Source organism: Chiloscyllium plagiosum, unplaced genomic scaffold (genome assembly GCF_037043375.1).
Source record: "Chiloscyllium plagiosum isolate Xiang-an unplaced genomic scaffold, Cpla_swu_hap1 HiC_scaffold_32, whole genome shotgun sequence".
Lineage (NCBI taxonomy): Eukaryota > Metazoa > Chordata > Chondrichthyes > Orectolobiformes > Hemiscylliidae > Chiloscyllium > Chiloscyllium plagiosum.
In genome coordinates, this window is record NW_028270170.1 from 20883700 (window position 1) to 20944647 (window position 60948).

Here is a 60948-nt window from a genome sequence, read left to right on the forward strand (position 1 = left end):
ATGGCTCTGAGGGAGCTGGACTATGCACATTCAAATAAAGAGTGACTCGGTGACAGGATACCAGCCTCCATGCAGTTTTTTTCAGAACCCAGACCCCCTTGCCCAGAGATAAGGACACTACTACTGCACCACAAGTCTGATTGTTTGTGACTAGGACTTGATTCCCACATGGTTCCCACAGTGTGCGCTTTCCACATGCAAAGCTCTGTGATAACCAATGCTTTAAACCGTTAACATGCCTCATTAATGCAGTTGCCCCTTGAAGAACCTCATGTCACTCTCAAGTAGAGCCCACGTGCTCAGACAGAAAATAAAACACATACTCTGCCAGTCCAGATGTGATCATTGCGTTTTTTTTCATTTTCATTACATATATATGAAGTATAAGTATGGAAAGCCACACAGGCTGAATTTGCCATAGAGACTTACAGCCTGAGCCCAGTAATCAAGGACCCCCTGCATCATCATGTACCTTTCTAGCACTCCCTGCCTAGTCCCTCGGTTCTGAGCTTCCACATGTTCCCACACACCTCTTTGAATTATGACATAATGTCAGAACATTACCCCCAAGCCCTGGCTCTCCAGCTTCCTCATGCCAACCATCATATTGCACTGTCCCACACACCCCCATTGAGGAAGGGTGGTTGTGACCATTAAATAACACCCCTCCCCCGAAAACGTGTTCGACAATGCACTAACATCTCCCCACCTTATATGTTGAGATTCATTGATCATGATTATTGTCCCTTCTGTGCCACAGCAATTGACTTCCCCTAATTCCCTACTATAGTAATGGCCCTAACAAGACCCTCTTGATGTTCATTGAGTTGACACCCCAGGACTGACTGTGATCCCCCCCCCCACTGACTGACCTGGATAGATAGCCCTGACTGAAGACTGGCCAGATCCCAGACTGATCTCTATGCAGTTTCCTGATTGACTTACCAGGACTCCCCAGACTAGTTGCATCACTGAACAAACTGTAATGGTAAAGACCCCCTGACTCTGGAAGCCCTAAGCAACTGACTGACCATATCCAAGTTCCAAGAGTGATCTCAGATACTGCCTTTTCCTTACTGTGCTAAATCTTCCTTGGCCTGACTGTGCCAAATTTAGACTTTAAGATACGGCTATTTGGACAAAGCATATGAAATGTGTTTGCCGTGGATGGTGCTGGCTTATGGTGCAAGGAAGAAGTTGATGTAGCTCGGTGCTGTACAGCGGCATTGCCCACCCCCTCAACTGATGACTGCTAACATCCATGAAAGACCGCCTGGCTTTGTGGTTGCTCTAAACAGGAAAGCAAGTCAGATGCACAGTGAGCCTTTACGTTCTGGCTGATGAGGCAAAGCATAAAAAACCAAGGCAAGGCAGAGATGGTTTGAGCTGGTGCAAAGTGAGAGAGCACTAAGAAAGCAAGTGAGGAGCCTTGCACATTCATCCAATCCATGAAATGAGTGATTGTCCCTTCACTCAAAGCATCCTGGCAACAGCATTACAAAGAAAGGACCCAGTGCAGTCCAAACTACAGCATTGGAGTGCCTGAGGGTGCTGTGAGACTGGTATTTGTCCCATGCCAAACTGAGGATGTGCAGGTGGTCACTGCCTCTTCATTTTGTGCCAAAATGCTAAAAGAGAGTGATGAAATCTTCTATGAGTTCTGTAGAATAACAAGCCTGTATGCTTTGGTAATTCTAGGAGTGAAAATGTGTTGCTGGAAAAGCGCAGCAGGTCAGGCAGCATCCAAGGAGCAGGAGAATCGACGTTTCAGGCATGAGCCCTTCTTTAGGAATGAGGAGAGTATGCCAAGCAAGCTAAGATAAAAGGTAGGGAGGAGGGACTTGGGGGAGGGGCGTTGGAAATGCGATAGGTGGAAGGAGGTTAAGGTGAGGGTGATAGGCCGGAGTGGGGGTGAGGGGCGGAGAGGTCAGGAAGAAGATTGCAGGTTAGGAAGGTGGTGCTGAGTTCGAGGGTTGGGACTGAGACAAGGTGGGGGGAGGGGAAATGAGGAAACTGGAGAAATCTGAGTTCATCCCTTGTGGTTGGAGGGTTCCTAGGCGGAAGATGAGGCACTCTTCCTCCAGCCGTCGTGTTGCTATGGTCTAGCAATGGAGGAGTCCAAGGACCTGCATGTCTTTGGTGGAGTGGGAGGGGGAGTTGAAGTGTTGAGCCATGGGGTGGTTGGGTTGGTTGGTCCAGGTGTCCCAGAGGTGTTCTCTGAAACGTTCCGCAAGTAGGCGGCCTGTCTCCCCAATATAGAGGAGGCCACATTGGGTGCAGCAGATGCAATAAATGATGTGTGTGGAGGTGCAGGTGAATTTGTGGCAGATATGGAAGGATCCCTTGGGGTCTTGGAGGAAAGTAAGGGGGGAGGTGTGGGCACAAGTTTTGCATTTCTTGCGGTTGCGGGGAAGGTGCCGGGAGTAGAAGTTGGGTTGGTGGGGGGTGTGGACCTGACAAGGGAGTCAGGGAGGGAGTGGTCTTTTCGGAACGCTGATAGGGGAGGGGAGGGAAATATATCCCTGGTGATGGGGTCCGCTTGGAGGTGGCGGAAATGGCACGGATGATATGATGTGTATGGAGGTTGGTGGGGTGGTAGGTGAGGACCAGTGGGGTTCTGTCCTGATGGCGATTGGAGGGGCGGAGCTAAGGGTGGAGGAGAGGGAAGTGGAGAAGATGCGGTGGAGAGCATCGTCAACCACGTCTGAGGGGAAATTGCGGTCTTTGAAGAAGGAGGCCATCTGGGATGTTCGGTATTGGAACTGGTCCTCCTGGGACCAGTTGCGGCAGAGATGAAGGAATTGGGAATATGGGATGGCGTTTTTACAGGGGGCAATGTGGGAGGAGGTATAGTCTAGGTAGCTGTGGGAGTCGGTCATTTTAGAGTAAATGTCCATGTTGATTCAGTCGCCCGAAATAGAAATGGAGAGGTCTAGGAAGGGGAGAGAGGAGTCTGAGATGGTCCAGGTAAATTTGAGGTCGGGGTGGAAGGTGTTGGTAAAGTGGATGAACTGTTCAACCTCCTCGTGGAAGCACGAGGCAGCGCCGATACAGTCATCGATGTAGCAGAGGAAAAGGTGGGGGGTGGTGCCAGTGTAGTTGCGGAAGATGGACTGTTCCACATATCCTACGAAGAGGCAGGCATAGCTGGGGCCCATGCAGGTGCCCATGGCTACGCCTTTGGTTTGGAGGAAGTGGGAGGATTGGAAAGAGAGGTTGTTCAGAGTGAGGACCAGTTCAGTCAGTGGAAGGAGGGTGTCAGTGGAAGGGTACTGGTTGGTACGGCGAGAAAGGAAGAAGCGGAGGGCTTTGAGTCCTTTGTGATGGGGGATGGAGGTGTACAGGGACTGGATGTCCATGGTGAAGATAAGGCGTTGGGGACCGGAGAAGCAAAAATCATGGAGGAGGTGGAGGGCATGGGTGGTGTCCCAAACGTAGGTGGGGAGTTCTTGAACTAAGGGGGACAGGACCGTGTCGAGGTATGCAGAAATGAGTTCGGTGGGGCAGGAGCAGGCTGAGACAATCGGTCGACCGGGGCAGTCAGGTTTGTGGATTTTGGGCAGGAGGTAGAAACGGGCGGTGCGGGGTTGTGGGACTATGAGGTTGGAGGCGGTGGATGGGAGATCCCCTGAGGTGATGAGGTTATGGATGTTTCAGAGTGAGGACCAGTTCAGTCAGTCGAACATAGAACATAGAACATAGAACAATACAGCACAGAACAGGCCCTTCGGCCCACGATGTTGTGCCGAAGGAGGGTGTCAGTGGATTTCAGAATGAGGACCAGTTCAGTTAGTCGAAGGAGGGTGTCAGTGGATTTCAGAGTGAGGACCAGTTCAGTCATTTCAGTTCAGCACCACCTTCCTAACCTGCAATCTTCTTCCTGACCTCTCCGCCCCCACCCCCACTCCGGCCTATCACCCTCACCTTAACCTCCTTCCATCTATCGCATTTCCAACGACCCTCCCCCAAGTCCCTCCTCCCTACCTTTTATCTTAGCCTGCTTGGCACACTCTCCTCATTCCTGAAGAAGGGCTCATGCCCGAAACATCGATTCTCCTGCTCCTTGGATGCTGCCTGATCTGCTGCGCTTTTCCAGCAACACATTTTCAGCTCTGCTTTCCAGCATCTGCAGTCCTCACTTTCTCCTAATTCTAGGAGTGGGAAAGCCAGGCTGAGACTGACTGGGAGCAAATTGTAAAATGTTCACCTTTGTAAACAAAGGCAAGAGCTGCTGTGCTGTCTGTGGACAAGCTTTTCATCTGTAAGCTTTGAAAAAGAGAGAGTGAGAAAGGTCCCACAGAGACTGTAGCATATAATCAGCAGAAAGGTAAGAGTGTTCCCTTTCTATGAGCTGCTAGGCTCTAGTTAAAAAGACACACCCCATGGAATTCTTAGATATCCGGGGTGATGAACAAGGATGGAGGCAGGGGGAGGAATTCCAGAATAGACCTTGTTGCTGGTATTCAGTTCAAAAATTTTCCAGAATCTAAGTGCTTTTTGATGATCACTCAAAGTTACAATGTGGCAAAATGAGGAGACACGAATCTATAACAAGTGCATTTCTACGGAGAGGGAGACATAAAGTTTAGCTATGATCTGGAGTTAGAAGTTAAAGAAGGGCTATCTTTACTGTAGTTCATCACCAGTTGCCTACGAAATATCGTTCAGTCAATGTTGCTTATAATATGTTTGTTACAGCAAAATTCTCAAAGATGACATCTTATGAAGTGATCCTTCTAGTCAGTCGGATCTCTTGTTTAGACGTAACAGTCTCCATGGGGATCATTAACAACCTCCATTAAGTTTTGAAATCTTTCTGTGATCCCTGAAAAGAGAGGTCTCCATGTGCAAGACTTACTCTACAGGCTTGGTTCCACCTTATTCAGGCACTTCAAAAATAAAGAGATCTCTTTAATTACCCCATCCCTCCTCTAATGATTCATGATTTAATATGACAGCAGCATGTTGCCTTTCTGTATCAAAGTTACACATTCTGAAATTCTAAATAGAGAGTCTTTCTTCTAAACATCTAATATGAAGCATTTAACAAAACAAGTTCTAGTGTGTTCAGCCCCAGCTGAAATATACAGAAAAACCCACAAATATCAGTTCTGTAAAGTTGTTGTGGTTCTGTTCGCCGAGCTGGAAGTTTTTGTTGCAAACGTTTCGTCCCCTGGCTAGGCGACATCATCAGTGCTTGGGAGTCTCCTGCGAAGCGCTTCTTTGATGTTTCCTCCGGTGTTTATAGTGGTCTGTCCCTGCCGCTTCCGGTTGTCAGTTTCAGCTGTCCGCTGTAGTGGTTGGTATATTGGGTTCAGGTCGATGTGTTTGTTGATGGAGTTTGTGGATGAATGCCATGCCTCTAGGAATTCCCTGGCCGTTCTCTGTCTGGCTTGCCCTATGTTAGTAGTGTTGTCCCAGTCGAATTCATGTTGCTTGTTGTCTGCGTGTGTGGCTACTAAGGATAGCTGGTCGTGTCGTTTCATGGCTAGTTGATGTTCATGTATGCGGATTGTTAGCTGTCTTCCTGTTTGTCCTATATAGTGTTTTGTGCAGTCCTTGCATGGTATTTTGTACACTACATTCGTTTTGCTCATGTTGGGTATCGGGTCCTTCGTTCTGGTGAGTTGTTGTCTGAGTGTGGCTGTTGGTTTGTGTGCCGTTATGAGTCCTAGGGGTCGCAGTAGTCTGGCTGTCAGTTCCGAGATGCTCCTGATGTATGGTAGTGTGGCTAGTCCTTTTGGTTGTGGTATGTCCTCGTTCTGTGGTCTTTCTCTTAGGCATCTGTTGATGAAGTTGCGCGGGTATCCGTTTTTGGCGAATACCTTGTATAGGTGTTCCTTTTCTTCTTTTTGCAGTTCTGGTGTACTGCAGTGTGTTGTGGCCCTTCTGAATAGTGTCCTGATGCAGCTTCGTTTGTGTGTGTTGGGGTGGTTACTTTCATAGTTTAGGACTTGGTCTGTGTGTGTGGCTTTCCTGTATACCCTTGTAGTGAATTCTCCGTTTGGTGTTCTCTGTACCATCACGTCTAGGAATGGGAGTTGGCTATCCTTTTCTTCTTCTCTCGTGAATCGGATTCCTGTGAGTGTGGCGTTGATGATCCGGTGTGTTTTTTCTATTTCCGTGTTTTTAATTATTACAAACGTGTCATCGACATATCTGACCCAGAGTTTGGGTTGAATTTGTGGTAGGACTGTTTGTTCTAACCTTTGCATAACTGCCTCTGCTATGAGTCCCGAGATTGGTGATCCCATGGGTGTTCCGTTGATTTGTTCGTATATCTGGTTGTTGAATGTTAAGTGTGTTGTGAGGCACAAGTCCAGTAGTTTAAGTATGCCGTCTTTGTTGATAGGTTCAGCGTCCTGTTTTCTGTTCTGTATGTCCAGTAGGTTGGCTATTGTTTCTCTGGCTAGGGTTTTGTCAATCGAAGTGAACAGTGCCGTCACGTCGAATGATATCATGGTTTCTTCTTTGTCTATGTGTATATTTCTGATGATGTCCAAGAATTCCTGTGTTGATTGTATAGAGTGTTTGGATCCGCTGACCAGGTGTTTCAGTTTCTGTTATAGTTCTTTGGCCAGTTTGTATGATAGTGTCCCTGGCAGTGATACTATGGGTCTGAGTGGGATGTCTGGTTTGTGTACTTTAGGTAACCCATAGAATCTGGGGGTGTTGTTGCTTTCCGGTTTCATTCTTTGTAGGTCAGCTCTGGTTATCTGTCCCTTTTTTTGTAGATTCCTTAGTGTGTTATTTATCCTATTGGTGAGTTGTGGTGTGGGGTCAAATTCCTTCATTTGGTAGGTGTTGATATCTGCAAGTAGTTGTGCTTTTTGGATGTAATCAGATTTATCTAGGATGACCGTCATTCTGCCTTTATCTGCTGGTAGTATGATTATGTTCTTATCGTTTCTTAGTGATTTCAATGCTTCCCTCTCCTTGGTGTTGAGGTTATGTGTTTGTCTTTTCCTTATTATCATAGGTACGACCGTTTGTCTCACTGTTTGTTGTGTCTCTTCTGTCAGTCCATTGTTCCTGAGTGTGCATTCTAGTGCTGCTAGGAAGTCTGCTGTCTTGGCGTCCCTGTGGTTGTAGTTGAGTCCCTTGGCCAGTATTGTTCTTTCCGTGTCCGTGAGCTGTCTGTGGAAGAGGTTTTTAACCCAGGTGTGTGTTGTAGTGTCCTCTTTGTTGTGTGTTAGTTTGGCCATTTTTTCTTTTAGTGCCGTTTTTTTGCGGTGTGTTGTCCTGTTCTGTCCTGTGGTGACAGCCTGTTCTTTAGTCCGGGTCCATTCCTGGTTCGTGGTTTTTGAAATTAACGACTTTTGGCGCGCAATTTCATGTCTGTATCTGTGAAGTCGGTTGTGCGCGTCTGTGATCATTACCTGGATCATCCTGAATCCGTTCTGCTTGGCTGTTTCCCTGGCTTGTGGGTTGTTGACTGGTGGTCTGTATCTGACACATTGTGGAAGGATTCGATTCTTTCGGCATTCGTGTAGGAACCGGAGTTGTTCGTATGTGGCGCTTAGTCGGTTAGCGCAGGTTTCCCACTTCCTGGCTTGTCTCAGCGTCTCTCGCCCGTAAGTGTTCAAAGTTTGTGCGAAGATTTGTAGCTCGGGTGCTCGTGGTTGTGGTTCTGTTCGCTGAGCTGGAAGTTTTTGTTGCAAACGTTTCGTCCCCTGGCTAGGCGACATCATCAGTGCTTGGGAGTCTCCTGCGAAGCGCTTCTTTGATGTTTCCTCCGGTGTTTATAGTGGTCTGTCCCTGCCACTTCCGGTTGTCAGTTTCAGCTGTCCGCTGTAGTGGTTGGTATATTGGGTCCAGGTCGATGTGTTTGTTGATGGAGTTTGTGGATGAATGCCATGCCTCTAGGAATTCCCTGGCTGTTCTCTGTCTGGCTTGCCCTATGATAGTAGTGTTGTCCCAGTCGAATTCATGTTGCTTGTTGTCTGCGTGTGTGGCTACTAAGGATAGACCACTATAAACACCGGAGGAAACATCAAAGAAGCGCTTCACAGGAGGCTCCCAAGCACTGATGATGTCGCCTAGCCAGGGGACGAAACGTTTGCAACAAAAACTTCCAGCTCGGCAAACAGAACCACAACAACGAGCACCCGAGCTACAAATCTTCGCACAAACTTTGAGTTCTGTAAAGTGCTTAATTCATATAGTTATCGCTCATGTAACACTGCTATTAAGCTTCTAAAATCAATGTGCACAAAGCATGCAAAATGAAAAGCACTTTCTTCCAATAAAACATATGATAAGGTTATCTTCCTGACCTGTAATTTGTACATTAAAGACCTATTGGCTGCCTTGGATTAAATGACCCAAAAATCTGCTATTTAAAATATTACTCTCTCTTTTTATTTCATGACTTGGAGATGCTGGTATTGGACTAGGGTGCATAAAGTTAAAAATCACACAACACCAGGTTATAGTCCAACAGGTTTAATTGGAAGCACTAGCTTTTGGAGGGCAGCTCCTTCATCGGGTGGTTCATCAACCACCTGATGAAGGAGTAGCGCTCCAAAAGCTGGTGCTTCCAATTAAACCTGTTGGACTATAACCTGGTGTTGTGTGATTTTTAACTTTTTATTTCATGCTCTTTGCTTCGAGCCCTCCTGCCACACAATGCTTCCCTCAACGCTAATGTTCTTCGCCTTCCCCAAAGCATCTGCTCACTGCTTTCTTTCTGCTTGTCACTTATCCTCTCCCAGTCCTCAGGTTAAGACATCTGAACTTTCCCACTTGCTGTTTAATGCTCTCTCCCAAAACTGTTGCTGATTCCTGCTCACTGCCATGCTGTGTATTAGTACTCTCAGCAGAGGGTTAGGAACAGAGGCAAGGAAGCAGGAGGGATGGCAAATGGGATAGAGGGAGCAGGAGTGACAGGAGAGGGAAGCAGTGAACAGGAGGGGGTTCCGACAGGGAGCCGCAACATAGCAGTTTGCTCCAAATAAAACCAAGCATGAACGTGCAATGTGCTAAAATAAAAGTCAAGGCAGCATTAGTTACAGAACTTTTAATACAAACCACACAAAACCAAAAACATGTTACTGTTACACACTTTAAATGGCAGCCACCAATAAATTAAATGCTGCAAAATCTGAGTTAAAACTGCAGTAACTAGTAACGAGACTGATTTCACCACCCACAATGCTGTCTGCATTACTTTATGAATTCCTTGTTTTTAGTTGAATGAAGTGTCTTGTCAACTAGTATCTATGAAGTAGTCTTTCAAGACTGAAGTATTTTTGATAAATAAAAGATGATTGCTTGGCACAGATCATCATTTCCATCTTCTATAAAACAAAAGCTAATTATTTGTGCATTTTATTGATCTGAAGGGATTGCTTCAGTAAGAATTCCTTATGAATAAGAATATAACTTTAAACCTTTGATATTTTTGAGAAGCATTTGGTCCCCTTTCTCTATAAGATTGGATTTAGAACATCCAAATGCATTATTTCACACTCTGTGATCACATTCTCAAGTAGAGAGAATTCAGACCAAGCAAAAAGTGCACACTGAGTCATTGCACGTCCTCCAGGGAGTGGCAGCTTTAAAATAATCATGATCATATTCAATTTACTTTAATGTTTTAGAGAAAACATTGCATAGAGATCCCAAAACGATACTTATGATTACACTAGTGAGGCCACTGTAACTTAATAACTGAAGTGAATTCAGTGACGTGTGAACAACCAATCGATGGAAGTAGAAAGCACATTACACAAAGCTCTGTACAGCAATTTGCTTATAGTAAGTAAAGTTCTGAGGAAAGCTCATAGACCTGAAATATTAACTTCAGGCTGAATTATATTAGGTGCTGTGGCCACTGTCTGGCTAAGCCAGGCTGAAGAGAGAAACTAAACAGGGGGAGAATGGCTGTGCCACAATCAATTAAAGGCCAAATGGACATTAACAGGCTTGAGGTGGGAAGTCCACTCCTCAGCGACAAGAATGTTCTTCTCAAAGGACTGACAGTCCATCAGAAAATCCAACTCCCAATGTATCGGTCGTGCCAGAAGGGGTGGTACTCTACTCAGGCAATGAGGAGGCAAGTTGCAATGGATAGAAAGTATTTGCTGATGGGCTGGGGTGAGGCTAGGTCTTGAAGGCCAGGTAGGGAGGGAAAGCAGGGTGAAGGAGAGCACGACACATTGACTGGCCCTCCAATGGGCACAGGGGTCAGGTAAGGAGAGACATACTATCTTCTACTCTATCCACTACCAGGCCCTGCAGGAGAACCTGCTTAGGTGGCTATAAGACCAGAAGGAATAGGAGCAGAATTAGACCATTCAGCCCATCAAGTCTGCTCCACCATTTGGTTATGGCTAATATGATTCTCAACCCCCTGCTTCTGCCTTGTCCACCTAACCCTTGATACCTTTGCTAAGCATGAAGCTATCTATCTCTCTCTCAAGTATGATTTAGCCATCACAATCCTCGTCAATGGATTCCACATATTAACCACCTTCTGGCTAAAGAAATTCTACCTCAATTCAGTTCTAAAGGGTTGTCCTTTCACTCTGAGGCTCTGTCCTCGAGTCCTAGTCTCTGCTGTCCGCAGAAACATCTTCTCCAGTCTATCCAGTTCTCTCAGTATTCTGTAAGTTTCTATCATCCTTCTAAACTTCATAGAGTACAGACCCAACGTCCTCTACCACTTGTCACATCAAAAGACCTTCATTGCTGGAAGCATTCTTGTAAACCTCCTCTGGAACCCCTCCAACACCAGCACATTTTCCTGATTGGAGATCAGTGGTGAGCTGGGTACTGTAGGGGTCGGTGTCAGGCCTGCAACGGTTCCTTATATATATATATATATATATATATATATAAATGATTTGGAAGAGGAGACCAAGTGTAACGTATCCAAGTTTGCTGACATCATTAAATTGAGTGGAAAGGCAAACTGTGCAGAGGAATTGGAGGGACTGCAGAGAGATTTAGATAGGTTAAGTGAGTGGACAAGGATCTGGTACATGGAGTACCACGTTCATAAATGTGAGGTGATCAACATTGGAAGTAAATATAGCAGATCAGTGTATTATTTAAATGGTGAAAGATTGCAGCATACTGTTATGCAGAGGGACTTAGGAGTGCTCGTACATGAATCGCTAAAAGTTGATTTGCAGGTGCAACAGGTAATTAGGAAGGCAAATGGAATATTGGCTTTCATTGCTAGAGGAATTGAATATAAGAGCATGCAGATTCTGCTGTAATTGTCCAAGGTGTTGGTGAGGCTGCACCTGGAATAGTGTGTAGTTCTGGTCTCCTTATTTGAGAAAGGATATACTGGCTTTGGAGGTGGTGCAGAGGAGGTTCACCAGGTTGATTCTGGAGATGAGGGGGTACCCTGTGAGGAGGTATCTGGGACTGTACTCGCTGGAATTTAGAAGGGTGAGAGAGGATCTTATAGAAATATATGAAATTATGAAAAGAATAGATAAGTTGGAGGCAGGCAAGTTGGTTCCACTGGTAGGTGAGACTAGGACTATGGGACATGGCCTCAAGATTAGGGGTGGCAGATTTAGGACAGATATGAGGAGGAACTGCTTTTCCCAGAGAGTAGTGAATCTATGGAATTCTCTGTCCAAGGAAGCAGAGAAGGCAGCTGCATTAAATATATTCAAGACACAGTTGGATGGATTTTTGAAGGGTGGGGTAATTAAGGGGTACGGGGATAATGCAGGTTGGATGAGCTGAGATGATGAATAGATCTGCCATGATCTTAATGGATGGCAGTACAGGCTCAATGGGCCAAATGGCCTACTCCTGCTTCAATTACTATGAAGCGTTCCTTAAATACAGGGCCCAAAACGTTTCACAATATTCCAAATGTTGTCTACCTTGCATAGCCTCATCAGTACATCCCTGTTCTTGTTTCTTAGCCCTCTTGAAATTGCATTTGCCTTCTTAACTACTAATTGAATCTGCATGTTTCCTTAAGAAAATCCTGACATAGAACTCCCCAGTGCCTTCGTACTACCAATTTCCAAAATCTTTCCCCAATTAGAAAATGATGCATGCCTCCATTCTTCCATTAAAATGTATAGCCTCACACTTTGACACATTGTATTCCATCTGCCACTTCTTTACCCACTCTTCCTCCTATCCAAGTCCTTTTGCAGCTTCCCCGCTTCCTCAGCACGAATTGTCGCTTCACTTTGTATCATCTGCACACAAAGCAACAATGCCCTCAGTTCCTCCATCCAGATTGTTAATGTATAACATGAATAGTTTTGGTCCCAATACAGAACCCCACAGGACACTTCTAGTCATCAGCTGCCATCCAGAAAAAGACCCCTTTATCTCCACACTCTGCCTTCTACCAGCCAGCCAATCCTCTATCCTTGCTCCTAACAGCATGGGCTATGATCTTATTTAGCAACCTCCTGTGTGGCACCTTATCAAAGGCCTTCTAGAATTCCAAATAGAACACTCCCACTGGCTCTCTTTTCTCTAATTTGCTCGTTACCTCCTCAAAGAATTCTAACCAGTTTTGTCAGACATGACCTCCCCTCGATGAAGCTTTGCTAACTTTGATCTATTTTATTATGCACTTCCAAGTACTCCAAAATCTCAATCCTTAACAATGGACTTTAAAATCTTAACAATGACCAAGGCCAAGTTAACTGGCCTATAGATTCCTGTCTTCTGCCTCCCTCCCTTCTTAAATACAGGTGTTACATTCACTATTTTCCAGTCCTCTAGGACCCTCCCTGACTCTCGTGATTCCTGAAAGATCACCACCAATACCTCTACAATCTCCTCAGCTATCCCCTTCAGGTGTAATCCAACCGGTCTGGATTTATCCACCTTCTGATCTTTCAGCTTCCCTGGTACCTTTTCCTTAGCGATGGCCACTACTGCCCCTCAGCTCTGCCCACTGACTCTCTTGAAGTTCTAATATGCTACTGTTGTCTTCCACCATGAAAACTGATGCAAAATACCTATTCAGTTCCTCCACCATTTCTTTGTTCTCCATTATTTCTCGATTATTTCTAATGTCCACTCTTGCCACTCTTTTACCTGGTGGATAGCTAAAAAAAAGGGCTCCTGCAATCTTTTTTTATATTACTAGCTGGCTAACTCTTATATTTCAACTTCTCTCCCTTTATTGCATTTTTTAGTTATCTTCTGCTGGTTTTCAAAGTGTGCCAATACTCTGGCTTCCCACTCATCATCATCACATTGTATGTTTATTCTTTGGTTTTTATACTATCCCTAATATACCTCATCAGCCATGGTTGCCTCATCCTCCCCTTAAATTTTTTCTTCTTCCTTGGGATGAATTTCTGCTGTGCCTCCCAAATTATTCCCAGAAACCCCTGCCATTGCTGCTGTACCGCATTCCGAGATAGGCTCCCTTTCCAATCAACTGTGCCCTGCTTCTCCCTCATGTCTTTCTGCCCTCATTTAAAGGTAATTACAAAGACATGAGGTGGTCACTTGATGTAAACTTCTCCCATCGCCAGTTAAGTGTGAGCACCAGTAAGATAAGGCCTTTAGGCGGGCATCAAATACCCACTTAAGTGTTTCAATTGGCAAACTAGCAGGTGGGACACCCAGAGCCCTCACTGGGAGCAGGTAAGCATGCGCCTGGGAGCTTTTGGATTTAATGGGACCCTCCTCCCTCAAACCCACAGTTGACAGAGCATGACACGCATTCTCTTGTTTCTCTGAACATGGACATAACTTATGAATTTCTAGCATTTTCAATTTTTATTTCAGATTGTGGCATGTTAAGTGAAAATACATAACTGAACTTTAAGAAGCAAGATTTCAAATGTGTTTGATGGTGGGAGTGTTAATAAAGAAACCTGCAGTATGACTGCCCTCCAATGATGGGTCAGCAAAATCCCAAGAAACAAGGAAGCAGGCTGTTGGGTATGGATTTTTGTGTCATCTGAACTCCGACTCTACATCCGTTATGAATTAATCATTACAATATCAGTAATGGCATTACAGACATATGTTAACTATTGGAAAAACTAAAATAAACAGATTCCACAGTGCAACATTGCAAGTTTTATTGAAAATTGTATTATTGAATCAAAGTAAATGCAAATTTTGTTCTTTAGAATTTGATTATAAAACAAATTTCAATCATGTACAATTTTTCAAAGCAAATTGGAAATCGACAGACAACTATCAAATACAAAGTTCATATTGGTATATAAAATGACCCAATAAGACATCCCAGATTAAAATAGAAAATACTTGAATCTGTGAAAAGAGCAGAATTAACTTTTCAGGTCACCTTGTAGGCCCTTCAATTGGGGTCGGGGGATAGCTATGGGGAGACCCTCCCAACATGGAGCTCACACAAGGAAACCAGGCTTGTCACATCACAGTCCTCCCATTGTTGATTATATGCTGTAGGCAGTGAAATCAATTGAGGATGACCCACATTAGACTTTGAGATATGGTCATTTGGTTGAAACATATGGAATGTATTTGCTGCACATGCTGCTGCCTCAGTGCGCAGGAGTGTGATTTACATAACTCAGCGACATGTCCATACCTTCAACTGCTTACTGCAAATAGCCATGACAAGCTGCCTCTGCAGACACAAGACAGAAAACCATGAGCCTTTAAGTTCAGGCTGAAGGGCAAAAGGACAAAAAGGCAATGCAAGGCAGAGATGCTGCAAGTTTCCAAAGTGAGTGAGCACTGGGAAAGCAAGTGAGGAGGTCCAATCCATGAGATGGGGGCTTGTCCCTACCACAAAGTATCCTTGCAACAGCATTATGACGAAAGGTCTGGGATACGCAAAATGGCAGCATTGAGGTGCAGAACTGTAAGTAGGTCAGAGATATGCCATGAGGGTGCAGAGAGATTGTTATGTGTTCAATGCCAACCTACAGGGGGCAGGTGGTCACTGCCCAGGAAGCAAGCTCTGGAATGTTGATGACTGCTATTCAAGAGGGAGAGCCAGATAAGGAAGCAGCAATCTGGTATCACAAAGTACCCAGTTTGCTTCTCACATTATGAATTTTCACTGTTTAATTTCTATCTGAGGGTGGGAGAATCAAACATTATCAGAGATACTCAATGTTAACAAGCAAAGTCCAATTGTCCAACCAAGTTTGGAATGACAAGATGAGATTTTTGCTAGTGAGTGGTGAGAGGCCTATTTTCACTCAGTTGCATGCATTAGCATGCTAATATTTCCTAATCTCACCTCATTGAAATGCAATTTCTGATTCTCCAGTATCAGGAAGACTGAAGTCTTTGTTTTTGGTCTCCAGTATGAATTCCAATCCCTAACTACTGACTCCAGCCCTCTCACTAGCAACAGTTTGAGACCATGCCAATCTGTGTGCTGCTTTGATATTATACTTGACCTTAAGGTGAACTTGCAACCACATATTTGCAATATCATTAGTAGACTCTATTTCCACTTCCAGAACGTGTCCTGCCATTGTCTTAGTCGCATCTTATCTGCTGTTGAAATCATCGTGCATGCCATTGATACCTCTCAACTATATTTTAACACACCCCAGCTAGTTTTCAACTTACTTTCCTCCAACATACTTGAAATCATCCAAAACTCTAATGCCCCTGCCTTAACTTGCCCAAAACCCATTTGACCAATACCCTTGAAAAACAATGGTTACCTGTCAAGCAAAACATTAATATTAACAATTTTGTTTCCAAGACATTCTGTGGCCACATCTTCATTATTTTTGTAAACATTTTCAGCCTCAGACCCCCCTATGATATCTGCACTCCTCTAACTTTAGCCTTTTAAGCATTTCCAATTCTAATTGTTCCAACATTAATAATTGTCTCCAGGAGCTTAGAATTAAGCTCTGTAAATTCCTTCCCATACTTCCACATTTTCGACATTCCTTAAAACCTCCATCTTTGACTAACCCTCTGATCATCTGAGCTTATATCTACTTGATTTTGAGATGCTGGTGTTGGACTGGGGTGTACAAAGTTAAAAATCACACAACACCAGGTTATAATCCAACAGGTTTAATTAGAAGCACACTAGCTTTTGGAGCGTCGCTCCTTCATGTGCGCATGTGGGTCTTTGTCTGTCTGTGTGTGTGTCTGTCTGTCTGGGGTGGGGGTTGTGAGTGTGAGAAAGTGTGTGTGTGTATGTGTAGTGAGTGCAGAGTGTCTTAAGTCTGTGAGGGGGTGCATGTGTGAGTGTGGGAGTGTGTGTGTCTATAAGGGTGTGTGTGGCCGAGCAGAGGCCGAGCAGAGGCTGATAACTAAGTTCGGTACCCATAGGGAGGGCCTCAACCAGGACCTTGGGTTCATGTCACATGGAAGGTGATCACCATTGCAATACACACACACACACACATAGATATTCCTACACACACACACACACTCTCACATACACACGGACACAGGTACACGCAGACGCGCACACAGACACGCACACACACCCTTATAGACACACACACTCCCACACTCACACATGCACCCCCTCACAGACTTAAGACACTCTGCACTCATTACACACACACACACTTTCTCACACTCACAACACCCACCCCAGACAGACACACACACACACACACACAGACAAAGACCCACATGCACACATATGTTTTGGGGGGTGAATTTGTACTTGCAGAGTTACATTGTACTTTGCTCAAAAACTGCATGCATTCATGTAGAACTCTGAGCTCAAAAACTGCATGAATTTATGTAAAACTCTGTTATCTCACTTTTTAGATTAGAATCAATCTAAACATCATGGCATAGACAGAGAACACAGGGGGCCAACACCTTCAACATATTGTCTAGCTATCACCATTGTTAACAGCTAACCCGAGAATGCAACTTTAAAAAAAAGGTTTTGTGATTTACAAATGAAAGAAGTGAAACTATCACTGTATTCTAACAGATGAAAGGCTTAACAGACAATCAATTTTTCAATGTATAATTTCAGTTACATCACACTGTAAATTTTTGCTATAAATTCTGTGTTACGATCGAGCCCTCTACTATCACCTGATGAAAGAGCGTCGCTCCGAAAGCTAGTGTGGTTCCAATTAAACCTGTTGGACTATAACCTGGTATTGTGTGATTTTTAACTTTGTACACCCCAGTCCAACACCGGCATCTCCAAATCATTAGTCCAGTTAGTCTTGGAACTGGTTGATGAAAAAATATTAACCAAAACTTATTAGCGTTCCTGTGGCGCAATGGTAGTGTCCCTTGTCTCGGAGCCAGGAGGCCTTGGTTCAAGTTTTACCTGCTCCAGAGGAGTGTCATAATATGCCTGACCAAGTTGATTAAAAATTGTTCTTATTAACCAAACATTAACCTTATATCTTCTAATCATTACTGCAAGATCTTCACTTTAATCATGCAAAGCTATAATGAGCTTCCTGTAGTCTTTGCTCTCAGCAATAAAGAAAACTAAATTTCAGTGATGCCATTGCAGTGTAGTCACAATGATATAATTAGAACTGCAGATAAAAGCTGAACTGAAGCAAAAGCCCAATCAAACAGATGTTGAATTACAGATGTTGCTGTGGTCTGGGTTTCGTCAATTCAGCAAAGTTGCCTGTGACCTGGAAATTTCTTTGGTTGATTCATTATTTGTCAGAAAACAATCTATTTAAATTATTCCATGAGTGTAGTTACTTTGTGCTAAATTGAAGTGTTTAAAATTAAAGCATTGCTTTGGCATACGGAAGTACTGAGTTTTAAAAGTGCTTCCATGTAAATTTACAGCAGAACTATATGTATTGTTTTGCAATATTTACCTATCAGCCCATGTGTTTTCCAGGGAGAGTTTACCTTAAGAAGGGAAAGAGAAATGTAACAATGTCCCTTCACAATTTTCTGCATTTTTTAACCACACAATAACACATTCTAAAACTATATAATGGTATCAAACTGCCTGCTTCATGTCAAAATACATTGACTCACCAATAAAGTAATTGCCTGTTCAGCAAGATTCAATTCACTCTCCTTTACAAAGGTACAACAATGCCACCTACTGTTTGAGAGATGTTTGCAAACTATAATGGCTGCACTTTAGCTTTTCCAAATGGTGTGATTCAATGAATTGATACCCGGAAATAAAATATGCAATAATCTAAACATGTTGACAATTCAAAACTTCAATGTAGGTAATGCTCATTCTTAACAAAGGCTGAAAGAAAGGACAATCACTTAACAAACTTCTCTTGATCATGATAAAGCAGAAACAAAAAACAGAAATTACTGGAAAAACTCAGTAGCTCTGGCAGCATCTGTGGAGAGGAAGCAGAGTTAACATTTCAGGTCCAGTGACCCTTCTTCAGAACCAATTGCAGTTATGATTTGGAGGTGCCAGTGTTGGACTGGGGTGGACAAAGTCTGAGGTCAGGTGACAAAGGAACAGCGCTCCATAAGCTTGTGATTTTGAATAAACCTGTTGGACTATAACTAGGTGTCATATGACTTCTGACTTTGATTGACATTAGGAAAAGATTGGTATATATGCTGAAGATGGGGTGGAGAGAGGGAGTGAGGGAAATAAACTATAGGTGGTGATCAAGCCCAGACAGAGATAACAGGAATTGGTGCTGGTTAACAATATATTAATTTTGCAGGCTCTCTAAAGATGCTGCTGCACCTGCGGAGATTTTCCATCAATTTTTGTTTCTGTTTTCAATTTCCATCAAGCACGGTTCTTTGGGTTTTTTTTAATTGCAAACTAAAGCAGACTTGGCCAGCCCTAATGAGTTTGAAAGGTTTCTGGGAGGGGGTATAGGAAAATAATGGAGAGCTGGTGAAGTTCCACAGAGGTGCTCTGAGCTACCTGACGAACGGAGCGGAGGAATTAACAAAGTAAAACCTAGATTAGGGGCAACTCAGGAGGCCTAGCAGCATTCCACCTGCAACAGAGTGTTCTCCTGCTCATCCTGGGGAAGCTGCACCTCACTGCAGGTGACCCTCCTGAGGGAAGTTGGGACCTGTTGGAATGGAAGAACCTGTTGGGGCAGGAAGCTTAATAGAGATTTGGGGCTAACACTGACCTTGACATCCCAACCACACCCCTCAGCGGGCTTCCCCACCAGTCTGCACAGCGTGCTGTGCTATCCATGTCAAAAAAATGTGATTCACTTTACCTTGCTGATAGTGCATTCTCCTACCTGTCTCAGCAGTGTCACAACCCTATCCGTGGTTCTGCCGAGACTCTGGAATTGTTAGTCCTGTGATTGGACCTGCAGCATCAGAGCCCGTCAGCTTGTCAAGCATGGAGGCAGCTATTGAGGAGGTTGAATCCAGGGACATACCCTCCTGGTCTGGCTGCTGGCAGGTGCAGAATCGGGACTCTGACATGGCTCTGATGTCAGAGATCTGAAGCCAGCAGCAAAATCCCACTAGTAATTTCTAATCAGCCTGTGTGGAATATGGAGGAGGCGTGAATCAATTGAAGACAAGTAGCTGTATGTCAGTTTGTTGGTCTTCCTCTCTGAGATGTAAGGCAACTTAATATATAACAATGCAATATGAAGCCAAGCTGGAGTAAGGGAAGGTTATTAAATTGGAAATCTCCAAAGCGGTTAAAAAAATCCTGGAAGGGCCCCTGGAGGAAAGCTGATAGACTGTCGTTTTTAACTTCAAGGGGAATTGAATATAAAAGTTTGTATGTTCTGCTTCATTTATACAGGATGGGGAAGTGCCAGTGTTTGACTGGGGTGGTCAAGGTCAGAAGTCACACGACACCAGGTTATAGTCCACTGGTTTATTTGAAATCACAAGCTTTCGGAACACTGCTCCTTTGTCATTTATACAGGGCATTGCTAAGACCACATCTAGTGTTCTGTGTGCAGTAATGGTCTCCTTATTCAAAAAAGGAACTCATGCATTGTAAGCGGTTCAGTGAAGGTTTACTAGAGTTAGAGATGGAATAGGTGTGTTGACCAATAACGAAAGATAGGGCAAGCTAGGCTTGTATTTGCTGAAGTTTAGAAGAGTGTGGAAAATTTGATTGAAACATGCAAGATACTGAAGAGTCTTAACAGGGTGGATGTGGAAAGGATATTTTCTCTTGTGAGAGAGCCTAGAACTAGGAGCTACTGCTTAAAGGTAAGGGGTCACCCATCTAAAACAGAGATGAGGATTTATTTTTCTAACAGAAGCCATGAGCTTTTAGAAGTCTCTTCATGAAAAGATAGTAAAAGAAGAGTCTGTGAGCACTTTTAAGGCAAAGGCAGATAGATTCTTGATAAACATAAAGATGAATGTTTATCAGGAAATCTGGGATTGTGGAGTAATCAGATCGTCTGTGATCCTATCCAATGATAGTGTCGACTCAAAGGGCTGAACAGTGTACCTTTACTCCTAATTCACATTGGCATATGGAGAAGCCACTCTATATATTCATAGCAAGACCAACCAGGTGTACTGCATATCTTCTTCAAACAGCTGATTAAATCACATTCTGGTGTAAGACAACAGGATCGGAAACTGGGGCCTTGATTTCAACATATTTCTTGCAGTAAAAATTGGGCTTTTGATTTGGTTTAAAGAGTGTCTCCAAACATGTATTGTCATATCTAATGCATTAAAACAAAATTAAGTAGTTATGAATTTTAGTTCAACAAAGCCAATGTGTCAAAAGCATAAAGATTACCTTAGCAAGAGATGAAAAATAAAGAGGAGAAAGTGAGGACTGCAGATGCTGGAGATCAGAGCTTAAAAATGTGTTGCTGGAAAAGCGCAGCAGGTCAGGCAGCATCAAAGGAACAGGAGAATCAACGTTTTGGGCATAAGCCCTTCTAAAGGAATCATAAGTAATTAAAAATAAAGAGGCCAGTTAGTTCAGTTGGCTAGATAGCTAGCATGTGGTTCAAGATAACACCAATGGTGTGGATCTGATTGCAGTTCTAATCGAGGTATACTCAGGATCTGCCTCCTCATCCCTGCTCCTGAGAGCTGATGGCCAAGCTCTAGGTTGTCACCAACACTTTCATTAAGGCAATCAAAAGCATGAGCCTTACTATACATTTTGATTATGGAACCCAAGAATCCCGCCTTTCCATTCCCCCAATTACCATCTGCTCCAGCTATGGCAGAGCCTATAGGTCATGGGTTGAACATCACTTGAGAAATCAGTGTTATTCTGGAAGCCTAAGATGAGCTCCTGAGGGTGGAAGGCAATGACAAACTATAACTGAAAATAAGCCAAGGACGAACCATCAGCAGACAATGAGTCAAGCACCTGCCTTCAGGTACAGCTCACATGAAAGAATGAATTGCAATAAAATCTTCAGCTATTAGTTAGCCCAGGAGTTCCAAGTTAATACTCATCATCTGCAATTAGAGATTATATTTTGATTCAGGAACATGTATTAAAAATAAAAGTGAAAAAATCCATTTAGAACAGATTAATTAGTAAAGATGAAGTTACACATCTAAAACAACTGTGGAGACCACACAATGATGTAGCTAGTTTGTCTACAATTATAATACACTGTGCTGGGTAGTGGCAGATTCATAGCTGTGACTTTTTCAATACAGACTGTTTGACTTATAGTAAGATTTATCTTAACAGTTTATAAATAAAACTTTTCACTTCTACAAGACACTGAAGCAATATGTTGCTGTTAGACTTTTCCATGTATTTCTGGAACACAGCAAAAGTGTGTTGCAAATTGTCACAAATAGGCTAAAATCCAATAGAGTAAGTGGGGGAAATCTCTAACTGCCCAAAATGGCTGAGTTTGATTTAGGGGGATCAAAACAACGTTCCAACCAATTCACCTCCAACAAGCCAGCTTTTAGTTTTAACAGGGGCAGGCATCGATTTGAACAATCAACCTAAACACAGGAAGTAGTTTTGTCAATTTAAAGATTATATGAGGTTGCATGCTTCATGATTTCTCACCAAATTAAATTTAATTCTGATCTCAGGAAATCTGGAAAGCAAAGGGAGGTAAGATCTAAAAGATCCAAGAGGTACAGAAGCAGAATTAAGCCATTCAGCCCACTGAGGCTGCTCTACTATTTGAACATGGCTGACAAGGTTTCTCAACCCCAATCTCCTGCCTTCTCCCAGTAACCCTGGATCATCTTACTAATCAGGAATCTATCCCTGTCTTAAATATACTTGGCCTCCACAGCCCTCTGCATTAATCAATTCCACAGATTAACCATCCTCTGGCTGAAAAAAATTCCTCCACATTTCAGTTCTAAAGGATTGTTCCTTCACTCTGAGACTATGCTCTTGTGTCCTAGTCTCTGTTACTAGTGGAAAATCTCACCATCTTTCCATGTCCATTCTATCCATGTCTCTCAATATTCCAGAAGTTTTAATAAGATTCCTCCTCATCCTTCTAACCTCCATTGAGGCCAGACACAGGATCCTCAACCCCTCCTCAGATGACAGGATTATTTTTGAAAACCTCATCTGGATCCACTACAATGCCTGCATATCCTTTCTTAGATATGCTCACAATATTCCAAACATGGTCTGACCAGAGTCTGAACATCCTAAACAATACATTTCTGTTTTTGTGTTCGCGCTGTCTTGAAATGAATGCTAACATTTTCCTTCCTAACTGCCAACGGAACCTGCATGTTAATCTTAAGTGAATCCTGAATAAGTGTCTTTATGCTTCAGATTTACAAAACTTTTTCCCATTTAGAAAATAGTCTACATCTCTATTCTTCCTCCCAAAGTGCATAATCTTATGTGTTCCCACATTGTATTCCATCTGCCACTTCTTTGCCCACTCTCTTAGCCAATCCAAGTCCTTTCGCTGCCTCCCTGCTTCCTCAGCACCAGCTGCTTCTCCACCTACCTTTGTGTCATCTGTAACTTTAGCAAAGCTGCCCTCAGTTCCTTTGTGCAGATCATTAATGTATAGCGTGAATCGTTGTGGTCCCAACACGGCCAGTAGAACTCCTCTAGTCACCAGGTGTCACCTTGAAAAAGACCCCTTTATCCCCACTGCTTTCTGCCAGTCAGCCAACACTTTATCCATGCCACTATCTTGTCCCTAACACTTTGGCACCTAAGGGAGAAGGTGATGGCCTAGTGATATTATAGCTTATTAGTCCAGAGAGGTCAGGTAGCATCCAAGGCAGCCTGACCTGCTGCGCTTTTCCAGCAACACATTTTCAGCTCTGATCTCCAGCATCTGTAGTCCTCACTTTCTCCTATTAATCCAGAGACACAGGTAATGTTTGAATCCTGTTACAGCAGATGGTGGACTTTGAATTCAATAATATCTGGAAATAAGACCTTAATGATGACCATAAAACTATTGCCAATTCCTTTAGTGAAGGAAATCTGCCATCCTTACCTTTTATGGCCTATGTGTGACTCCAGATACCCTGGGCAATTAGGGGTGGGCAATAAATTCTTCCAGCCAGTGGCACCCAATCCCATGAACGAATTTTTTTAAAAACTAGACTCATCTTATTTACCAGCTTCCTGTGCAACACATTGTCAATATCTTCCAAATGTCTGTTTTAGCAACAACTTCCCAAACCCCACTCCTCTAATAGGACCCATATCCTCCAATCTTATCCATCTGTTTGATAACCCATTTGTTCTCCTCCTGCAACTTTTCCAATCTTCTCCACATTCTTTCTAAGCTTCTCCAATAGACTCAGGCCTCTGAATCATATTCTAATCTCTCCCCTTCTTTGGATGTGATCCTCCCTGTGATCTCCACCCACAACCTTCCACCCTAATCATCCCCCAACCTTCAAACACTCTGATTCCTCTTTCTTGCTTCTCTTTGCTCCATGGCTGTTGCCATGGTGACTAAGGCAACCAACCTCCCAAACTGCCTGACTGTGACTGGGAAACAGAGATAAAAGTTGCTAACCAAGACTTAATGTTAAATCCAGCAGGGAAACCCTCTCACATAACTGGCAAACCTCAAGTCATCACCCACTCATTCCCACACAAATTAATATCCAGCCCAATGTTCCTTAAGACAATAATCACAAGGTCACTGTTTAAACTATATATTTTACATATTACATAATATTTTATACATTATTCACTGTCACATTCAACTGAGGGAAGTAGCAAGCAGAATATTTTGGTAAGATTGAATGTCCTCAAAATATCATTGATGAGTGAATGTGTTGCAGGGGAGAAGATCTTAATCTGTAGGCAGCTATTTCTCCTACATTATAATTTTCAGCACACAAACACAACAAGGATTTTACTGAGCAGTAATTTTACTATTAGTTGAAAAGCTACATAAACTTGTAACTAATATTGCTCCATCAGTCATGTCGATTGTCTGCATATGTTCTGTAACTACCTTTCAGATCTTCAAGCACTCCGACTACTTCACAAGCAATTGAATGATTTCAAACATTGCTTTCTGGTTAGTCACAAATTTAGTCGTCTACTTTTCCAGGCTATCCTGTAGTAATTTAACATTATGCGTAACCACAATATTGCAGGTCAATGCACTTAAGTTTTATAACAAAACCATTTCAGACTCCAATGTCTATTTTCTTAATTCTTCCATTCAATCTCTTGGTGCACCAACTGACAGCAATTCTGTGTACGTATATGATATTGCTGCCCACCTCCCCCACACAACCCCCCCCCCCCACCAACACCTCCACATATACTCTTTCAAACATTCACAAAGCATTGTATCATAACTAATTTAACCTGTTATTCTTTTCATGAATATTCATGATCTTCTTTATTTTTCATTTTTCGAAACAGAGTTAAATTAATTTGACAGAAGATTAAAGTGCTTTGAATGGGAAGTACTGCAGCTTAATGCATTTTAAAATAAAGCAGTGCTGTTAGCCTGTAGCACTAATGTGCATTACATCATACATCCAGTCACAAGAGTACATGATCTTCTTGTTAATGTACTTTGTCCTTGACTGCAGGTTGCTTATCTTGGGTTTGACAGTATGAGGTTGTATAATGTGAATGTTTTTTTTCTATTGCACAAACAAATATCTTGAATACATACTACAAATTATTTTTGAAATATATATGTTCAACTTAAGATGATCGATTTGCTTGGAAGACATTGATATACGTTCAGCCTTATAAACTGTCTGAATTTAATGCATAAAATCTGCATTAACTTTAATAAGTAATGGAAGGTATACTGTTCTGTTATCCAGGGCAAATTTTGCAACAATTGAAATTAATAATGTCTTATTGAACTCTCCTTCCTGTTGTTGTTTTTATACAATTGCAATATCTCATCTCATTTATTTGTCACCAAAATTAAGACTATTCACTTATCTGCCTCACTCTGCTCAAATTCATGATTCCCTAACTATGTCCAACTCACTCGACATACAAAATGAATGTTACAGTTTGTCCCTTGCTTCATACCAGTACTCACCAGATTAATTTCCCAATGAGGTCTATCTCATAACTTAGCTCCTAACCACTCACCTGTTGGCAACTGCACCATCAGTTTACTTGGATCTTGATGACCTTGATACTCTGTCGGTAACCTTCAATCTCATCTTTCCCACTGAGGGTTTTCAAATGTTAATTCTTTTAACACTGCTCCCTATTCCATCAGGTTTTTAATATATTCATAATATGTGGTCTTGGCTGATTGGGCCAGCATCTATTGCCCATCTCTAACTGTCTGCAAAAATGAGCTGCCTTCTTGACATGGTAGGTACACCCACAGTGCTGATAAGGAGGGTGTTCCAGGATTTTGACCCAGCAACTGTGAAAAACTTTGATGTTTTCAAATTAGAATGTTGAGGGCACTTGGAAAAGAACGTGTAGATGATCCCAAGTATCTCCTGACCTCCATCCTTCCAGGTTTTAGTGGTCATGGGTTTGGAATTTCTTCAGTGCACCTTATAGGTTGTATACACTATTGCTTTCTCAGTGGTGAAAGGGGTGAACATTTGTGAATATGGAGCCAATCAAGTGGGCTGCTTTGTCCTAGATGGTATCAAGCTTCTTCAGTAATAGCACTCATCCAGGCAAAAGAATAGTATCCCATCATACTCCTGATTTATGCCTTGCAGACAATGGACAGACTTTGAAGAGTCAGAAGGTGTGTTACTCACTGATGATCCCTTGCTCCTGACCAGTTCTTGTAGCCATCCAGATCGGATTTTGGTCAATGATGTCTTTGAATGTTGGGGGGGTGATGGTTAGATTCTGCCTTGTTGGAATTGATCATTGTCCAGCGCTTAAGTGGCACACACGTTACTCATCACTTCCCATACAGTTCACACAACTAACAGAGCCCTGATGAAAATTATCAACAAAATGTTGTATGATTGACACATTGCATCTTTGAAGTTTTTATTTAACACAATCATCCTCCTCCACTATCCCATTTCATTATACACCACTCTGATACTGTCCTAATATAATTATATTCCTGCTGACTAAAGACATAGCTCATTCTTGTAAAGGCTTCTCTTCCTGAACTCATGGCATTTCCTCCAAAAACTCATCGTGAGCCATCTCGTTTTTCTCATTTCTATATTGCTTTTTGAAAATATTTTTCTTAAGTATGGGGTTAATATATGTATGTAAATTACCAGATTTAATTCTCATGCTACGGTCACTGTGTTTTCTGCTTGTCATCACGAAATGAATGACCCAAAACATTTTGCAGCTCTGCATTGGCATGACCAAAGTCATCCTGGTGAGCTTTGGTCAAAACATTGTCTTAACTTCTTTCCCCTCTCCTAAATGTTCAGGTAGACTAATACCTGGAAATGGAAGCTTGACTTATGAGCAAAAGCTGGACACACAATAGGATTGTATCTGTTGAAGTTTGATTGAAACACAAAAGATCCTGAGGAGACTGGACAATAAGAAGTCACTTACTGAAGCCAGAAGAAGGAGAATTTGTTTTCTCGCAAAGGTTTGTAAGTTTTGGAATTCTCTTCTCAAAAGGTAGTGGAAGCAGAATCGTTGAATATTTTTAAGGCAGTGGTTGATAGATATTTTGTAAGCAAAGGGGTGACACACTATCAGGTGTAGACAGGAATGTGGACTTGAGTTTAAAATCATATCTTATCGAATGGTGGCACAAGCTTGGAAGGCCACTCCTGCTCTTAATTTGTACATTATGATGCACAGCTTTAATGTGCTGCTCAATCCTGAACTGGACTTCAAATTCTATAGTCATTCCAAAAGCCAAGATTATTTGACCTTCAAAGCATTATCCTTCTCCAATAATGTCTCACTTCCATGCTACTGAGATGCTTTTCACCGTAGACCAAACATTTCCAATATTTTCTTTGTCACTCTCCTAAGCATGAATCTCCACATGTTCTAAACCATCAGCTTTCTTGCCACTCTGATGTCATTCTACCCTAACTTACATTGATTGGTTCTCCTCCATCATATATCCCACATCCTCAAAATTCATTATTCCTCCAGCCTGCTATTCTTCCAACTCTAATCTATTATGCATTAATGTCATTGTTTCTTAGGCAAAGCCATCATGTGTCTTCCTTTGTAGAAAAATTCTGATCTAACCCAATATATTTTGTTACTTTTCACCTAATCTTTAAATGTCCTCAAAACCTTTCCCTTCAGCTACATTTTCAGCCATCTCCCATGAATCTTTATCAATTTTTGTTTAAGTCTCACCAACCACATTTGTGACACCACTACAATCTCTGAATTACCTTATGGTGTTTTAAGTAAGTGGTGTTCCATAAACATGAGTGGCTTTCTCTATTGTGATACATATTTCATCAACTTTATAGACTTTTCAAGAGTCTGAATTCAAAATTATTGATACAGACATGTTTTAGAATTTATTCAACAGATTGTTCATAATATCGACAGTATTTAATGTTCTGACTGTAAGGAAAACTTAATACCAAACATCTCAAGTGGTAACACAAATTTATTTTTGTTCCTTTCCATTTTCAAATCAGCTAATCGAAACAGTATACCAATTTTAACACATGACCACCAAAATATTAAATCTCTTTCTAAATAATTTAGGTGTGAATACTATAGTGATGTGTTCTTACCTGTTTGTGTATTTATAATCTAAACTGAAATTTTCATGTAGAAGTATGGAAATGCTGCATTGTCAGTGAGATAGTCCACTTTTGCAGATTGATATTAAACCCCTTGCTAATAGCTTCGAAGAAATGTATGAATATTTTTACCTGTCATAGAGTCATAGAGATGTACTGCACAAAATCAGACACTTCAGTCCAACTTGTCCATGCCAACCAGATATCCTAACCTAATCAAGTCCCATTTGTCAGCACTTGGCCCATATCCCTCTAAACCCTTCCTATTCATATTCCATCTTTTATACAAGCCTCCACCACTTCCATATAGGCACCACCCTCTGCAGGAAAAAGTTGCCCTTTAGGTCCCTTTTAAATTTTTCCCCTCTCAACCTATGCCCTCTAGCTCTGGAGTCCCCTACCCCAGAGAAAAGACCTTGTCTACTTACCATATCCATGGCCCTCATGACATTATAAACAACTTCTGAGGTTCCAGTGAAAACAGCACCAGATGATTCAACCTCTCCCTATAGCTCAAATCCTCCAACCCTGGCAACACCCTTGTAAATTTTTTCTGAACCCTTTCAAGTTTCACAACATCCTTCCTACAAGAGAGACAGCAGAATTGCACACGATATTTCAGAAGTGGCCTAGTAAATATCCCGTACAGCTGCATAATCTGCCAACTCCTATACTCAGTACTCTGACCAATAAAGAAAGCATACCAAAGCCTCTTTCACCATTCTTTCTACGTGTGACTCCACTTTTGAAGGACCTGGCCAACATTTCTCCCTCAGCAATTAAAACATTTACTGATAAATTATCCAATTACATTTAGTGAGACGTGATTATAATGTCATGATTTCCATACTTCCCAAACAATCAACAATGATTTGCATGGATCAACTATACACCTTTAATATAAAAGGATCAGTAAAGTTGATGAAGAATCAAGGATAGTTTGTATTTTGGTAACAACGTTAATGTAATAAAACATTTCAACACATTTCAGAGGCATTACAAAAAAAATGACATGGCATAAAATATTAAAAAATCACATAACACCAGGTTATAGTCCAACAGGTTTAATTGGAAGCACACTAGCTTTCGGAGCGAGCACCACTCCGAAAGCTAGTGTGCTTCCAATTAAACCTGTTGGACTGTAACCTGGTGTTGTTTGATTTTTAACTTTGTACACACCAGTCCAACACCGGCATCTCCAAATCATGGCATAAAATGAGTTGTTTGGGCAGATGATCAAAAGTTTGAGCAAAGAGGTAAAGGTATCCAAGAAAGGAGGACCTTAAAAAGGCAAAATTAAAAATCACACAACACCAGGTTATAGTCCAACAGTTTTCATTGGAAGCACTTTAGCTTTCGGAGCACCGCTCCTTCATCAGGTGGTTGTGGAGGACACAATCTGTGGAGGACACCTGATGAAAGAGCGGCTCTCCGAAAGCTAGTGTGCTTCCAATGAAACCTGTTGGACTACAACCTAGTGCTGTGTGATTTTTAACTTTGTACACCCCAGTCCAACACCGGCATCTCCAAATCTTAAAAATGCAGAAGAGGTAGGAGCATCATAACGAGGTAGTAACATCATAAACAGGCTGGAGCATCTTGAGATGTCGGAGCACTTTAGAGATGTGGGAGTGTCATAAAGAGGTAGCAACATTTTAGAGAAGTAGCAGCATCTTCAAAAGGTGGCACTTGTATGCTGTAATGGGGCACAGTCAATATTCTTTAGATGAACAGAGTCAGATCATTTCGAGTTAACCCAGTGAACATGAATTCAATCATTAGAATGTCATCTGTCTCGTAATTTTACAAGTAATTTTGGTTGGTGGTGACTTTTTTTTTGTTGTTGTTGGTTTTGAACAAGAATACGTTGTGAAGGTGGCCTGTAATGGAAAGCAGAGCAGGAATGCTCAGCCAAGGCTGGAGTGCAGGCCATAGCTGGGACAGCGCAGCACTGCGCCTGCGCGAAGGGCTCGGTCGCGTCGGAATTGTCCCCGTGCGAGAGCCCGTATTACCCAGCGTGCAGCGGGGAACCAAGATGGCGGGGCCGAGCGGCCGAACGATGTTGACAAACTAGAGACGGGATCGGGCCTTGGATTCGCGGAGCCCGGCGATGCGAGGTAAGAGGCCGAAAGGGCGGCCGGGGAAGCATCGAGATGGAGCGAGTAAAGGTTGGTTTGGGGAGAGGGAGAGGGCGGGCGAGTGTCTCTCTGCAGCATCAATGTGCGGCTGCGGCCGAGGGCATGGAGCTCGAGAGGCGTCTCGCAGCGAGAGCGGGACAAAAGCGGCGCAAAAGCCGGACACAGCGCCGCTGCCCCTGCGTCCCCTCCAGAACTGCCCCGCTGCCTCCTCCTTTTCCTCAAGCTAGCCCCGGGGAGTGGGGTTTAAAAAGGACTTGGCCAGATAGAATTAATCCGAGCAGTCTAGCGCAGCGCAGCCCTCAGTCTGCCGGCGTCGGAGACAAAGCCAAGGACGCCCTCCCTCCTTCATTCCAATTGGCTTAACTTAAGTGAGGCGAATATCTTGGAAGTTCTGGCCCGTTGGAAAACGGGGGCCTGTGCCACTGTTGATTTTGTATGTACGTGTTTCACGATTTTCAGGCACTTTTCTAACTGATGCCTGCAGCAAAATGCGTAAGTCCACAGGGGTAATGCAATCCTGAGCATTTAAAATTAAAATCTTCATCCAAACACTCGGAAATAAGCAGTTTTACCAGTCTTTTGGCCGGCCTGATGGCTAAACCCGAAGTGATGCATGAGTATACTTCATTTGCTAACCATCAGGTATTTTATGCGAAAGGGAGGTTGGTTTTATTTAGAAATGCTTTCCCATCTATGAATTGTTAACATCAGGAACGTTTGATTTTTGGTTTCCATATGGATGTTGAAACTCACTAGCCCCAAGGTTGACAATCACTGAGAATAATACCCCGCCCCCCCACCACAGCAGCCCCATAGGAATCAACGTGAATCAGACTTGAGTGCTAGCATTATAGTGTTTTTGAATTGGTACTCAATTGTAGTTGAACCTTCCGTTTCCCATGGAATTATTTGTGCTCACAGGCATGCTTCCTGTTGACAATGTAGTTGAAATTCTCTTCACAAGAACATGTGTCACTCTATGCTGTTGCAAATTATTTAAGATTTGCATACATTTCTTCGGAGGTTAGCACGTCCCATAGTATGGATTGGAGGGTGTTTTTTCTCAATTTTAAAGCACTACTACCTTCTGGTTTTCTCTCCTTTAAGTCAAGTCCTGTTGTGGATTTTTGGTTACTTTCCAAAGTAAACAGTTACTGTTCTGAATTCAGAGTTTAAACCTTAACTATGTAAACTGCATTATTATGTTTCCCATCTTTGTACCTTTCTGAAATTCGCATATCAATTGTGTTTAATTAAGAACAGCATGTAGCGTTGTGTCAGAACAGTTTTGAAGTGGATGTCTGATGTGTGGAATGCTAAACGTTCCAATAGTCTTTTTTTAACTAAGTCTGCATGATTATAAATATGATACTAAATTGTCACATCACAATAGCAAATGTACATTCAGTAAATTGGAGGACTGCCAAATTCCTGAAAGCCTAACTAAAGTTTGGAATTTTGCATTCTCACGCAGTATTGTGGTTTTCAAGTTTAGGACTTCTGCAGACTGGCCACTGAGTCATTTAAAGTACCAAATGGTGTGTATGACAGTGCCTGCCCAGGGTGCTCCCTGTAATTGATGCTAGTGGATCACTTTACAACAGCAAGCATTAATATTTTTGTAAGCAGATAATTTATTTTATGAGAATGAAAATGTTGTATTGATTGCACCTTTCTACCACCCATATACGTTTCTTCTGCTTTGAATGCAATATCAATGACGGATTGTGCATAAAACATGACTGTATGTGTTCTCCAACTGGAATTTTGAAAGCATTAAGTATGGCAGTGAGGGAGAACTAAGTAATGGGTGTCATACCTTTAGAGTAGGAGAAAGTGAGGACTGCAGATGCTGGAGATCAGAGCTTAAAAATGTGTTGCTGGAAAAGCGCAGCAGGTCAAGCAGCATCCAGGGAACAGGAGAATCGATGTTTCGGGCATTCCTGAAGAAGGGCTTATGCCCGAAACGTCGATTCTCCTGTTCCTTGGATGCTGCCTGACCTGCGCTTTTCCAGCAATACCTTTAGAGTAGTCAATTTAGTGTACTTGTCGCATAACTGATGAAATATAGCCCAAGTGAAATTATTTACTTTGTACTTCAAAGCCTTTGACAATCTTCACACCTTCAAATTTCACTTTGCTTGTTTCTGTTCTGTCATAGTAGAAGATGCTATATCCAGAACTTTTGGTTCTTACTTGGTCCTCACTGACTGTTCAGTTTACACTGAGCAGAACAATTGCATGTAATAAATTGAAAGATTTGTGTCTAAATCCTAGCCTTGCTGCCAAAGTATGAGCTTTAATAAAATGATGTGTTAGTTGTAGATAAAGTGAGTAGGTAAGAAAACGTTTGGCTTCCAACCAAGCGATATTGGTAAAGCTGGCAAAGATTTCTATAATTGCATACCCAACCCATCTCTCAACTAAAACTAATGTTGTATGTCCGGGGTGGGGGGATTACATGTGGGATGTAAAGACCACAACTTTTATTTCCTTTATATGTGGACCTAGAAAAGAAGATACTGCTTTAAAGCAAGGTGACTGTGCAAAGTGATAGCTAGAGTTATTTTGTTTTAAATCATGTTTACTCAAACATGTTGTGAGTTGTATACATTGTTGAACGTTCCTGAGGCAGTGAAAGCAAACACCACAAAATGAATGGTAACGAACTAAGGGAAAACTACTTGACTCCAATGTTTTGATTACCTCCTGACCACATGACTGTGCCTTGTGTGGGAGCAGTGCGGCAAAGAACCACCTAGCCTACAAAGAGAAAGCACCAAAAAATCTGTGTCTATCTCTTGTGTAGGTACTGGAAGATGTCCATTAAAACTGGTTATCTTTCACTCATCCTTTTTTCTCTGCAAGTCCTGTGTTGAAAGAGGAGCTAAGCACCTTTAATGACAGCAAAAGGCAAACTCAACCAGAGAATGAAAGAGAATAAGTGTACAAACAACCTCATCTTATTGGCAAAGAATTCCAAGGAACAGAAAGAAAATAACTCATTGAATCCTGTGGTCCAGATTGGTGCTATTGAACTGTGTTTCCCTGACATTTTTCTTTTCTTTCATCTTCTCTTAATATACATATCCTGTGTGTCTTCCTGTTGCGTCTATTTGTGAAGAGGGAATTTGAGATAAAGTTTAAGTTGTAGAGTCATAAGTTAGCAATTCGTATCTGTTCTTTGCCATTAGTTAAAAGATTATTTGTTCCAAAGAAAGTTATTTTCTTGTTTGAGTACAGAAACCTGACTAATTATCATTTCATGTTTGTGTCAACTTCAGGAATAGTGGAGCTTGATTTCCAGCAGACTAACTCAGCGAGGCATGACAGGGAAAAGAGAGAAAAAATTAGCATTTCACCCTACAGGCATGCTCTGCCATTTAATATGATCCTGACTGATCTGTTTGAGTTTGGAATTCCATGCTTCCATATACTCCTAATAACCTCAGATTTCTGTTAGGCAAAGGAATCAATCAGTCTACCGTAAAAATATTCAATGACCCCACTTCCATCACTGCCTGACGTAGCACTTTTCAAAGTCTCACATGCTTTGGCAGAAAGATTTTCCTCATCTCTGTCCTAAAGTTAGGAATTGCCCCCTTTAAAGCATTGAATATTTGGATGACTCATAGTTACGATTACATTTAATAGATCATGAATCTGGTTAGAAAAGTTCCATCTAAGTAAAAAATTTAAGTGTGTATACATTAGTATATATGTTGTAATGTTCTTATTTATATAAATGCACAGACAAAAATGTTTAAATATGTAATGTCGATGTCATATGCAAGTCAGTTATGAGTGTAACACCTGGATCTTGCAGTCATGAGCAAACAAATGATGCAAGCCATTCATTAGACTTCTGTTTGTCTACACATCTGTGGAATTTTGCACTGATCTAGAATTGAAAGCTGTGCAACAACCATTGTACATGTTCTGGGACTGTGGTAACAGGGCAAACAACTGTGTATCTCCTTATTCAAATTTCCTGAGCCATGTAAAACACAGAGTAGGTCATTTGGCATCTTGACCCTGATTCACCATTCAGTAAAATCATAACTAATGTGATTCTGGCCTGAACTTCACTACTCTCTCTGCCCCTCCAATGTTCCTCAATTCCCCTGTTAATTGAAAATCTGTCTAACTCAACCTTGAATACATTCAGTAATCTAGCCTTCACAATTCATTGGGGAAAGAATGCCAAATACCTTTGAATTATATTAAAGAAAGAAAGAAAGAATCCTCCTAACTTGCTCTTAATAGGAAGCTCCTGAATGTTAAACTGTGCTGCCTAGTTCTGGATTTCCCGTGAAGAGAGATATCCTATCAGCATCTAGTCTGTTCAACACCTCTCTAGATCCTTGTGTTTCAAAAGGATCACATCTCATTCTTCTAATCTCCAGTGTTTGTAGACCCAACCTTCTCAACTTGGCTTCATTTGAAGCTCACAATTCAGAAATAATTATAGTGAACCTTCTCCTTACTGTTTCCAATATATGTGCTTTCCTTAATAATAAAAGGACCAAAGTATGTGCAGAAAGCCACATAAAGAAAAGGATTAAGAAATAGATAAAAGGCACAAAGAAAATGACATAAATGATTTTAAAACTTTCAACAACAATCAATTTCTGAAAGAATGGAACTTCACACTTTAAAAGTAAATTTTAAATGCAAGAGAGTTGGTTTGGCAGTAGTTATCATGCTATATACTATATTTGAATGAATAAGCCTGAGATTTTCTGTCAAGTTTAATTGGTACCTGTCATTGTACATAGATGAATATCATGCTTTCCCATGCTGAGTCTCTGAGAAATACCATTATAGAAACACCTCTAGTGGTGGAGGCCATCTCAGATAATAACTTCCTGATTTCTGTATTTAACTGCACGCATTGTGGGAAGTTGCTGTCTGTTTTACTCTTTTAAATTGAGAACATGGCTGGTATTGCCATTATTTTTATTGTAACATCTGGACCATTAGGTGTTATTAAAAGAAGAGAGTTATCAAGGTTTTAATACCTTTCTCTATACTCAGATTCAGATAGTCTTACTTGCATGCCAGCTCAAGACTTCATTTTTTAACACCATTGAAATATTACTTGATTTTAAAACTTGTGCTAGGCAATTTTAATAAATAGTATGAGCTCCTCTTAAATGAAAGTGTGCAGTATATGTCCTTAATATTGCATGAATACTGATTTTTTTTAAAAAGCCAGGTCCACCATAATCTGTAATTTTTAGTTGATGAACTCTGGCTTAATTACTTAACCTGACTAGAAATATCAGCAAGCTGGGGTTGATTGCCTAATGATAATCAGTAAAACTAAATTGATGCCAAGTTTATATTCATGAACCAATGATGTCTGTCTGATGATGAAAGAAGGCTTTATAAAGCAGACACAGAGAGAACTAGACTGCCCAATCTCATTTCCTGTAGAATCTTCATATCCAAAAGACAGACAATAGATTTGTTTTGGGCTTAGAGGTGAGAGAGCAGTGAAACCAGGTTTTCTTTTATTTGTAATAAGTTGGCCATTTATTTGGCAATTTTCTCCTTGCCTAAAGGCTTTACAGTATCACAAGCTTTTGTGACAGATTTCCAGCATCTGCAATATTTTGTTTTCATAATGCTACAGGTGCAGCTTAGCAGTGAAACAGTGGGTTGGCCAGCTTTGCCCTCCCTATCCTAGAGGTTTTAAAAGGCATTTGTTTCAAGTCCAGTTGATCTTTGGCTATTACAGTGGTTGAAACTGGAACCTTCTTGGTTTTTACAACTTGGTATTACATCAGATAAACTCTGAGCCTCCCGGGCAACTATTCAGTCTGTGCTGTGCAAAACATGTACACAGTTAATAAGTGGCAATGTCTGTGTCTGAGTCCTAGCATCTACTGCCAAAATATGAGCTCGACTAAAATGATAGGTTGGGTGTTGATGAAGTCAGACTGTAAGAAAAAGTTGGCTTCTAACGGAGTAATATTGGTAGAGTTCTCAAGGCATTTTTGACTTGCAACCCCACACCCTCTTTCAGGTGAGGCTAATCAGCCATGATCATAATGAATAGTGCTGCTGGCTCGAAGGGCAGAATGGCCCACTCCTGCACCTATTGTCTATTAATCCAAGAAGTTAGAAGAGGTGGTAGGGAAATATTGAGAACCAGTATCATAAACTGACCTTCCTTTGAGGAAATTCATATCGTTGACATGACTTTAATACCACCCTTAAGGCTTAAATAATTAATACTGTTACCTGATGTGGTAGGTAGTTAACACTCTTTGGTTTGTTCATGTAATAGCCATCATTAGTTTTAATTGCACTCAAACATTATAACACATTTGGGCATGTTGAATGTTTTGTACTTGTCTTTGAATAGTGATGTAATCAGTGTTCTATATCTATTGCTTCACCATTAAGAGAACCAGTGATGAAGAATGAACTTGTGTGTTATCCAGCTGAAAGAGGAGTCAGCAGTGCTTTCTTAAGCAGAGCATTGGTCTTCCGAACGTACCGCCTTCTCGTAACCAAATAAGTAACCTGGGGATGGCAAAGGCAGGTTGTCCTGTGATGAAATTAAATGAAGAAAGTTGCTCTGTTTTTCAAACAAAAAAAATCCTGTTAACAAACACTTGATCCTGTTTGCCTTAATTCAGTACTATCTAGGTTAATGTCTAATTATTTTTGATTCAGTACTTTGTTGTGGACATGTTGTTTCCAGGCAAAGAGTTACACTTTCTGTTATGTGACTTGAGTAATTTGTCTGTTGGGAGAGTACAGTTCCAAAAAACTAGGTATCAAAGTTGAGCCCTACCAGCACTTTTTTGTAAAATTCAAAAACAATGGAGAAGAAGCTGTTACTAGGCAACAACAAAACTGAGTGATTATGATGTCATAAGTATCGAGAGCAAGGTTTTTGACTGGCTTATAAGCGGAACTTGATCTACAACTATACCTCCTGATCTGGGTTGTGTCTTTGTAATTTACTTTTACAGGTAAAAGGTACTCGTACCTAATTACTAATTTCAACATGAATATCCCTCTTCACCCATGTATTAGGACTGCAAACTTATATATATCCGATGCAACATAAATGTTACAAGTTTTGCTGTGACCTGTAAACCATACTACAATATTTTTATCTACTCTATACATGATTTAATGTATAATTTTGTGCATATCGCCATGACAGCTGTCTTATATTTTCATCTCTATTTCAGGAGTGTGCTGCCGATCTGGCTTTGAATAGTTTTGGATTTTACATCATGAGTATTGTTCACGATAAACTAGCGAACGAATTCCTCAGGAACGGTGGGATGGAACCAAACTTCTCTTCTGGTATGATTATGTTCAGTCACCTCCCACCAATCACAAATTTTTCCACCCTTGCTGCTCATTCTGTCGCACCAGCTGTACCTCAGGATTTGATCCTTAAAAAGGATCCCGATGCTCCAGCAGAAAAATATCCTTCAGACTATATGCAACCCACCTCGGATGTTAAAGAGAAAAAGTTCTCCGCACATGATGGATTTGTATTTTTTAAGAATAAACTTCTCGAAGAAGAGGAAATGGGCAGGGGACAGAGCATCTTAACCCACAGTCTGACTCACACCAGTGTAGTAAGTATTGCATTACCATCCCATCTCTGATACTGCTCGTTAGTAAATTTATTTCTTGCCCTGTACATCAATGAACAAAATTCTGTCATCTGCCTAGATTGTGCTAGCAGCATACTTGAATTTTATTGCTGCAATTAAATCTTTGGAGCAGATCACTTGACTCTGTTTTCAAAGTCACCCTTGAGTTTGAGAGATCACCCTTCACATTTAAACTCAAGACAGACGTACTGTTTTACCATGTGCAAATGATTTTGTTTTAGCTAACCATAATTTATTGTCATCTTGTGCTTTCCCTTAGGTAACCCAACACCATCAATGAAAGATGGCACATTTACTTTCTCCCTCTTCTGTATCCGTAAAGCTGTCCATTACCAGATCAATGAGCTCAGCACAGACTTGTGATCAAACCTGTCCGTGGTTCAATATTGTGCTGCATTCTCTGTTGAATTGCTGGGAAGTCCATCATTTGTTAACTTTGTTCTCTTTCTCCACATGCGCCACTTTAGAATCATGTCGTACAGAAGAGGCCCTTCTACTCATCGAAATACCCATCTGGCACCACCAGAAATACACTGCTTCATTAGTTCTTTAACCTTGAATGTTATGTACTTTGTGTTCATCCAAGTACATTTTAAAGGCAACCTGCCTCAACTACCCTCTCAGGCCATGTATTCCAGACCGTGACTCCCTCGGGTGAAAAATATTTTCCTCATATCCTGTCTACACCTTTTGCCTTCCATTTTAAAGGTGTGTCAACTTTTTGAAAGTTCTTCAGTTTGCTTATTACAGTCAAAGCTGAAAGGTAGAAAACTTATTTTCCATTTTGACACCTCAATGTCAGCAACAAGAATTCCCAGGTCAGATATTCTTGGATGCTGTACTTCAACAATATTGCATAATTTAAATCTCTGATGAATTGCCTTCACCAGACCAGCATGAATTTTGATGTTTCTCACATGCAGAATGAAGGATGAACAGTCTCACTCAAGGCAGGAGTTATTCAAACGATCCTTTATACGAAGCTCCGATATCCGAAGGTTTTTTTTGTGAAGTTTTTTTCTCATTAACAAAGTTGTTTGGCATACAAACAGTTAACCCAAGTCGACACCCACTCGATGTGTGTCACTCAGATGCGACTTGGGAGTGCGTGTCCAAGCACTTGCAAGCCTGGATTCTCCCTCAAGGCCTGTTTTTTACTTAATAAGTCTGCTTCTTCAATTACACTTTTAAAAATTTCACCATTTAATTGTGAATATAAATGGATATAAAGCCTGTCAGATTCATGTTGCCGTGGAGATGGGCTTCAAGAGGGGAAAATAGGAATCCACTGAAGGATTAGCCTACAGGATGAGTTTGTAAAAATGTCATTGAACCTCACAATGTCTGCCAGAAGTCAGAGAGAGATCTGAAAGATAGCGGCAGCTAGAGTGTGGGTGGGAATGTATGCTCTGAGTGAAGAGACCAATTTGTGAATATTTAAACAAGACAATCAGATTCACCTACCTTTGGGTAGGAAAACAAATCTCCAGAGTACTCCTTGTAATAAAAAGCATTTCATTGTTGGGAAGTTTGGGTGGCACGGTGGCACAGTGGTTAGCACTGCTGCCTCACAGCGCCAGAGACCCGGGTCCACTCCCGACTCAGGCGACTGACTGTGTGGAGTTTGCACATTCTCCCCGTGTCTGCGTGGGTTTCCTCCGGGTGCTCCGGTTTCCTCCCACAGTCCAAAGATGTGCAGGTCAGGTGAATTGGCCATGCTAAATTGCCCGTAGTGTTAGGTAAAAGGGGTAAATACAGGGGAATGGGTGGGTTGCGCTTCGGCGGGTCGGTGTGGACTTGTTGGACCAAACGGCCTGTTTCCACACTGTAAGTAATCTAATCTAATCTAATCTAACTGTAAAGAGTAGAGAAGGGAAGGGAAGAGAAGAATAAAGTCGCTGATGAAGGAACAGAGTGAAGTAGATGGGAGATATTCAGTTGCATTAAAACAGTAACAAGGGAATTTTTCTCCAGTTTAGAGTATAAGTTCCCTATTAAATAGAGTTTAATTGATGTTGCTTTTAATTTGTTTAATACATTGAGAATCAAAACTCAACCCTTCATGCAATTCCATTAAGTTAGTCACTGGGAATTGTAATTTCTTTTTCAAAATAAGTTGCCAATCTCTGCGGGGATTGCAACAAGTTTCATAGAATCATGCAACAAAGAAAGAAACCATTCAGCCCGTTGTAGCAATTCATTAAAATAAGCTATTCAGTTAAACCTTTTTCCTTTCTTTCTTCCATATACACTGTAAATATTCCACTTTCAATTATAAGGCTAATTTACTTTCAGTTCCATGTGCTTTTACCATTCTCTGCATTCTCGATCGTTATAATTCACTGTCATAAAAATATGTGTTTCCCCATTTGTCTGATCGTCACACTTCTGAAAAGGCCTGCTACTAATGCTTCTATGCCCTTCTAAACAGTGGTTCTTGAGCAATATACTGTTAGCATTCGGGGAGAGTTCTTGTATGTGAAATAATTATTTTAATCCACTTGCTCAGACATGCTGTGACACACCTCTGGGTCAGGTAGGATTTGAGCTTGGAACTTCTGGCCTAGAAGTAGAGACATTTGCCATTGTGCCACAGGACCCTCTTGCAGGTAAAGTATTCCAACCAAAACTGAAGCCATTTCAATTATAGGCTAGGTAATTGAGAGCTCACAATATTAGATCAATGTCTACTCTTCCTATTTGCAAAGCCTTGATTAGTTCATGCGAGGCATCAACTGATAATCTTCAACTCAATGTAGAAGTATTTTGTGATGAGACCTACTAGATACATTAGCTGTAAACCTACGGTTACAATTTATTCTTGTCAATCAATTTTGTAGAAGAATACATTTCCATATAAGCATCTTTAGGACCTTCAGATTGTTCAAAATGATTCATAGCTACTGAAATATTCAAAGTGTAGTCACCTTTAAGGAAAGGAAACACAGGTAACTTGTGTACAACAAGGCTCAACATTTTACAGTTGAGTAAAGCACCAAATAATCTGTGTTAGTCATGTTGGTCTAACTGGTTTCTGTTTGATTTTTGTTTCAATCTTCCATGATGCTTGAATCAGTTAGAGCCTACTTTACCTGCACTGATCAATCAGCAAACTTATATTGTTGTCTTCATTCTTTGAACCATCTATGTATCCAATGTTGCATTGCTAAGCTGCTTTTAATGTACGTGCCCAGTACCTCATGCTTCCAGAAGCTATTCAGCTGTTCTATTCCATGAACAGTAGATGTTGTGCAACACTCAAGAAATTAAGAAAACCTATTAAGTTTATTTTTCCATTAGAGGCCTTTTTAGAGCAAAAAGGAAGAAAGAACAGCTATTTTTGGTATAGCAGTTTTAGCTGTAATGAAAACAACATTTCAGAGATGGGAAAATAATATTCAAGCTACAACATATTCAAAGTACAACATATTTTTGTTCCAAATTTAACCATAACATTTGCTGAACTTTGTTTGATTATTGGAAATGTATTGCTTTCGTAGATTAGTTTAAAAAAAATTGTATCAGCGATCTCCATGTGAAAACTAAAGTATTCTTCTAACCCCTCCCCTTCACATTTATTAGAATTACTATTGTAGTGACTGTTGCTATAAGATGTGTCCCATTTGTTAAATTTTACTTACTCTTCCCATTGTGCCCTGAGGTTTTTTGTTAATATCAGAGTTTAGTTCCACAGCAACTGGCAACTCTTTAATGCCTCCTCTAAATGAAGTTTTCATGTGTGAACTGAGGAAATATATGAAGGTATCACAACAAAAAAAGTTTTGGAACAAAAGTGGCATGCATCTTGCAGCTGCCCCTGAGTTGCAGACTTTTATTACGGACTTATCATGGTTATTATATTGCAGAGGCAGAAAATTTTTATTTTAAATCATTTTTGGAACTTTTATAATCCAAAAAAATACAAAGAAAATAAATGTGAAGGAGGAGAGATTTTTTCCCCCAACATAAGAGTTTATGGGAGAGGCCCATGTTGAGTGTTGATCTGGAAAGGGATTTTTTTCTGTATGATACTTTTATTGTTCAAAAAAAATGCGACAAAAGAATTTTTTTAAAAAACACGAAGAAGGAGAGGCCTTTCCACGTGTTTGTTCAATGGCTGTGGAGAGCGATTTCTTTTCTCTGTTTATCTGGTGATTTGAAAGCTGACTAATGGAGGACTTGAGGAGGTGTCTCGTTTTAGGTTAATGAGAGTTTTAGCTAAGTGCTTGATTTTTTTTTAAAAAGATTTTAATTCTATCTTTTCCTTGCTTAAGATTAAAGTCTGTGTGTAAGAAAGGGTAATTTTCGATATGCTTATATAAAATATGTATATGAGAAAATATGCTTTTAAGAGCTTTTTAAGCTTAATATCAATGAAGAAGGGTTACATCCAAAACATTGACTTCTCCACCATCTGATACTGCCTGGCTTGCTGGGTTTTTCCAGCCTCCTGCCTGTCTACTTTTTAATATCACTGAGAGCATTTAAGAGACTCAGAGTATGGCGGTTAGTACATTTAGAGAGATGGTTACACAGCAGGATCAGTCAGATAGTCACCCATCTATCAGGAAAGATGAGAAGGTAGTTCAGAAGTTCAAAGTTTGTGCGAAGATTTGTAGCTCGGGTGCTCGTTGTTGTGGTTCTGTTCGCCGAGCTGGAAGTTTTTGTTGCAAACGTTTCGTCCCCTGGCTAGGCGACATCATCAGTGCTTGGGAGCCTCCTGCAAAGCGCTTCTTTGATGTTTCCTCCGGTGTTTATAGTGGTCTGTCCCTGCCGCTTCCGGTTGTCAGTTTCAGCTGTCCGCTGTAGTGGTTGGTATATTGGGTCCAGGTCGATGTGTTTGTTGATGGAGTTTGTGGATGAATGGCATGCCAGGGGACGAAACGTTTGCAACAAAAACTTCCAGCTCGGCGAACAGAACTACAACAGTTCAGAAGTGTTCTGCAGCTATTCCTTTCTCAAATAGATATTCTGTTTTGGGTATTGTTGAAGGGAGTGGTCTCTCAAGAAAATAGATGTGGCAATCAGACCTTGGGCACTAAGAATGAATTTTAAGTGGGGTTTGTCAAATTTAAAGCAACAATTGTGATAGGGGACTGTCCCACAATGCACAGACAGGAGATTTTTGCAGCTGAGAGTTTGAAATTAGCATAGTATATTGCCTTCCTGTCGCAAAGGTTCAGGACATCTCAAAATGGTTGAAGCGTATCGTTAAAGGGGAGATTGAAAAGCCAGAAGTTGTTCTATACATTGGTAACAACAGCATAATTAGCGAAAGAGTTAAGGCTTTGCAGAGTGAATAAAAATGGTTAGATAGAAGAAGGCTATAAAAGCGAACCTCAACTCTCTGGTTTACTGCCGGTCCCACATTCTAATGAGAGTGGGAATAAAAAGATAGGACATATAACTCGGTGGCAGAAAAAAATGGTTCAATATGCAAGGATTCAGATTTTCAGGTCGTTGGGATCTCTTGTCGGGCGAAAAGACCAGTCCAAAGGGATTGGTTTCACATGAACGGGAAAGGGACCACTGGGGAGATTTGCTAGTTGTATTTTGGGAGCCTTTCAACTAGAAAACTAGGTTTGGGGGGCTCCTAAGTAGCAGTAAAAATAAGAAGACAGTTGAGGATAAATCTGAATCAGAAAAGAGCAATTTAGTTAGAAAAAGCAATCAAGAGCAAGTCAGAATGAGATAACTGAAAAATTGAACTTCATTTATTTCAGTGCAAGGGCCTTGCATGCAAGACTGATGAACTCAGGCCATGGATGGGAACATGGGACAGGATGATCATAGCTATTACCAAAATTTGGCAGAGGGAAGCAAAGTACTGGCTGCTCAATATTCGGAGTTTTAGATGCTATAGGAACAATAGAAAAGGAAGCGAGTGAAGAGGAGTGGCATTTTTAATTAAGGAAAACTTTTTACTGTAATTAGAGACGATATTTCTGAAGGGTCGTCCAGTGAAATTGTATGAGTAGAAATTAGAAATAAGAAAAGGATCATCTTGGTGGGATTGTACCAGAGGCCCTCCCAAGTGTCAGAGGGAAATTGAAGTGCAAATATGTAGAGAGATCTTTGATATATGTAAGATTAATAAGGTTGTAATAGTTGGGTATTTTATTTTTCCAAACATTGCATCATGTTTTTGGCTTGGATGGTGAGGAATTTGTTAAATGTGTTCAAGAAAATTTTCTTTATCAATGTAATTGTACTGACTAGAGGAAACAGGTTTTGCTCATTCTCATGGGAAATAAGGCAAGGTAAATGACTGAAGTTTTAATAGGGGATTGATTTGGAACTAGTGATCATAATTCTATTAGTTTTAATATAGTTATGGATAAGGATAAGCCTTCCATAAATGTTAAAATTCTTCATTGGAGTAAGGAAAATGTGAATTGAAGTAAACTCTTCATAGGTAAAGAGAAAACTGACAAGTGGGAGGCTTTCAAAAATATGCCAATGAGAGTTCAGAGGCATTATATTTCTGTTAGAGTGAATGGTAAGACTGATAAGAGTAGTGAACAATGGATGAATAATGATATTGAGATTCTAGTTATGAATAAGAAAGAATCATATATTAGATAACTGGGATCAAATGAAATTCTTGAAGAGTATAAAGATGGAGAGACATTCTTAAGAGGGAAATCAGGAGGGCAAAGAGGGGATATGAGATAGCCTTGGCAGATAAGGTTGAGGATAATCCAGAGAGATTCTACAAGTACGGTAAGAGCAAAAGAGCAACTAGAAAGAGAATAGGGTCCTTTTAAAGATCAACAAGGTTGACTGTTTCCCTCAGGAGGTGGGAGAGATACTAAATGAATATTTCATGTTAGTTTTTACTGTGGAGAAAGAAATGCAGGCTAGAGAACTCTGGGAAATAAATACTACTGAAGTTTTGAAAACAGTTCACAGAAGAGAAAGTGCTGGAGGTTTTAGAAAACACTAAAGGTGGATAAATCTCCAAAACCTGCTCCAGTGTATCCCAGGATACTGTGGGAAGTTAGGGAAGAAATTGCAGGGTTCCTTGCAGAGGTATTAGCATCAATAACTACAGGTGAGGACTGGAAGGTGTTGTGCTTTATTTAAAAAAGGCTGTAAGGAGAAATTGGGAATAAAGACCTGAGAGTCTGAAATCTGTGATGGATAGGTTGTTGGAGGTGGTTCTGAAACTTAAGATTTATGTGCATTTGGAAAGGCAAGGACTAATTTGGGATAGTTAGCATGGTTTTGTGTGAGGGAAATAGTGTCTCACAAACTTGATTTGAGTTTTTTGAGGAAGTAACCAAAAAGATTAATGAGGACAGCACAGTACATGTTGTTTATGTGGACTTCACTAAAGTCTTTGACAAGGTTCTGCATGGTAGACTAATTAGTAAAGTTAGATCACATGGGATTCGAGGTGAGCTTGCCAATAAGTTACAAAATTGCCATGACAACAGGAGACAGTGGTGGTAGAGGGTTCTTTTTCGGACTGGAGGTTTGTGATCAGCAGTGTTCCACAGGGATCAGTATTGGGTCCACTTTTTTGTTTGCCACTTATATAAATGATTTGGATGAGAGTATAGGAGGCATGGTTAGCAAGTTTGCAGATGACACCAGAATTGGTGGTATAGTGGACGGTGAATGTGGTTTTGTTTGAATACAAAGTGATCTTGATCAATTGGGTCAGTGGGCTGAGGAGTGGCAGATGGTGTTTAATTTGGATAAATATGAGGTATTACATTTTAGTAAAACAAACAAGGGCAGATCTTATACAATAAATGGTTGGGCTCCAGGTAGTATTGTAGAACAGAGAGACCTAAGGGTTCATATACATAATTCTTTGAAATATGCATTGCAGGTAGACAGGTTAAGGGGTTTAGATGCTTACATTCATTGCTCAGACCTTTGAGTTGGGACATCGTGATGAGCTTGTACAGAACATTGGTGAGGCCTCTTCTGGAGTACCTTGTGCGGTTTTGTTCGCCCTGCTTTAAGAAGGATATTATTAAATTGAAGGGGACTCAGAAAAGATTTACCAGGAGGATTTGAGTGTTTTTTTAAAAATATATAGGCTGGGACTTTTTTCATTTAAGGGTAGGAAGTTGAAGGTTGATCTTATTGAGATTTATAAAATCAAGAAGGACATAGATAAGGTGAATAGCAAGGGTCCTTTCCCTAGGTGGGACAGTTCAAAATTAGGGGGAATATTTTTAAGATCAGGTGAGAAAGTTTGAAAAAGAACGAGGGGCAACTTTTTTCACATCCTCTATCACAGTGAAAGGTGGGGGGTATTGATCCTCTATCGTGAACTACCAGAGGAAGTGATGGATGCAGGTACAGTTACAACGTTGAAAAGATATTTGGATAAGTACATGAAAAGGAAAGGGTTGGAGGGATATGGGCCAAACATGGGCAGATAGGGCTAGTTTAGTTTGGGAACATGGTTGGCAGGGTCTGTTTCCGTGCTGTATGACTGTATAACCAGATTGTGGCCCAGTTATACAATTTCCTGCTATGTTCATTAAATAACAAGTAAGAGTTGAAGTCCGTGCAGGTTGGGTTTTGTCAATGGGAAGTGAAACCAGTTCAAATTTTGCTTCATTTCAATTTTCTGAATCCAGTTATTATTGAATATGAATTATCACTTGACGGTTTCCACCTGTATTCACAATACTGAAATTCCTATCTTTCTACACTTCCGGGGCTTGCTACCTAAAAACTGCTTTGGAAACTTTGAATATTTATAAGTGCCCGGACTATTTGAATCAATAGCGGAGGGGAACAGCATTCAAAGGAGTAGTTCAGCTCATTGAAAGATTTACTTGCTAAATATGTTTGTTCTTTGCTGTCTTTCAGTGCTTTGAGTTGGAGGCCAGAATGACCTGTTGTACATTATTGAAGTTACAGTGCAAATGTATAGTACATAGTGTTTTTAATATTTAAATTAGAATTCTTATAACTTAACATTTTGAGTGCCTTTTTATTGAGCCCAGTCATATCTGTGAAAATACTTAAATGTGCTTTTTCTCAAATATTTTCTCAATATTTGGCCAACGTATTTCTCAGAAATATCAATATAACAGTTTATTCCCTGAATATCCTATTTTGCTGCATAATAAGTTACAGTATATCAGTTTAATGAAACTCATACAGTGACAATATTTTGACAGCAGTTGAAGTAGCTTACCATTGCAGTTCATCACATAGACATTCTGGGTTTTAGACTGATCTTCCTCTGCACTAAAATCTATTGTTTTATTATGTTTACTGAAGAAGGAATTCGAAGGATGCCAGACACCTTTACTCAATCGGGTAAGGTTGATCCTCACTTTAATGCTTACACCCTCCAGTTAACTAGAGTTAATTTGCCAGTATTCTGGTTGTGAGTTACATAATCACCTTTCTAAGCCAAGCCAGGTATATGAAGAAAAAGAAGAAACCATCTTAAAAAGAAAGAGCCTTTAAAACCATTTTTGTACCTCCCATTTTTCAATGTGATATCAATTAATAACTAATTGACATGTTTATTGAACTGTTCTAAATTGTCAATGCGTTTTGTTGAAAACTTCGAGGAGACCGTGTTCTAGAACTCAGGATAAAGCAAAAGGCCCCTCCGGACATTAACATTCTCCATTATTGTACTCCAAAGAGGAGTCATTAGACTCAAAACATTAACTCTGTTTCTTTCTCCACAGATGCTACCAGGTCTGCTGAGTTTCATCTGCAATATTTTTTCATTTCAGATCTCTGGCATCTACAGTATTTTGCTTTTGTTGACATTTTTCTTAATTTGTTTCCCTCCAGTCTCAAGTCAGATATGAAAAAGATTACCTCACTGTTCCCAAACAAGGGAATGTCAAGAGGGCTAAGAAACAGAACTCACAATCTCAGGATACAAAACCCAAGCGAAAACGAAGTGAAACATCCAAGGTAAGGATTTTCTTTCACAGTGCCTTGATTACATGGAAAATGGCTTGGAAAGTTAACTATTCAATGAGTTACAGTTTTAGTTAATTCTTTTAGAAATTAACTGGGCAGCTATTAAATTTTAAAATACTCAACAGTGTGCTTGTTGATGATTATACTAAATGTGTCATTAAAATTACAGTACCAAATACAGTGCACCACATTACTTTCAATGGTATTCAGAATATAAACTCAAGGAAGAGGGTCATTTTTAATTTGGTTGAGTGATGAGTGCTGATCAGTTCAAATGCGCCATTTAGAGGATTTGACTCTAACCTCGTGATTGAACTGAAGTAATGAAAGCAAGTTTGATAATGTTCTTTGTTTACTTCTGGTACCTTACCAAACTGTTGCTGCCAATTACCACACTTTGTTTTCTAAAAAAAGGACAGTGTAAGTTATGGCAAAAAGTGATTTTTCTAATGATAGTTGCCATATACTCAACATTGTATGTAAAATGAAACTAAGAGTTATCTCATGGATTGCAATTCTGGATTCCTCAAGACTGGACCCCCCCCCCCCCACACACACACACACACACCACACACACACACATGTGTGTGACATTGTTTAAAAAGTATGACACTTATTTTGGAAGAATTGCTCTCCCCTAATTAGATATTCCAGTTTTCATATATTAAAATTTAATTCACTTTTTTCTGTATTAATCTAAATGGTAATACGGTTTGAATGCGTCATTATTTTTATTAACAACATGACACAATCAAATTTTTTAGTTCAAAAAGAAATGCTTATAATTCATGGGCAATCAAAATGCTCTTGAAAAGCTGCAGTAAATCTCTGACGGAATTAAGCAGAATAATGCGTGAATGCCATTCTATAAGCACTGTACAACCTTGATTAAAGTAGTCTTTTCTAAAGTCTGCTAAAGCCCTCTGTGTGCGTGCACTGAAAACATGTTGGTGTGACTGAGAAATTTATGTAAAGGTAGGTCATTGTTCACCTTGTTCAAGAGTCATGCCATCTTGTCAGAATAAAAAGATTTATTTACAAGTTATTATATTTCACACCTCCTAAATGTTCTTTTGTACCTGTTGATTCTTCCATTTACTTGCTACTTTCTTTACTATTAAATGTTTCAATGATGCATTCCCTTGACCATAATGCCAGGAGTATGATTAAGTCATGACGTAAATCCATTACAAATATGGATAAAATAATTGAAATTGACAATGCAGGAATAAAGATAATATATGACTTCAAAACACAAACTGAATTACAGTTGCCAAGTATCATTTGCACTCTCTGCTGCTAAATACTACTGAAACTTTTGGCAACTTGTGTATGATGTATTTTGTGCCCCTATGTTCTATCAGTTTTGCTCATTAATTGTTCTCTGAATTCATAGCATTACAATTATGTTTGGCCATAGAAGGAAATTGATTAAATTAATAAAGTTACCACCATCACATCTAAGTTTTTAACTCTCACCACGGTATCAAGCAGAAAGTATGTTAAATCAAATTAATTCTTGGGCTTTAACGAAGTATATTTTTCCTCGTAGTCTTCAACGGGTGGAGACGGTACCAACCTTCTACACGGTCCGAAGGTTCATATATGTGAGCATTGCTGTGCCTCCTTCCGTAGTTCTTACCATCTTCGTCGCCACGTACTCATTCATACTGGTAAGAAATGAAAAGTATTGATAGCACTGAAAGTAAGCTATGAATTTTCCCAATATTTTCCATGTAATTCTTAATGCTTTTTCCTAATGATTTGCTTTTTCTTTTTTTACTGATGAATTTCTTTCTTCAGTTCTTGTTTGAAACTACTTAGTTTGACCTGACAGCCTTTGTTGGAGGGATAATTCTAAAATTGTTCTTGGTGTAGGTGAACGACCTTTCCAATGTAGCCAGTGCAACATGTGTTTCATTCAGAAGTATCTGCTTCAAAGGCATGAGAAGATCCACAGTGGTATGCACCTAGCAATTTTATTGGCAACTATTTCAGCTAATTCAATGTTGAATTTTTCTTGTAACTTCTTAAAATTCTATAACTATTGCCTATGTGGTGTATTATGATACTAGCTGATGGTACTACTGGACAGGTCAGATCCCAGAACTAAATCTGGCCCAATCAATCTTGCATTTTTTTTAATCTTGGCTAACATGATGGTCATTCACTGAAACATAGTCACATGAAGCTGCAGAGTCTCTTTAATCAAAGAACTGATGTTTACTACACGAGACAAAAACAAATAGAATTAACAAGCTTTCTACATAGCCAGAACTCAGCCAGAATAACCTTAAAGGCCTCCAGCAATGATCCAACTCTAGGGCAAACTGATTCTTCACAGTTTCTGACCTGTGAACTGTAGAATCATCTTGCGTGAATACTCTCAAAACTGGGAGCTCAGACTTTCTCAGTTCCTATGAACCTGCAGACTTCTAATCAAACATTCCTGGTCTGGAAGTTGCATAAACCAAACTTTTCTACTGAGAGAATTTTACTCCCTGACCTACTGATAAAGCTCCTTTGTAGGAGAGACTATACTTGCATCTGACCAGTCAGATCTCTTCCAAGCTGCCCAAAAAATGTGAAGTCTGTTATTTTTCTAAACCAAACAGAGATTCTTGATTATTCTGAACTTAAAGCAAGTTAATGGCCTCCGGTGTTTACTCTACCTATCATAGGTTCCACAATATGTGACACTCAAGGGGTTTATGGCTAACTGACACATTAGCTTGGGTCACTGTTGCAGAAAGACTCTGACCTAGTTGATTGGGTTTTGTTTTAAAATACCTTCACAAAATTAACCAACACCCAAATGTCATTACTTTGAAATGCAAACACAAAATGTAATCCATGTATATATACATCACATACCTTTCTTTCCAGGTGGACTTGTGTACAGACATTGATACTTGTATATATTTTCAAGTTTAAAATCTAAAGTATATATGCATATATCATTCTCAGGAGAGAAGCCATTCTGTTGTGATCAGTGTAATATGAGGTTCATCCAGAAATATCACATGGAGCGACACAAACGGACACACAGTGGAGAAAAGCCTTATCAGTGCCACACTTGTCAACAGGTATCTGTGAACTGACTGCTTATGAATGCAGTTCCTGTGAATGTGAAAGATGTAAATAGCAAGGCAGTGTTGTTAAATTAATAAAAACAGTTTTGTGGAATGAGTCTGGATTTATATAATCTAGCTCTGTAATTAGGACCACCATATATTGTGCTGCTTTACTTAAACAGTTTTATAATAATAATGGTTGAAGTAAGTCATAAAACCTGTTGGCCAGTATTGCTAAACCAGTGAACTTATTAATTATACTCCGTTCCAAGAGCTGATTCAGTTTCCTGTGTGTGTAGGCCAGCTGAAGTGTGTGTGGCAGGGCAACATATGGTAAAATATTCTCTGGCTGCTGAGACTTTCAGGAGAGAGCTTGTAAAGAATGAAGTATGTAATCAAAGAGTAGGCCAAATGTTAACCTATTTTGAAATGTCCATGTTGTATAAACCAAATTAATTGCTACAATTTTTACAATTCTGTTTGTAGTGGATGGGAGGTGGATTTTTTGAAAATGTTGGAAGCGACCATAGTCAATATTTGCAGAAGTGTTCTAAATTTCACCCCTTAGATTGAAAATTTGTAAAAGAATATGCAACATCATATAAGGGTCATCTGTGACACCCTGCAGCATATTGTTCATTATCATAGAAGTGTTATCTACTATTAGTTTTCTCCACTTCTCTGCTCTCAAGGTTGCTGCTTCTATGAAATATTTATTTTTGGGAATAGAGCTCCAGTTTTAGTTTGTGGTCATTCATTACTAGTGTTATATATATATACTGCAGCCATTCTATGATTCTCTACCTGTGGCATGTATGTGAGTGTAAATTATTGTACAAGAGATTTATAAATCTTTTTGTCTTTTTCCCAGTATTTTTCTAGAACAGACAGATTATTAAAGCACAGACGAACATGTGGTGAAGTCCTTGGTAAAAGTGAAAATGGAATGGAGCCTGGGCCATCAAATCAAATGGGGAATGGTTGCTTCACATCAACTCAGGGAACTACAGGTCCACGCAAGAAAACAAAATCAAAAGCTACATCTCAGGAGACTAAGGAGAAGACAGCTCGCAAAAAGAACAAATCCAACATTTCTGAACTTCCAAGTAGCTTAACCACCTGCAAAGATAAATTGTCTGTATATAATATGCATGAATATGCTGTTGAGATGCCAATGGTGTCCTCTAATATGAAATTGGGAAATGAAGAGGATTTGCAAACCCGAGCACCAAAACTTGTCATCAAAAAAGTGAATCGGAAGAGCCCTCAAAGGACAGGTCCGAACAATGCAACGCCTCTAGTTATACCTGCCACAGAGCTGGTGAGGCAAAAGCTGATGACTAATAAACAAGGGACTTTGGCATTGAATAATAGCACCAGCATGGATAATATTGTCTTACTGCAGAATACAGGCAATAAACCAGAACAGGCTAGCAACTGCAACTATGATGATGCAATGCAGTTTTTTAAGAAAAAAAGATACCTGCAGGCTGCTTCCAGTAATAATGACTATGCAGTAAGTATAGGACAAATGGCATCTCAACAGTCTGTAATTCAGGCAGCAGTTGCGAGTGTTATGGATAATGAAAGCTCACTTACTCTGCTGGACTCTTCTCCAATGAATGTGGATGTGAAAGTCTGTCATGAAAAGTCTGGAATTCCAGATGAGGTCCTTCAAAGCCTTCTAGACCAATATTCCCACAAGCATGAGGGCCAGCATGATGTTCCTTTTGATATTGCTGACCAACATATCCCAATCCATTCTTCAGGAGAAAATCCAGAGATACATGAGAATGCTGTTTGCCCAGATCCACATGCATCTCGTGGTGACAAAACAGGAATGCTCCAAGAATATTCTAAGTACCTGCAGCAAGCTTTAGAGAGAACGAGTCAAAGTGATGGGTTTTCACTAAACCCAGGGATGCAGTTTTGTCCCACTAGTCTTCCATCCAGTCTCCCCAGCCATAATTTATTCCCTGATAAACAGGCTTATACTACACCTGCACTCGAGTGTGGTTTCAGTCCATCTATTACCTCAGTATTGCCAACCACCTCACCAAAATCACATTTTGGTTTGTTGATTGGAAGTTCCCAACCTGGCATTCATTTTCCTGGTACAGAAGCTGCTCATCAAAGGCTGACGCCATCTCAGGAGTTAGTGGGGCAGCTGGAACAGCAAAAGAACTTGGAGGCTGGCCTGAACCATCAGGTCTATCAGATTGAGAATTTTGCCCAGGCCTTTGGATCTCAGTTTAAGTCAGGTGGTAGAGTGCCAATGACCTTCAGCAGTGGCACCAACGAAGAGGCAGGCCACAGAATAAGGACTACAGTTTCTGAATTCTCAGGGTACACTAATTTGTTGTCTGATGCTAATGAGCCAATTAGTACAGGAGCCAAGACTCCAACCAGCCAAAGTTACAGGTAAGGTCATAAGTATGACCAGGCTGGAGGGCCTTGAGTGCTTGATACCATGTTTTTGACCATGTGTAAGCACATTGCCAGTCCAAATGTTTATATATCAGGTTCTGAGAAAAAAATGTATGAAGCCCTTCCAATGCAACATTTTACCATTTTGTTTGGTGCATTCAGTCTGTAATCATGTTAGAACAGTTTGTATTAGGAATAAATTTTAAACACAGTGGATAGGCAGAAAATTAAACAAGTCTGGAATTTTTTTCTCAGTGGATTGGGAAATGTTTTAGCAGAATAGCATGACTTGGATGGGGTTAAATGTTTTTTTTGTGGGATTTGTGTTTTTTAAAAATTCAACTGTACTATTAATGGAAAAAAGAGTAACTCAAAACATCAGGGAAGTGCTCAACGTTCAATTTTCAAAATAGAGACATCAATAATATTGAGCTATGACTCTAGTTTGTAGTATGACTCAGGAAACATTTGATGCAGTAAGGGGAGATTTCTATTGAAACAAATTCCACAAGCACTGACTTGAAAGGGGAGCAGAACTTTGATGTTGGGAACTTTGCTGTGCACATCTGTGCGTGAAGCATTTGGTCCCTGATAACAGCTTTGAAGCTGTAAAGCAGTAACCTCATTGAGTCAAAAGGAACTAATGACCAATTTCATTTCAGTGTAGTAATAAAAAAAGGTTTTAAAAAATCTTTAAAAAAATTAGGTAGGCAAGACTTTATTTACCTCATTCTGCATTTTGAAAGCCGTGAATAGGCAGGTACCAATGCAAGTATCAGTAGTACAAGTAGCATGAATCAACATTGTGTAAATATAATAATTCCCACTAACATTAGCGATGTTTACAGGAGAAAAGATCTTTGTTTCAGAAAACTGCAAAGTACAGGGTGAAAGGTTGAAACTGCAGTTCTGTACAGTGAAAACTATGGGTGCAAAGTATGTTGAAAGGTTCAGTATGCTACATAAAGTCTTTTTATACATTTCATAGTGTTGCAAAAGCATAGTGTTACAGTTCAGATTTGCCCATCAGTTTAATGGTAACAACCTGCTATTATAATAGCCATTAAAAGTGTGTGGTAATTTGCTGCTTTATTTTTGAGTTTTAAGAAATTAAAAACAAGAAATGGTCAAAAGTAACAAATTTAGTTAAACCTACACATGCCTGATTTATTCACCTAGTTGTATATATTCAAAGTAATTTTACTTTGATTCTGTATTCCATCCTGAATGCCTAAGGACTCAAATGATTACAGTACATAAGCTTTGTTATTTATAATTCATAAATAGTTTGTGTAGTATCAGAGAGAGATCTGTAAGATTGCTAACAGTTATATTGTATGTTTTGAAAAAGTTGTATTTGACTTGAATTATCTCAAGGAGCAGTTAGAGAATTTCCCTTAACTGGGAAAAGCCAGTGGAATAGTAAGTAAACTCTAGTTGTGAATTGTAAGTCTAGAGTCAAGGATATCTCCTAGAGCTTTTCAACCCATAATACATCTAGTGGTAAAGTGATTAAAATTGTCTAAACAGCAGTAATCAAGATCCACAGCTTCTTTTTCCTTGAGTGTGTTGGTTATAATCAAGACTGGTGTTAGACCTGCTTTCAAATGATACCAGCAGTGTTCATGTTGCTGATTGAAGTACATCAGTTTATCGCTAAAATGACCAAGCCTTTAAACCATTGTAAACTAAATGCTAGGAATCCTATTTTTTTTTTCAGTTTGAGGCTGTCTCCTGCTAGTCAATACACTGCCTTATTTTTGGTTCCCTGATTGAACAAAGAACTTAATTCAGTCTCCGATGGAACACATGCATGGAAGAAAATTAACTCTGTTCTTTGTCCATTGTAATGAAATGAGATTTTTTTAACTGATAAAATTATAACATTGCAGGACCTGAAATTTAGAGTGTCCTGATTGGTTCAGATTAAGGAGGTCCTCATCCCAATTTTAGTGTTCTCTTTATAATACAAAATCTGTTGTCTCCCCATTGCAGCAACCAACTGTTTCATAAATTAATCCAGTACCCTCTGATCAAACACACTTCCTGATAACCCATTCCATTTGTCCCAATTTTGCCATTCACTGCTCCACATCCTTGTATCTTGCTACCCTGAATTATCTAAAGTTATTGCTTTTGAGTTTCTTTACTCTGATTTCTCATCAGAGAATTTTCTTTGAGGTGCAAGAGCCCCATCTTATTAGGAGCTGGAGTAGGCCACTTGGCCCCACCAACCCGCTCTGCCAATTCTCCCAATATTTATTTTCTTCTTTGTTGATGGACTTTACCTCACATCAAGTTGTAAACTTGGATTCTTTACCAAATCAGAACCCAATCCAGTGGTTGAGTTTTTGATTTGTTCACATGCTTTTTGGAGTCATTACTGAGCGTAGTTGGGAAAGGGGTTGTTTGGTGGAAGGGAACTGGAAAAGATTGAAGCCCTTGCTTCACAATAGCATCAATGAGCAGGCTACACAATGGGAGGAAAAATTATCTTAATAATGAGGAAGCATTGATGTAGTTTTCCCAGTTGTGCATGTCTTGATTAGGAAAATTTCTTCAAGTGCAAATCCTCATTTTAGCAGTAAACCATGGCATTTAGATGACGATGTTTAGCCACAACCCAGTGAGATTAAATCATTAAGTCACAATTTATCGATCCTCGCCTTGTTATAATGGAGTAATATTGAAGTGAAATGATTCTGCACTGATTATTTCTTTTGCCAGAAGCGGGAGACCAGCAAGTGATTCCCAAAAATGGATTTCATCAGTTTTTATTTTTGCAAACAGTTTGCTGGTAATTGGATTCAGACCATTTTTAAAGTCGCAATACATCAGAATGGTTCTGCATCTCAGAGGCATAACCATTCTTTTGCTATTGAGATCAAAGACTTTTCATTGTTCAAAAAAGTTATAAAAGTTTCCAATTAACATTTTATACCAAATGGAATATGCCTACAAGCCACTTACTACTAACTTTTCTGGTTACTTTTATCTAAAAGTGGATAGAGGAGTTTACACTAGTTTAAGGTATGTTGTGTATAATGTACTAATGCAATTGCATGTTTTGTGGAGCATTCATTTCACTTTGACTTCTGCTATTTCCATTATTATTGCAGACTTTTTTGCTTTCCGTTTTCAGTCAGCAATTACATCAAATTTCCATTTTCTGCTTGAAATTATAAATGCCAAGTGCTACCCCTTTTTGTTTTTGCCCCATTTCTGGTAGTTGTCCAGTTGGAAACTTAGATTTGCAGTTTTGTTCCAATTTTGTTACGTGTAGCTAGTGACTTCATTCATCATTGATCCAGTTTTCACTGATATGTAGGATTCACCACAATGCCACAATAAATGGCCAGCTATAAAATACCTTTGAAGTAATCTTTTAAAACCAGGTGACTAGAATATTCTAATCTGATACACTCCATCGACTTTTGCCAAAACATTATAGACTGAATCAGGTATTGTATATAACTACCTTTTTATCAGCTTATTTGCTGTAAAATACATGTCAAGTAAGTCTGGATTGTATATTCAGAGATACTCATCATACTAAATGTGTAATTTCAGTAGATTAGGTGAGATAATTTGCTGGCAATTTAAAATTACTCTTAGCAGAGATCACACTCTGTATACAATACATCTTTCCACAAGCACCTTTATCGATAGATTATGTCTTTAAAGCCATAATTAGGCCTCAGTAAATCAAGTTTTTAAGCGCTGTAAAGCCACTTACTAAACCATTCCGCTGTGCGCCTCAATATGTGTACCACAGTGTTGGTAAGAGTAATCTGTAGTCGCTGTAATATTTCCCATTGAAAATTTTGTGAAATATTCAACTGATTAAGGAAAACTTTGAGTTTGGATTTCAGGAACATTCAACTTTTAGTCGCACAAGTACTATAAATTGGTTTTGTTATGTGATCATCACGCCATCTAGAGAAAATTGAACTGTTATGTTATTAATTAATTAGCAACATGAAACAAAGGCCTCCTATGACCTCAGCAATAATGAATGTTATATGTGGATTCCTGTTTCCTGCTTCCATGCAAAAGAGTAGAGTAAAAATTATTTTAAGTGATTGCACACTTGTGCAGCTAAAGATGTAAAAATTTTAGTCATTTTTTAATGTCAATTCTATTATCAGTCATTCGGATGACTCTTCCAGTGCTTTAATGCATTTTATCTGGCAAGACTTTATGAATCTTGTTCAAAGTTATTTGCTGCTAATAACTTAGATCAGATTGTAGATCTGTCTTTAGGGGGTTATTAGATCACATCTCCCTTCTCTAACTACGTGCTATGACATGTAATTATTGATTGCCAATTGCCCAGTGTAGGCATATTTCTAGATACAACTGACATGCTCGGCCTAGCAATATATAAAAAGGAAAGAACAAATTCCTCCAAATATAATATAATGTGTATTCCAACAGGTCTAGCTAGGTTTTTTTTATCACCTCATTATGAACTAATTTGACCGATTTGTTTGAAAATAGTAATCAAGGCTTAGTTTCCTATAAACTACTTTCAAAATTAAATTTACTTATTTGGCATTTTATAGCTCAATAATACTTTTTGGTTCAATAATACTGTGAATATCTTCAACAATGCATTTTAGAAAATAATAAAATTTGTGACTTTGTAATCTAGCCGAATTTAGCAGATGCTTTTAAAGTATAACTCAGTGACACTGATTCAGTAATGATGTCTTTCACAAACTACTCCCAAGTGTGAAAGGCAGAGTTTGGAAAGAGGAATCCAAAAAGATAGATTTAAATCTATATTTCTGCCATAATATTCTATTTTATGCTTGTTCTTAAAATTCTGGCCTGATTGCCTAGAAGTGACCACAATGTGATTACAATTAATTAACTAATCTTGCTTAGTATGCTGAGTACAATGTGAACTACCTTTTTAATTTAAAAATCTTTTTTGCAATTTTTTTTCCCAAGGAGGTTATTTCTGATTAGAAGAACTGTAGCACAATGTAGCTTCAAATAACATTATTCTGTGTGCTGCAAGGTCACAGAGTATACTCTGCATGAATGGATTTCTATGTAATTGAGTTATATGGGGAAGTGAACTGGATACTTTTCTGAGACCTTACAGCGCAAGTTATTAATTCATGATTGTGAAATCAGGCTGTGTATCTTCAATGTCAGATATGGTGTCTTTTTTTTTTAATATCGTCTATTCACAATTGCCTATTTAGATGTTGGTGTTGCATGAACCACTGATCAGAATTAGCTTCCTGTGTTGCATAATCAATATAATTCATGAAACAAATTACAGACAAATGAACTTCCTGGATGGGCTGTCAGAGACTGGCTCAAATTTTAAAATAATTTTTCATCAGTCCCAGAAAGTCAGGGTTTGTTGCTGATCATTGGGCCCTGAATTAAGCAAAGGGCATTTTGCATGCACTGTATTCTTTCCAATCTTTAATGTGGATTACCACCTTTCTTGTATTTTGTGACCCATCATATGGAGCAAGTGTTTCTTTTTAGAACTTTGAAGTTAGGAATTTTCTTCAGGTTTTTATCTCTAAGAAAAAAATGCCCTAGTATTTCAACTTTAAATTCTAGTAGGAAATCCGAATGTGCATTAATTCCTGTGTAACTTTGTCACATTGAAAATCTTCAAATATGGGTAAATATTTGTAATACGGAATAGATTAACATGAGGTTCCACCTTTAAATATTCAGAAGTAGTCTGTAGTGCATAATATTTTCTTTATCTAGCTGCATTTATGTCTAGCAAGTTTTTAGTAGATTTTAATTTTGCAATAAAGAAATAAACTGCAAATTGTATAAAGGTTGTACCATTTCATTTGGTGGGTGGTAAGAGAGAAAGATTGGTGTTCCTTTTTTCCTCCCCTTTCCACACACGTACACATACTCAGAAAAAAGAGGTGTGAACAGTGATTTGTAAGTAAAAGTGTTAGAACACTACTTATAAAAGAACCCTGGAGTTACTCTTAGTCCCCTGTCCACATTAGTACCAACTACAGACTGATATCAGAAAAGCCTTACTTGCATCGTATATGGTTGCCAACTCTGGTTGGACATTTTCCTGGAGGTTCCATCTAGTGATCACTAGCATCCAGCCATACTGCCCGTTCCAAACGCTATTTTCCCATCTTCAGTATTTTCATAACTAATACAATGAAAAATGCTCCTATGATTTTTTTTCTTCCAGGTTTCTCACAGCAGGAGACTCCTGGAGACTCCTGGGCAATTCTGGAGGGTTAGCAATCCTGACCCCATCTCAATCTTGACACCTTAAGGCTAATTCAGTAGTACTTCTCACCCTGGGCAATATGAAAACAGCAGTACAGAATATTGTAGATAATTAATCCAGGTGGTGATCTATGCAAATTTTATTTCACAAATATAAAAGAACTTCCTTCTTATTGAACATATTTCTCGACTTGCAACTCTTGCGACTGCATTAACAGGACTTCTGGTAGACCTTGAAGCAACCTAACATATGAAAACTTCGAGAGCTATTCTGTTCTGTTGTAGAACTGCAGATATTACGTTTGTCATGAAAAGCCATTACAGTGTATGCCTTGTAAATATTATACATTTATAATATTTAAATATTTTCACCAGAATTCAGATGTGTGAATGTTTAGAGGTCATTTTGTTTCATGTCTGTATAAACCTCAATTATCAACTTTATTGACTACTTATCCTGCTATTTCATGAGGTGTGAACAGGCTGACATCAGTTCGTTTGATACACCAACACAAGGATTTTAAGATATTATCAAATCTGCTAATTACAAGCTTATGAAAAGGCAAAGTAAATGTATAAGTTTGTAGTTTAAATTTCCAAAAGAATTCATGATCTTTCCTATGTAACACAGTTAAAGGGAGTCTACTGTTTTTTTTTTGTTTTTTTTTGCACATGACTAGTTCTCAACCTGTGTAGAACTTAAATTTGTGATTGCATAATGAACATGAGTGAAGGGGGCAGAAAAGGGTTCTGCGGTAATGCTGTAATAGAAAGCATCTATGTCATGCAGTGGAGACTTAAATCAACACTTGCAGCTATTATTAAAGCACCAAAAACAAATGCAATATTCTGTGAATTAGGAAAATCTGTTATCTCTCTATTTAAACCGTTAGCCTTATATATTAACATACCACATTTACCTCACAATAGCAGTTTTTGTAGAAAGTGTTTAATTGTGCATTTTTTTACAAGTTTGTAAGGAAACTGTTTACTTCCACTCATTATGTGAAATATATTTGTATTATGTAAGAACCCTTCTGTTATAATTGAGCAGTGTATCCTTATTTGCTTCACACTTGATCCAAATTATGTAATGGATTATGACTTCTACCTTTTTCTTTTGTATAGATCATGAAATATTTCATGTGAACTTTATTAATGGTCAAGCTAGTGTGTGGTGCACCATTTCTGACATCAATAAAATATTCCTGCCAACCTAATACTTGATTTTGTTCTATTCTGAAGTTCTGCTTAAAGAAAAATACCGGATTTTTTTTTAAATGCTTAATGTAGCAATGTTTAATGTAAATGAATATCCCTTGAGCATTAACTGCTACACAACCCAGCTCAGTATTTGCTACAAATGTTTGTAGGTGCACAACGTTTTCCATTGCCCATGTAGTCATTGGGTATCATTTGGGAAGTCAGTGTATGAAATCTACATTGACACAATGAAAATGTACCCAAATGTATAAATTGTGTTTAGGAAATAAATATTCTTCAAATAGTGGACTATTGTCAACTGTTTAAAAA

At 39.8% G+C, this 60948-nt stretch overlaps 1 protein-coding gene across 1 annotated transcript; it reads left to right on the forward strand.

Moving 5' to 3' along the window:
• Positions 1-29953: 29953 nt before the first annotated feature.
• znf281b (zinc finger protein 281b) lies at positions 29954-60635 on the forward strand. The gene is made up of 7 exons (XM_087977850.1): positions 29954-30077; positions 37313-37711; positions 47537-47662; positions 49224-49344; positions 49550-49633; positions 50639-50757; positions 51617-60635. The coding sequence occupies exons 2-7, from the start codon at positions 37358-37360 to the stop codon at positions 53168-53170; spliced, it is 2358 nt and encodes a 785-aa protein (XP_087833976.1). The 5' UTR covers positions 29954-30077; positions 37313-37357; the 3' UTR covers positions 53171-60635.
• Positions 60636-60948: the final 313 nt, after the last annotated feature.

What these genes read in the sequence shown, in the direction of transcription:
- znf281b (XM_087977850.1), top strand. Translation starts at nt 37,358, where the DNA reads ATGAGTATTGTTCACGATAAACTAGCGAACGAATTCCTCAGGAACGGT. An exon ending in CCACGTACTCATTCATACTG is followed by an intron (nt 49,345 to 49,549) that starts GTAAGAAATGAA and finishes TTCTTGGTGTAG; the next exon opens with GTGAACGACCTTTCCAATGT. An exon ending in GCATGAGAAGATCCACAGTG is followed by an intron (nt 49,634 to 50,638) that starts GTATGCACCTAG and finishes TATCATTCTCAG; the next exon opens with GAGAGAAGCCATTCTGTTGT.